The sequence below is a fragment of the Sapajus apella genome, unplaced genomic scaffold (assembly GCF_009761245.1).
Source record: "Sapajus apella isolate SASKATOON/1434 unplaced genomic scaffold, GSC_monkey_1.0 scaffold57, whole genome shotgun sequence".
NCBI lineage: Eukaryota > Metazoa > Chordata > Mammalia > Primates > Cebidae > Sapajus > Sapajus apella.
The window spans coordinates 4,513,586-4,585,674 of NW_022436997.1; the positions used below are offsets into that span (position 1 = coordinate 4,513,586).

The following is a 72,089-nucleotide window of genomic DNA, read 5'->3' on the forward strand; positions in this document are numbered from 1 at the left end:
TCCCCTTCATATTCCTATCCATAAGCAACTCTATGTTTACTTCCTATCTCTATAAATTTGCCTTCTCTGGAAATTTTATATGAATGAAATCATACAATATGTGGTCTTTTGTGTTTATTTCACTTGCCACAGTGTTTTTGAGGTTCATCCACCCTGTAGCATGTATTGATACTTACTCCTTTTAATTGCTGAGTAATATTCCTTTTTACAGATTTACCTTATTTTGTTTATGCATTCACCAATAGATGAATATTTAACTTGTTTTCACTTTCTTACTGTTCTGAACAATGCTGCCATGAACATTCATGTTGAGGTCTTGTGTGGAAATATGTTTTTATTTCTCATAGATACCTAAGAGTGATATTGCTAGATCACATGATAAACTTAACATTTAACACTTTTTTTTTTTTTTTTGAGATGGAATTTTGCTCTTGTTGCCCAGGCTGGAGTGGAAGGGCATGATCTCGGCTCACTGCAACCTCCGCCCCCTGGGTTCAAGCAATTCTCCTGCCTCAGACTCCCAAGAAGCTGGCATTATAAGTATACACCCTCATGCCCAGTATTTTTAGTAGAGACCGAGTTTCTCCATGTTGGTCAAGCTGGTCTTGAACTCCTCACTTCAGGTGATCCACTTGCCTCGGCCTCCCAAAGTGTTGGATTACAGGCATGAGCCACCGCGCCTGGCCCATTTAACACTCTAAGAAACTCCCAAACTGTTATTCAAAGTGGCTGCATCATTTTACATTTCCATTAGTAATACATGAGAGTTCCTAGATAGATTTTAAATTCCTCAAAATCAAATGATTTTGAGAAAGATACATTTTGGAATACCCCCGTCAAAATTCTATTCATCACAAAGCACTCCAAGAATACATGTACCACTTTTCACTTTACAATGGGCAAAGAGGAGGCAAAGAAATAATAAGCCAACACCTTCAAAGTGATTTGCCCAATGGGTCTAGGGAAATCCAAGAAGAAAAGTAAGAAAGTATTGAAATGGGTACTCCACAGAAGAAATAACTACACGAGAACAACAAATAGTTTATTTTGAATGTGACTTTAAAGTTGTCTGTGGGGTGTCAGGCTGTACATGAAAATTAGTTTTACAGCTTTATAGTCATAACACATGTAATAAAACGTCACAGGGCTTTACTCCTAAAGAAGAGGTCAATCTGAATTAGTAAAAAGTAATTATAATGAAATGTTTGAGAATAAGAGTAATTGGTTTAAATACATGCAACCTCACCAACAGTAGACATGAACATCTTTACCAACTGTAGATTCTTGAATGTCCCCAGGCCTTTGCTCATTTGTGTGGCTTTTAATGTGTTATTTCTCCTTGCTCCTTTTTCAGTTATTGACATTTATCTGAGATTTCAAGTCTCCATTCAAATGCCATCCCTCTTAGATTTTTTTCTAATTCCCAGTCCCTAATTACTTTTTATACATAAATTTATCTAGCATAACAATTTTCACATCAATTATGTCATTTAATTGCATGAAGTAGGCGTCATTATTAGTTTTACTTTACAGACGATAAATACCAAGGTTTATGGAATCTATGCAAGCTGCTACATACTGCCCAAATAAATGGTAGAATTTAAATTCAAATTCAAGTTTCCTGACTCCAAAATTCCAATTTTATCAGGGTATTGCCTCAATCCTCTAGTTTTAACTTATTTCACTGCTATTTAATTATTCCTTGGTCTAATGAGTATTTGTTTTAATAATCCTTTCCTATTGGTTGTAAGGACATAGAGAGCAAAGATGGTGCTTCACTCATTTCTGCATTCCAGAAGCATCTAGCATAGGCTTTGAATATTGTATTCAATAAAAAATGTGACAAATAAATAAAAATGTCTGACCAATAGAACACCAGTTAGACATCCCCTGAGACAATGTTACTGAATAAACTCAGTAGCCTCTAATTAGTGATACCAAGGGCACAAAACCAGTGGGCTTTTTTTTCTTAAATTAAAGCTGTCATTTACTTGAAAATTCTTCTTTCCAAAAAAAAAGGTAAATGTCAACTGAGCTCTGCCAAATTACCATTATCTCGAAAGTGAAGAGGTAGATATTTCTGAAATCATGACATGGAAATGTATTGCTATTGAATCTCAGAGAAAACGTGTCCCCTATTAAGTCTAAAAATAAGAAGAACCGAAGCCAGAGAGCATAAGTACCGTGCTCTGTCACACATAACTAGTTAGGAGCAAACTAGTCCTGTGACTCCCTGGCCTCCACTGCATCTCATCAGGACACCCTCGATTTGAGATTGTGCGGGAATACTCAGAGGACTATTTTCAGCTCTTCTGTCATTTCTGTGACCTTGAGCAAGTCACGTAACTGTCTGTCTTCCTCTGTTTATAAAATAAGGAAAATGCATCTGTTTGGAAACCACTTTCAGTCACTCTGATTAAAGATTCTATTTAAAGTGCCAGGTGCCATTCCACAAATAAATGAAAAAAATAGCAAGAGGAGACCCATACTTAATCATTCCCAGCCTCATCTGTTCCCCAGTCTCACTCAGCTCTCCTAGCACCAGGCAGGCACCTAGCCAAGTGGAAGGATGAACCTAAGCAGAAGGTGATTAACCTTGGATCAAACCTCTGCAGCACAAGATAATAATTGAAATAAATATTCCTTGCCACCTCCCCCACATACTATTTCCTTGGAAACATGATTACTTCCTGATCATTTTTTACCTTTTTTTTTTTAATTGGAAAAATGTAACTGAATCATTGTGAATAGTATATAGTCAACTAGAGATTTGGCAATGACCTTGAGATTGTGTCTGTGAACACAGGGAAAACTTCACAGTCCACTGATGAGGAGAACTGGGCAGTTATTAGGTTATTTTCAATGTTCCTACGGTATATATAAGGAATGATCCATTAATGCAGTTCAGTTCAGAGCAGATAACCACATTCCTTTTGTTCAAAATATCTAAGGAAAATAAGTCAGTTTACTTCTGTACTCTGCTATAACAAAATAAATGTGACACTGATGCAAGTGACAGCTATTATCCTTTGTGGTTAAAATAGATGGTAGATAACTTCACAAATCAGTTCAATTAGTAAAGCTCATATAATAAAACCAAGTTTTGAATTTTTCTTCTGTATCTTTCGTCAAGGCAGTGGTAACCTCGATAACAGATGAACTGGAAAGCAATCATTTAGTTGTATGTGGAAACGTGAAAACAAAGTTAAATACAGGTTTGGAGATTTAATCTATAATCTCACATACAATTCATACTTAAGTCTGATGCACAATCTTAAGTGGACAGAGCCAGGCATTTGATAAATATGGGCACTCGATCAATAGTTCTTGATGAACAAATGAAAACCAAATTGGATTAAGGAATGAGCTCAAGTACAATTTCAAAATGAAAGGAAACATCTCTCCTGATCTACTTACGTACAGAAACATTGACATTTACCTACTCTTTACAATACATACTACTACATACCTACTCTTACAATACAAATTCCAGATTGATTCGAATTTACATCTCTCCCTAAACATTACTAAACTGATACCCCAAACACACACCACACTACCGACCCCATGATGTGCAGTGCCCCTCCCCTGTGAAGGCTGCACTTCTCTGCCCTCTGCTGACTGAAATGCTATTTATTCTCTAGGTTTCTGCTTTAAGCTCACATGTCCCAGTGATTGCTTCTCAGAAGCAGTCTCTCTCTCCTCTGACCCTCTCTAACTCTTATTCTATCACGTGCATACATAGCTGCTTTTATCATCCTTTCCATAACTTTATGCACCTGAGGACCTCAAAGTTCATCCATCAATCAGGACCACATCTACTTCTTGGAATTTTTCACCACCAATAAAAACAATGCTGTGCATCTAGGAGAAACTCAAAACCAATGAAATTGGGGAAGAATGAAGACAGAGGGAAGAAAGGAGTAAGAAAACAATGGAAGGAGTGATGAGGGGAAGGAAGGAAATCCACCAGGTCAACACAATCCTATTTTGTGATGGATTTCATAGACTCAGCAATTAGGCAATACTTTTCTAATAGCAGATAATACGTTTCTAGGCAGTTACAATGGAGTTGAGGAATTATCTAATGAGGGTAATCATAGGTAATAGTCAATCTGTACAAATCATATATGTAAAGCATTTCTTCTTCTGAATGTCATGTGGTGTGGTTAGCATATTTTAGGCCAAACTGGGAGAGGTGGGGGGTGAGGAGAGAGAGAAAGAGAGGGAGTGTGTGTGAGTGAGTGTATGTGTGTGTGTGTGTGTGTGTGTGTGTGAGAGAGAGAGAGAGAGAGAGGGAGTACATTTGTGTGTGGTTTAGGATAGGTGTTTGGAAGAGACAGCATCAATACCTCACCATCCTATCCAGGCCTACTGTTGCTAAACAGTGCTACTTACCGTATTTTAGTTGTAGTGGAGAAGAAATCAGATTGTCCACCATGTTTCTAGCACAGGAAAAGTGTTTTTAAAGGCATGAGTTTGAGGAAAGGCCTCTCCTGAATGGGGAGTTATTAGATATGTAGTAGGAAGGGTGGGCCTATTTCAGTTGGCAGTGGGAGATGAAAGAAAGTGAGGATAGAGCCAGATTTTGAAAGGCCTTGAGTGAAGTTAAGAAATGTGCATGGTATGCTGTGAGTAAAAAAAGACTATGAATAGAATTTTGAGCAGGGATGTGATGTGATCAGCATTGCTTCTAGGATATATGATTCAGGTTGTGAGGGGATGGGAAGACCAGACCAATGAGAGAATCATGAAAAATGGCCTGGGGGCTGGTAAGAAGGGGACAGTATTCCAAATGAGAGAGGATGAGAGCTAATTAAGTCAGTGACAGCAAAGAATTCACTGACTGGTAAGACATTGAAAGTAAGGGAGAGAGAGGAGCCTGGATGCGTGTTCCCAGAGGTGTATTACTCCAGGCCGAATAGCATAGGCTCTGCAGTGTGTATGCTGCAATCTGTCCTGGAAGCAGGAAGAGTCTAGGCCCAGGGGTGAGAACAGCCCCCGTGAGGGGGTTTCCTAAGGGAAAAGGGGATTTCTCTACATGATAGTTTGTCACAATGGTTGGAAGTGAGACTCCTTCAGTAAAATCTGTTACCCATGACATCCTGTGGCAATGGCGCTTTGGGAAACTGGGGCTAGTGTACAGAAACTTCTCTCCATTTTCTTCCCATGGAAGTCAATAATGACAATAGCCATAGGGAGAATGGAAACACTGAAATTCCAGCAATGATCAGAAGCAAGATAGAGAGCACCAAGGGGCAGCTGAAAGCGATCGTGAGAAAAGAGGAGCTGGTTTCTCTATGAACTGACCCAGGAATCTAATCGGAAAAAGATCCTGCTTATTCCAGATGTAGGTGATCTTTATGGAGGGGAGAACAAAGGGGAGATTGTGATAGTAACACAATAGGTACTATCCAGATAGGAAACGCTAGGGATGAATACACATTAATAATGTATTGGAGCCAGATACCTAACATCCTCCACTACTTAATATAGAAAAAAGAAATCCTGTAGAATGTCATAGGGCAGGGGTTGGCAAACTATAACCTTTGGCTGAATCTGGCCCACATTCTCTTTTTGTTTAAAAAAAAAAAAACTTATTGGATCACGGTGATACCAATTAGCTTTTATTGATTTATTTATTTACATTGTATATTGCTGCTTCCATGCTACAACAGCAGAGGTGAATAGTTGTGACACAGACCATATGGCCTACAAAGTCTAAAACGTGTACAATCTGGCCTTTTACAGAAAAGGCTTGTTGACCATTGTTACAGAGGATCCTGTCTCAGCACAATGCTTAATGTGTCCTTGGGGAAGTCACTTAATATTCTTAAGTCTAGATTTTCTAGTCTGTAATATGAAACTAATGGTTAGCTCACCTGCATGACAAAGTTATGGTGAAGCTCACATCTGATAATGCAAGAGTACATTCAAAACTATCAAGGTCTGGCTAGGTACTGTGTCTCACACCTGTAATCCCAGCACTTTCGGAGGCTGAGGTGGATGGATCACCTGAGGCCAAGATTTTGAGACCAGCCTGATCAACATAGTAAAACCCCATTTCTACAAAAATACAAAAATTAGCCAGGTGTGGTGGTGGGTGCTTATAGTCCCAGCTACTCAGGAGGCTGCGACAGGAGAATCACTGGAACCTGGGAGGAGGAGGTTGCAGTGAGCCAAGATTGTGCCACTACACTCCAGCCTGGGTGGCAGAGTCACTCTGCCTCAAAAACAATAAAATAAATAAATATTATAAAGGTTTCTATAAATGTATATAAATATTTTTATTTAGTGATACAAATACCAGAGTGTATTACATTATGAATCATATTTCTTGGTGTTTTGGGAGGTAAGGTGTTCACATGATCATACAGAAGGTAATATAACTTATAAGGTATTTGGTTGCAAGTTTGATTATATATGGATATTTTTAATTTGAAATTCATTTCTCCACACAAATAGAATTACAAAGAATTCTTTTTGCATCTTGCCTTTTTATCTGATTCTAGCCACAAAGACCTACTAATAGTTGTCTGAATGTTGGTTCTGTGTCACTGCTGTGCCTTTGCTCCTAATGGGCCTTGGTCTGGACCCCTTTTCTTAGCAGTATCTCCCCACCCTCTTTCATCTGGATAACCCTTTCTGTGCCTTAGCTATCAGCTCAGGTATCACCCCAGCAGGAAGCCTTCCCCGACACATAAGGGTCATGGCTTATCATTCCTAAGGGTTTGGTGAATGGCCATTGTAAGTCCGTTACTGTATTTTTCATGATACATTGTAATTAACGTATCACGTTTTTGTCCCCTCTAAACTCTCTCAATCTGATAGCTTCCATTTACTAAGAAAACACTGGTTCCAGATAATTTTCTTCCCTTTTAATTCTTCCAATTATACAATGAGAAGGAGGCTTCTGACCCCATTTTATAGAGGAGGAAACTACAGACTGGAGAGAAGTTTCTTACATGGAAGAAAACCACAGATGACTGACAGAGCCATACCCAAAACTGTTAGAATTCCTCCTCCACCCAAAAATTCTACTCTTAGTCATGTGTTTATTCAGGGATCCTCATTTGCTGAAAATTTATTATCTGATTCCCACAGTTATGGTATTTTTAGGGAAGAAAAATTATTTAAAACATGAAAATATTTACTAATAAGCCAACTATTTATACAAATAGATCCTTTCACCTCGTCACACTTATTAAACCCAGCCTCAACCTACCCATCCTTCCTGCTCTACCACTCTGGTAGGTGTCTCTCATTTATTTGCACTGTATTCACATATGAATATGGAATGCAAATGACTACAAAGTGAAATCATAAATTTTGCAGAAGATTCAAGATTTCCTGAGGTCTATGAAAGTAATCATGGAATACTGCTTAGCACACAAAAAAGCCCTTGAATAATCAGAATAAAGTTAAACTAGTTAACAACAAAAAAAAGAAGAAGAAACAGATAAAAACAGAACAAGTGCTTCAGAAAAGAATAATTTAAATAACAAAGAATTAAGGGGACTCTTTGATGTATCTGAAAAAGCCCTCAAATATTTTATACAGAAAGGACTTTCTCCCTGAGAGTGATAGAAAAGCCAAATGTAAAGCAAAGGATGGTTATTGTTACCTTACAAAATGGTTGTATATTGGTTGTCTTTCTGACAAGAATTAGCTCAGATTTCCAATTACAATATAAAATCAACTTTTCATATTTTTAAATTTTATTTTTCAAGAGATTTTTTTTCTCATGAAACTTCTTTGGTATTATTTGCCATGAAACTCTCTGCCAGTCACAGTACTCCATTTCCTTGTTCACAGTGTTTTGTGGTTTGTTTGTTTTTTGAGACGGAATCTTATTCTGTCACCAGGTTGGAGTGCAGTGGCGAGATCTCGACTCATTGCAACCTCCAACTCCCAGGTTCAAGCGATTCTCCCACCTCAGCTTCCCGAGTAGCTGGGGTTACAGGCACGCACCACCACACCTATCTAATTTTTGTATTTTAATAAGAGATGGGGTTTCACCATGCTGGCCAGGATGACCTTGATCTCCTGACCTCATGATCCACCTGCCTCTGTCTCACAAAATGCTGGGATTACAGGCATGAGCCACCGCACCTGGCCATTCATAGTGGATTTGTTGAGGATAAGCAACCTGGCCAAAGAAGAGCAAAGTCATTGCCGTAGAATTTTAGAATAAGAAAGAAAAGTATATTTTTGGTTGCTCAGAATAAAACAGATAGAGTTAGGAAGAGCCTGTGCTCAGATTTCCAACCACATGGTCCTAGAAAAACTACCTGCAGGGAGACAGACTAAAGCGCAGCGGCACAGCAACAAGAGAAAGGGGAGATTCTGTCCTTGGTCCCAACACCCGACACATACCTGCCCTTGAGTCTTCCCAGGAAACTTGAAATAAATTGTTGTTGTGGATTCCTCTAATACGGTTGATTAAGTGTGTATCATAACTAGAAGAGACTGAATCAAGCAAAAGATGCCTCTTCAGTCATACTGGAGCCTTTCTCTAGCCATGCCTTCCACAAAAACTCAAGGGGACGTGTCTACCTGGAGCCCACATTCCCCAGAATCCTCTTCAGGAACGTCTTCCCTGGACTGGTGGATTAAGGGTGGATTTAATGACTGGTGTCGATGCAGTTAGGCCCAAGGGATTGTTCCAGGAAGGCTGTGGGAATGGTATGGGTAAAGCTTAATCTGGGGCATTCACTCATGCCCATATAAGGTCTCTCACAGTGCAGAACAGAGAAATAGGTGGGAAGACAAAGGATGTGGTCTTAGGCCAGGGGGATGTGTTCAAGTATCTAAACTCAAACCTGTCATTCCAAGTTATTATAAAGGTACATTAGCCATGGATGGAGAAAATAGAATGCATTAGATTTAACAACTTAATAGCTTGATATATAACTTTTAAACATTTACATATATGAAATGTAAGCTTCCATTTTTATTTTTCTCTGGATGTGGCAAACACTAGGGAAGGTATGACATATTAGAATAAAGGATTATCTTTGAGTCAACCATATTGAAGTATATATCATGACCCTAGAACTACACTAGGTTCTATGTAGGGCTTAAAATTATATCTCACGAAAGGTGCTGAATTTCATGAGTTACCTTTCCAGATAGAATGAAATTCCTCTGTCTAATCTATTTGCTTAAACCTATGTCAAATTTAGAAAGATCCTGGTTAAAAGCAAACCAAGAAGATAAGTGAGCACCTTGCATATAGATAGGCATCTCTGAACAGAGTAAAACAAAGTATCTGGTTTCAGACTTTAAGATAATAATTATTTCCATAATTTTTAATTATGGGCAGGAAGTATGAATCATGAAACCTAAAAGTCTATCAAATTATCCTTACCTGTAGAATCTGTTTCTGTTATTCTTGCCTCTATTTTAGGCTTCATCTATATGACAATTTGAATATAACATCATTTTTAATTGAATTATAGGTATGGCTATCTAAAATTCATATTTGATAAAATTAATAAACTTCATCTAGTCAAGGTCTAAAATGCCAACTAGTTTTATAATGTCTTGTCTTCAGTAAATAGTGCTTAATGTTCTTGTAAAGATTTTGGTCGAGTTATACTGAATGTAAGAATCCAGCAATAGAAATAAAATAAAAAACAAAACCAAAAGCTGTTAAAGTGGGAAGATATAACCCCAGGCTGTTTGGGCCCAACTTCACCATCGCCACTTTACAGGGAACAAAGTTGAGCCTCAGAGAAGTGAAGTAACCGGCCTCAAGTAACAGCTTATAATTGACAATCCTTACTGTATTTTTTTTATTCATCTTCAAATTTCACACATCTATTTTAAAACACTTGCTTTTTGATTTAAAAACAAAACGTGTCATCTAAAAATAAATTATAGGACACTAAAAAAAATGTAAGCAGGTTGGAAATCAGCATTTTACCAAGTGACTTTTCAATGAATATTCCTTTAATATTCTAATTTCTGCAAACATTTAGCATAAAAACTTTTCCCAGATTTCTCATTTTGCTTAAGCCTTTACACGTAGCCTTTAAATATCATTCTAAAGTTATACTTGCTTTTATCCCTGGTCTACATTATGCCTCCCATTTACTTAACTTCGGAGTAAGTGGCACTGATTCTGTTTTAATTATCATGTCAGACTTTTTCTGCAATTCCTGCACACATTTAGGTTATAAATTTAATGGTCACTACACCTAAGGCCAAGCAATAAAAAAAGATGCTAAAAATAAAGGTCATTTAAATGTAAAAGTTTCTAAATTCCAACAAGATTCTAAGTATAATAAATGCATACACACACACACACACACACACACACACACACACACACACACACAGACACTCTTGAGAAAAAACTAGGTGCAAGGTTAAAAAAAAATCCAGAATTATCATGTAGGGCATAAGATGAACACTCACAGAATGATCAAAGAGATGGTCACGTAGAATCTGCTCTTGAAGAACTTAGAATAGAAGCTTCTTGAGGAAACACTATTTTTGAGCAAAAAGTTACATGAGTAGTAAAACTGTAATTTAAAAATCAAAATGAGCGCTGCAGGAGTTAAAGGGAGAAAGAGATGAGTGCATCACGTAGTGGTAAGAGAAAATCTTAAAAACAAAAATAAACAGCAACGAACTAGGAGTTAGTACTGAACCAGCTAGCCAGAAAGAATTATTAAGGATGTTTAAGGTTTCACTGTTGTCTTATTGCCTCTTAAAGAAATCTCAGCTCCCTAATCTGTAAAAGTGAGATAATGGGAGTACTTCCTGCACAGGGTTGCTAAGGACTAAATTAGATGCAGCACTTAGCTTTCTGTTGAACTCTGGTCAACAGTGAATGTTAGGTTTGCCCCGCACTTGTTATTTGACAAGTGTTAGAACGGAAGATGCCATCATGTTACCCACCCTGCTTCCCTTACTTCCAGGAGGTAAGTGCTTCGAAACAAGCTTAAGAAATTTGAAGATGGATAAATGACTAATTAGAGCCTCCAGGAAGCACCTGATCTAAGCTGGTTTAACCATAGTAACTCACTTCTTAGCCACAGTAACAGGTCCTCAAGGGTGAAAAGAGGAACCAGTCAAGACCAAATTAGATCATATTTGAACTACAGTATAAGGAAAAAGCCCCTGTCCTCTCTGATGACCATCTGTCCAGGTTGTCTCAGGACTGAGGGGTGTCTCAGGACTGAGGGGTTTCTCAGGATGGAGGATTTTCAGCACTGAAACTAGTTAACTCTCAGGCAAACTGGAAATTATTGGTCGCAGCTGGAAAGATATGAGCCCCAAACTGTCTGCGGAAGAAGCCAGAACACAGTAAGAAAATTGATGGCAATATACAAAGAGAGGTGGAGATGGGAGAGGAAGAAGAGAGTGTTGGTGGGTCTTTGGTCTGAATCATCCTCAAAGCTAGCTAGTCCTCTGTTACACTCGAGTTTGATTACATGATGGAATAAATTTCTCTTTGTGCCTGAGTAACTGGGTTGGGATTTCTATCACTTGTAACCAAAGGAATCATAGTTCATATGCTGACCCATGAAAAATCTTTCATAAATATTAGCTATTATAAACCAGGGAAAACACTTTCTTGGTAGAATCTAATGATAATTACTATAGAGGGGAAAGAAAAAATAATAATTCTGCACTCATACAGACACAGCTAGAGACCACTTGGGCTAGCTTGACTGATACTGTTCCTTCTACTGACCCAGAAGCTGCCTCCACAACAGGTTAAAGTCCAGACAATTGTCTGTGTCTAGGACTACACTAATGACTCTCCTTCCACTAATTGCATCAGAGCAAGTTCAACAGTCTCAGCTACTATTCTGGTTTCTGGGAATGATTTGCAAGTGTAGGCTGCTTGCAAAAGACAAAATATGTTTTCCTCAAAATAACCAATATCTATGAAACTCTGTACAGCTTCAAAACCAGGAGGTTTTCCTTGATTATCCCTAAAAATCAAAATTGTTCAGGAATGAAAGGGAGTACATGATTACCTCAAAAGTATTGACTGCCTTGAATACTTTGCATTTCAGAATCCATGAGATAATTATTTACAGTTCTTTCCATATACTCTATAACTTGAAGTAGAGTATCTTCAAAAGAAATTTTCATAATTTATCATTTTCTTTATAGATACACAATCAACATTTTCATGACATCTTTTTATTTACATATTTTTCAATGCAGGTAGTTGCAGATTATCTCTGGAAGTTGGAGAATTCTATGCCTGTCTATGGTTCCATTTCTGTAAAACAAATTGGCTTAAACCAGGGGACTGATCCGTGGCACAAATATCTCTCTATAAAACATTATTTTTTAAAATGTTAACATTATTAAATATTTGCTGGGTAGCTCCCTACTTCTTCTCCTGAGACAAGCCTAAAGGAGCAGGCCCCACATGGATCAGGCCAGGTTCGTAGCAGAGAGAAAAGACCAATAGAGAAATCCCTTAATGTCTCCACAAGATTTGCCTGGAAGCAAAACATATCCCTTTTATTCACATTTCATTGGCCAGTGTAAACCATATGAAAAAGCCAGTGGAGTGGGAAATTATAATCTGCTCACCAAGAAGAGGGAAGGAGAAAATTGTGCGGAACAGTCATACCAGCTAAAAGACTTTATGTTACTCTCATGGGGCCCCCTCTTTTCCTTGCTGGCACTATCTTCCTTCTTCCTGGCAATTCCTAACCCAGTGATCTCTCAACTCGCAGCCACACTCCCCAACTTGCCTCACTCTATTTTGTTTTTATTTTCCCATGTCCTCAGCCTCAAGCATCCCTTCTTAAACACCTTGAATTTATGTAATAAAATAATGTATCAGTGTCATGGCTTATATTGGCTCAGAATAAAATCCCTCTTAGATAAAATTTGTTTTATAGATAGGGCTTTCAAAGTATCTCCATAAATATTTCTAAACACTTGTTGTATATAAAATACCATGCTAGGTATTATACATGAAATTAATTTTCTTAAAAATCTATTAACTAATTGGGCAGAAAAGACATAAAGGACAAATGTTAAGTAAAATAAAAGATCTAAGCAACATGTAGAGACAAAAATCTATCAAAAAGGTGAATGATTCATTTTCAAGTACTTTTCACATATGTCAGTTGCTACTGGGTATATGACAAGAAGAGTTTATTAGGGTTTTTTTCAATTAAAAATTATTTTTTTAATTAAAAAACTGTTCAGTTAACAAAATCAACAAAAATACATTGTCATATAAGTGTCTCCAGTTTTCCCTCAATGCCAACTAAAGAAAGTTTTGTCTTTATGCTGAGATTTTTTTTTAACCTCTCATGCCCTTTAATGAGAATTCTATCTTATCAGGCAAGCTTTTCCAGGGGTTTATGGTACAGAACAGGAAAGAAAGAGACCTAGAAAGAAAAAGACCTAGATTAGGAATGAAGAAAGCCTGGTTTGAAAAATCCACAAAAGATCCAAGAGCTGCTATCTTTTGTGAGGAAAGCTAATTGGAAAAAAAAAAATAACATTTTAAGAAGTATTTTGTAAACTTTATATCTGTCTTAACCAGTTCATGTTGCTACTACAGAATACCATAGACTGGGTGGCTTATAAAACAAACATTAAATTCTCAGACTTCTGGAGGCTGCAAATTCCAAAATCAATGTGCTGGCAGATCCAATAACTGGTGAGGGTCTGCTGCCTGGTGTGCAGATGACCATCTTTTTGTTTTACAAATGGCAGAGAGCAGGGAGAGGGGGTTTTCTCTCTTCCTTTTCTCACAGGGACTCTAATCCCATCAGTAGGGTTCACTCTCATTACCGAATTACCTCCCAAAGGCCCCATCTCTCCAAACCATCACATTAGGGCTTTAACATTTACATTTTGAGGGTGACACCAACTTTCAGTCCATAGCAGTATCCTTCTCCATTTGTTGAAGAAATGTAAATAAATGTATTCTTATTTTGTCATTATTTTGGAATTAGACACTTCTTTTTGTTTTTTATTTTGAAATGGAGTCTCACTCTGTCACCTGGTCTGGAGTGCAGGGGCGTGATCTCGACTCACTGCAACATCCGCCTCCCAGGTTCAAGTGATTCTCCTGCCTCTGCCTCCTAAGTAGCTGGGATTACAGGTGCCCGCCACTACAGTCAGCTGATTTTTGGTATTTTTAGTAGAGACGGGGTTTCACCATGTTGGCCATGCTGGTTTCAAACTCTTGACTCTTGATTAGCCCACCTCAGCCCAAAGTGCTGGGATTACAGGCGTGAGCCACCACGTCCTGCCTGACACTTCTTTAACTCTGGCATCACTCCAAGATTGGACCACATGGATCACAGCTTCTATAAAGTTACAAACATACATCTTCTCAGCAAGAATATTTTCCAAGTGCAACTTGAAGAGCTGGCTACATAGTGGTAAGCAAAAGCAGCACAGTACCTGACTTCAGGAAGCCAAATCATACCTAGCTCTCTCAGAATGAGAAAATTTCAAATATGAAAACAGTGGGGGAAAGCACTGAGAAACATTGAAAAGGGAAATATTTGGATCTGCAGGGTTTTCAATGCTCTTCAAATTATACTATGAAGTCAGAAATGTACACCCTGTAAAATTAATACAGCCATCCCTATGAACCATTTATTAAGTATATTTTATGTGCCAGGCAATTTCCTATGTACTTTCCTTGGACAATCTCATTTTATTCATAGGATAATAGGTAGATATATTAATATTATCCCCAGGTAATGAGTAAGCTGTGGATTGACTGACCCTCCAGGTACTTGCTTAATAACTACAATATCCGACCTTATGCCCTAATGAAGAAGGCCTTGTGAGTTTACTCCATTTTTTACCCAAATGTGATATAGCTCCTTTCTGTCCCCACACTTGAGAAATAGCCGGCAGCACTGTATGTGCCATAAAAACTTCAAGAGTCCTTTTTAATTTTAGATAACTCCTTCTCTCTTTTTGTTTTTCCACAAATGTCACTTCCAAATTTCTTCAGGAAGTAATTCCAGGATTGGTTTGCTTTGCATCCAATTTAAGGAAACTGGAAAATGTGAAAATATATAGGGCCAGCATGCTCTTTGTAGAATGCTTTTAATCTCAAAGTTCCATTCATCTTAATCTGTATGCTTTACAGTAAATTTTTACATATATATATATAATGATGTCATTTAAGATAAACACAGTGAGGTAGATAAATTAAGAATTATAATAATTTGTTAAAAGAGTAACAAACCTCCAAGAAATTAAATGACTTGCACCAAATATACATACAGGTAAGAAGTGGCAAAACCCAGGTCTTCATACGCTGGTCAAGTCCTCTTGCCCTCTACTACACACCACGTTCAAGGTCAACTCATACTAACTTGTGCCTTAAAGTTGCTGCCTAGGGAGTAGATTTTCTCAACTGCTCATTCTGTCCCCATCCTCTCCACAAGTTATACCAGGGCCATAAAAGCAATTACTGTTTGAGTAGAGTGGAAAATAGCAATTTTAAATGATTAAAAAAGGAAATCATTTTTAAAAATAATTACCATCATTATTTTTTTTATTTGGGAGAAAGAGAGAGATAAATGTATTGCGAATCAATAGAAGCCTTGGCACATGTTCTCTAAGCCCTATTTATCTGGGAGTTGTTTATCTCCTGGAGTTCTCCCTCACAGGAAAGAATAATAATTATTGTTTAATTATAGCAGAAGTAAATTTTCTCTTCCAGTTCTAAAGCAAGATGACTCATAGCTCTTTATTTATTAAAAATAAAATTTCTTTCAGAGAAAAATATTTTTCAAAAGCCAAAGTGTGAAAGGGACTCAAGACTTCCATCTGGGATGCTCAGTGACAACAGAGCCATTTTCACCTGACACTACTCACCAGCGGGTAATGTTCACACCTGTGCAAAGTGTAGTCAAGAGATGCATTTTTCCTACTGGGACCATCTTTCTGCTACTCAGAACTGCATGAGGCAAGGAGAACTTTTCTCTTAAGATGTTTCCAGCTGAGCTAACCAATTACTGGGGCGTATCTATCTTCAGAGCAATAGAGGACCTATCAAAACATATCCGATTCCACAGTAAATCTCGTGCTGTTACCGTGGATGATTTAATTTTTGCTCGCTCATCTAGGAAGCTGGAACCTCGTCCCATAAACGATGTATTCTCAATTTCTAACCCAAACAGGGTTCCTCAGCCCCAGTTGATCTTCCAGTCCTGCTATCCCTCCCTAGGACTCATTGGGAAGATTTAAAGTTCAGCCAGACCCACTCTAGCCATAAGTCTTCAGATTCAGTATGAGAAAATCACAGTGATGTCATTTTTATTCATTCACAAGAAAATGAGACAAAGACAAAAATAAAAACAGATTAGACAGAGAGCCCTGATGGTGGATGTACTGCTCCCTGATCATCTCATTTGCAGGAATTATTGATGTTGGTGTTTTGTATTACATTAAACTTTACTATATCCTCTTCTCATTGAAATGCAAACTCTGAGTCTAATGAGACATATCCCACCTGTCCAGCTGTCAGGCTTACTCAGAGAAGTGGGAGGAACCCAGAGTACAATAAGAGGAAAGCAAATGGGCAGATTCAGACCTGATATAATAAAGCTGACTTTTAAATATGGATTCCAGAGCTGGATATCGTGGCTGATGCTTATAACTCCAGAACTTTGGGAGGCTGCGGTGGGAAGGTCCTATGAGGCCAGAAGTTGGAGGCTGCAGTAAGTTATGATCATGCCACTGCACTTCATTCTGGATGACAGAGCAAGATGCTGTCAGAAAAAGAGAGAGAGAAAGGAGAGAGAGAGAGAGACAGGATAGAAGAGGAGAGGAGGGAGGGAGGGAGGGAGGGAGGCCAGCCCACAACTTTATAGAATTTTTTTTAATGATCCGTTAAGGAAGAAGGTAGGACTTTGTGTCTGTGTGGGGGGGGGGCTTTGTCTCTCTCTCTCTCTCTCTCTCTCTCTCTCTCTCTCTCTCTCTGTGTGTGTGTGTGTGTGTGTGTGTGTGTGTGTGTGTGTGTGTGTGTGTGTGTGTAGGCAAGAAAGCCCTTGATGTGAAGGGTACAGGTGATGATTTTATCATGCTAGTAAGCAAGGATTCTCAGACTAGCAGAATCAGCATGCCCATCAAATCTAAAAGCTTCCCCATAGTACTTTGAAATAAGTATTATTCATCTCAGAATACTAAAAAATACCACAGCAAAAGTAAATTGCTTTCTAATTTTAGAAAGTAAGACAAATACAAGCATTCCTATGAAAAGTAATATGTCATGTCATTAACACCTTAGTGTGAATTAATTTAAACAAAGAGAAAGAGGCATGTGTGAAAGAGTGTGAGGAAAGAAGAGTGAGAGAAAGTGCAGCTGCTGGACACAGTATGACTCCCAGTATATTTTACCAAGGACATGGTTTGGCCAAAGACATAGGCACCCTCTGCTCCCAAACTAACATTACACACATTTTGCACAGTACAAGACACACATCTTTGTTTGAATCCTTATCTAATAATCAAAATTTTTTGTAGCTGAGAGCTTTTCACCTGGAAAAAAAGTGTTTACAATACTGATCTTGTGATCTGTGGCAATTCTAATTTTAACAGCATTTTCTGAAGAGAATAGAAAAAAATACTCTATTTCATTTTCTCCCTTGACCTACTTTAGCATATTCTTCCCCACTTAATATCTTCTATCCTTCACATTCTCCCTCCTGCATCTTATGCAAAGAGATGCTGAGCTGGAGAAAATAAGCCGCATTTGTCTTCCTGCCTCTTCCCTAAAGAGGGGTGTTGAAACCTGAATGCATTCATTGATCATGCCTCCTGCTGTGCACAGACTGGCCTGCACAGGGTGCCCATCTTACAGAAAAGCTCCTGTGAATCAGGAAGACACGGGAAGGAATTTCAAATTACCCACCCTCCACCATTGTCCTTACATTACACATTGTCCTTAGATTATACATTACATCCTTAGATTATAGTTACACATCGTCCTTAGAGCACAGCTGAATAATCTAATGAACCAATCTACTGAAATGTGATAAAGTGAGCCAATTATTTCTAAGATGCCTGTCACAGAACAAGCAGCCATTTATTGCTCACTTATTTAGCTTGTGGCCTAGCAAAGTGTTGCTTGTGGACCAGCAGCACTGGTATCACCCACGAACTTGTTAGAACTACAGATTCTCAGACTTAGGCTGACCTTATCTGAGCCTACATTTTAACAAGCCCCCCACTTGATTCATATGTACATTACAGTTTAAGAAGCCTTGGCCAAGTTGCTCATTAAAACCTTGCCGTTTCTGATTGCCTCAATGAGAACGTTACTCACCAGAGTGTTCCAGGGTGCCACTTAGTGACAAGAGCAAGTTCATCCCACTGGGGGCCCCCATCAGACACATCAGAAGGACAGAAGTCTGAGCCTTATTATTCTAACTCATGGAGGTTGCTTAACTTCTTAACTGGGAGACAAGGAGCTTCTTCAGAGGCCTTCAACTTACCCCCCAGGGACTACCCTAGTTGCTTTATGTACGAGACCTAGCCTGGATTGACATATGTACTCCCTATCCCTTTACAAATGAAAGTCCAACACTTTCTTATAAAGAAAATTACTTTCCAACTATTAAATAAATGATAGCCACTATTTTTGTTGGCTACTTGTTTTGGTAGAAGGCATTTCAACAGATTGTTGTTCTATAGTCCTGAGATTTTTCCTGCTGAATTTTTTGTTGATATCTTGTAATATCATCTTTTTAATATACAGGGAGAAAGAGAAATGAAAATAAAATAGCTACATTATGCTGAGCTCAGGCAGATAGAAGAAATAAAACCAAGACCTATCATATTTAGAAGAAAAAAGTAACAAATGTAGAATTTCCAGGAATTCCTTGGGGAGAAGTGTCCTAATACAAATTGCCACTTCATTAATACATACATAAGACATGAAAAATGTCCCTTTGGTCTTAAAGAAGGCTGGCTTTTAGTTCATGAGAGCTGCCATTGCCTGCACTATCTAGTGATCACTGCCAGAATACATACAAAAATGCATGCCAGTTAACCTATTAATTCTATTGCTGGTGTATTATTCAGAGTTCTCTAGAGGGACAGAACTAATGGAATATATATTTATATATATATGAGTTATATATATATCAATATATATATATATATATATATATATATATATATATATATAAGAGTTTATTAAGTATTAACTAATAAAATCACAATAGGCCATCTGCAGGCTGAGGAGCAAGGAGAGCCAGTCCAAGCTCCAAAACAAGAACTTAGAGTCCGATGTTTGAGGGCAGGAAGCATCCATCATGGGAGAAAGATGTAAGCTGGGAGGTTAGGCTGGTTTCTCTTTTCAAATTTTTCTGCCAGCTTATATTCTAGCCATGCTGGTAGCTGATGGTATCCACCCAGATTAAGGGTGGGTCTGCCTTTTCCAGCCCACTGACTCAAATGTTAATCTCCTTTGGCAATACCCTTACAGACACACCCAGGATGAATACGTTGTATCCTTCAATCCAATCAGGTGGATACTCAGTATTAACCATCATGGCTGGTTTTGGTGACTTTGGAGTATGTCATGTTCTTGTCCTGTATATGTCCTAGTAGATGCTGTAGATTTTTTAAGTGATCCCACCCTGATCATACATTCTATCTTTCCAACTTTCTCCACTGTTCAGAAATATTATCAAAAGATTTGATATATAAGATTAGTTATGCATATTCTATTTCTTCCCTTATTATCAACAGTGACCTTATTCTCTTCTCTAGGCACATTCTATCTCTGGAATGTCAGGTGTTTTATAATATTTCTCTTTTCAAAAAGGTGATATGGGGCTGTTTTTTCCTGCAACCTGCTTGAGTGGTAAGCCTCAAAAGGCAACAAAAGTAGGATTATTCTCTGCCTAAGGCAAGATCATCCTCCAAGATATCCAGCTTTGGAACTTCCAATACATCTTCAGTGTTCTCCTTTCTCATTCCTGAAATCCTATTTGTGGCCAACCCCTGTTCACTTTTCTTCAATCATGGCCACCTCTCTTAACCTTAACTCCTGGTTGTAGGCTTGGTTCCCTGGGAAACAAGTTCTACTTTGAGATTCTCATTATGGAAGTTGATTGAGAAGTATTCTTAAAACAGCATCCATGGAGTGGGAGAAAAAAATGGGGAAAGAAAGCAGTTACGCCATGATACACTTGTAATAGAGGCCCTAGGTGACCCTATAAGGGAAGTCTGGTGTTAGAATGGTCCAAGAGAAAAATCCTGAGGTAAGAAAAGGAGCCTTTCTACCCTAGTCTCAACCAGTCATTGAATGTAAACTGACATAGAGAGGGATACAATATTTGACAAAACAGTTCCCTTCAGCAGGGGGCAATTTCCAGAAAGAGACCTATCTCTGAGCAAGAGTTATCACTCCTGGAATCTCTTTATAGAAATGAGTGTCTTGGTCCTGAAGGGAACTCTGGGAGGTCCACCAAAATATACATTACATTTGAAAATTTTTAAATTATTCCTGATAGAAAAATATTCTACAATGAACTAAATAAGTCTTACCCCCCCCAAAAAAAAAAATGGCCCCAGTTTAACTCTTTGAATTACATTGTTTCTCTACCACCTCCGCAAATACCAGATATGACATTTTGAAAAAAGGAAAAACAAAGCAAGTAAAATGACAAAGTAGACTTTTTACCCTTAAGGCTCTGTAGCTGAGAAGCAGATATATATTTTCTAGGAGCATTTCACTGGTCAAATGTCACCAAAACAATTTCCGAGCCAACCTGCCCTCATTAGTTCTCTGAGCTCTTGATTACAAATTTATAAGAGGACTGCCCTAGATAGTCAGAGAGCCCCTTCAAGATGGCCATCCTCTTAGCCCTCAGCGTTTCCCACTGGGAACATTAGAAGCTTTCCCATCAACCAAAATAAACAACTCCTTTCATGAATAGACCCAATAAAGATCCTATAAATCATAGCTGTCAAAAATGTTGCTAGCATTGCAGAAGACAGAAATCAATCTAAAATTCATTAGTTTGCCTGACAAGAGCCTAATCTCATTGTTTAATACCAACCATGGCACCTCAGGTAGAATAAGAAGCTGCAAGAGATCATCCTGGCTTCCTGTGACAGAAATGTTCAATGTTTATGGCTTAATCTGGCCTTTCGACCATTTCTATTCTGTAGGCGGAAACCTTTGCCCCCTGCTTAGGGTCAAGTTGCCTGTGATATGAGGCAGGAATCACTCTGATGTTGTCACCATATTTCACAGCCATTAGTGTTATGGTTTGGTGGGTTGCAGTATTTCAGGTAAAAAGGACACAGACATTGCAGCCTAAGTAAAGTGCTCTGTATATACAGTGAGTCAAAGGCTCACACGTAGATGCACAAACACTTCTGCAAGCCAGGGGTTAGCAAGAATATTCCCTCTCTCTCTTTCTCTTCACAGAACCCCTGTTGTGATAGCACTTTTTTGACTGCATCTCTCCTTTGAGGCTTCCCTAGTTTATTTTAATCAGATCTTAACTGTGTATAAATGATATTCAGGATTAGCATGGGACAGAGGATTCTAGAGATAGATGGGCAGTGCTATCACATAGGTCACAGCCTCTTGAACACAGAAAATGATTCAGGCCATACAGGAGCTCCACCAACCTACAAACATTACTCTGGCCAGGCTAGTCTCCTAATGTTCTCCCAACTCATGTACACATTCAACGTCTCTTCTCTTTCCTTATGCCGCTGGAATGACTTGGATTCTTTACTGACTGTCCAATGTCTTTCAGGGCATAAACTCCTCAGGAAACTTTACTACTATTCATATTAATGTATTCCATCAATGTCCTTCCAGGTTCTTCTTGTCTGTGCACCTCAGATCACTTAATCCTGCCTTGTATTGTGACTATCTTTTTACAAGCAAAGGCCTGAATTCCTAAAAACCTTGTTAAAAACCAAACTTGCTGAATTTACTATTCATCTCGACCAAGGGTGGTGGAAATTTACCAAATGAAGTATTACTACTATAGGCAGTAGGTTAATAGAGTTTACATTTCACTCTGCCAGGTTTTTTTAATGATTAGTTTTTGACAAACATTTTAATAAAATATGATTATTTCATATTCCATAAAATATAGTAGTATCTACATCAGTATGCTAAAAATCTTAAGAGAGTAGAATTGTGGTCCATACCCAAAAGTGTCCTTTTCCTTCACTTAATAAATACAATACATTGAACTCTACAAACTTTTATTGTTTGCTACCAATTTTGATTAAAAAGTTGAAACTGTCAAATTCTATTAAGATTTCACATCAAGTCTTTAAACTGGATAAAGAAGAAACATAATGAAAAGTCATTATGGCTTATTTCTATAAAATAAGGATGCAAGTTCATTTTAGGCTAACTCTCCACATGGTATTTGACTATTTTGATCTCACATTCGAGTACTAACCAGGCCTGATTCTGCTTAGCTTCCAAGATCAGATGAGATCAAGTACATTGAAGGTGGTATGGCCATAATCTGACATAGGGAACTATTATGTAAATAAGTCTATTTTCTTTATCAAACTAGGTGGTCAGTAGGCTTTGAGAGTATGATATCCAGAAGCTTTATTTTTTTGTGGGATGCTTGTTTGTGTGTGCCCATGTATCTATGTGGCAGAGGTTAGAATGGTATGTGAGTTTATGAGGGATGCCAAGGTGTGGCCTGGGATCCATGGAAACCTGAGTAAGCAAGAAATTCCAGGAAGCTTCCACTTCTCAAAAATATCAGCCCTGTATCCTCCACCAATAGAAACATCATTTTGCCTACTGGATCCTCTTTTTAAAAAACTATTTATTTTTTATTTCCATAGTGTTTGGAGTGCAGGTGGTTTTTTGTTACCTGGATAAGTTATTTAGTAGTGATTTCTGGGATTTTGGTGTACCCGTCACTCAAGCAGTATACATTGTATCCAGTATGCAGTCTTTTACCCCTCATCCCTTCCCACCCTTTCCCCCAAGTCCCTGAAGTATATTACATTATTCTTGTGTCTTTGTAGCCTCATAGCTTAGCTCCCAATAACAACTGAGAACACATAATATTTTGTTTTTCATTTCTGAGTTACACTTCACTTAGATTAATGGCCTCCAGCTCCAAGATCCATACAAGTCACTGCAAAAGACATTATTTCATTCCTTCTTATGGCTGTGTAGCCTAATGGGTGCTCTTTTTGAGAAAAAACAATCCTAAAATATTAAACACAATTTACTAATTGTAAGGACTACAGGCACTATTCTTTCACACTGGTACCTGGATTTTTAGTTTAATAACCAGGAATTAGAATATTGGGGTTCCATCTTTAGAATTTTACCCACAATTAAGGGAAGTGGAACTTGGAGTCATCTGGTTCTTGGACAGACCTGGGGGGACGGTCTTTAGGCAGATATCTATGGGTGTGACAAAAGGTAAAATTGGAAGAGAGAGAGAAACTGAACTCAGAAAAAAAAAAAATTCAACATAGCCAGCTTTGTGTTTTTCTAGAAAACTATTAAGGTGCAATAATTATTTTCTCTCTACTAAATTATTTTACAAAGATTTTGAAATTCCTTTTAGAAATCCTTGATTGTATCCTTTCCCAATATCTTTGAAAAGCAAAAAAATCTTAGCGATGAAAAGAAACTGAGAGTCCATTATATCAAGCCCTTACAACCCCTCCCAGATGAAATCCCATTTAAAATTCAAAATCTGAGAGCTTATGGTTAGAGGGAAGCACACAGCCCTCCTCCTTCCACACACTGTGATTGGTGGTGGAGACAGATCCAGCAAATGACAGCCTGCCAGATGGTCTTCCAGCCTGTATCTGAACACTTCATCGAAGGCGAACTTCCTACTTCATCAAGCAGCAGTCCCACTGTTGGACAGCTCTAACTGTCAGGAAATTCTTCAGTAACTTCCAGCCTTTAGTTTCCAAAACCATACATCTGACTCTTACTAACATAATAATTCTTCAAAGGTTGGATGATGGCTATCAGGTCTCCCTTCATCTGTCTTACATTTTTTATGCTAAACAGCTAAAATTCCAACTTTCCTCTAGATGATACTTTTTTCCTGCATGCCTCTCCATAAATGGCTACTAAAATATTTCCTTTTCTGTCACACCTCAACTAGTATTAAAGGGATAACATCAGATCAGATGTTATCTACAGTACAGGTATTCACTAAGACATAAGTCATCATCCAATGATATTTGTGTCTTTTTGTCTGACAAAACTCCCTAATGTCCTTTTCTGAAAAACATCATTGCTTAGCTATTTTTTTACATATTAATCACCAATCATCCAAAGAGAATGTAAACATACACAGGCTAATTTTAAAAGTGAACACAAATGATGAGGCTACTTCAAATGGATTTTCCTTTTTTCCCCCTTAAATCACTTTTACTGGAGATGAAATTTCCAATTGGTGACATGAATTAATTCTTGAATTTTTAGTTGCAAAACAAAAAATGGGGAAATAGAAATATTAATGTCATTCACTGGTGAACTGTTTTCTTCCTCTTCAAAGTATTTTCAAACATTGGCTAATTCATGATTTTACTTAATTGGTTATTTCTGCCTAAAGAAAATAATTAAAAGAGGTACACTTTAAGTAGATCAGAGGCTTCCCAGAGAAGAAAACTGCACCTTTTCTTTACTATTCTGCTGATGCTTCATTTATGAGTTTTCGTTAGGACTGTTTTGTTTTTAAGTGGATGAGACATGAATACTTCTCTTTCTACTCATTCCAGAATGACTTCTAAATAATTTTATCACTGCAAGATGCAAGAAAAAAAAACCCCTTAAAAAATGTCATGTCTGCTTTCTTCCCACTCATCCTCATCTCCCTAAATCTATGCTTTCTTCTACCTCCATGAGAAACACTTTCCTGTCTCCTATTTTCCACACAAATCCTGATCTCTCTTCCATACCCAGGGACAGCTCAAGTCCCTTTTCCTAAAGAACACCTTCCCTAAATTCCAGTCCAAGCCACTTCATTTGTCCATTAAATTGTCTCTGGAAATAATTTGGTGAGTCCTTTTCCGTGGTGAAAATGGCAGATGAAACTAAGGCACCTCTGAAGTTTCAGTGGATGAATTTTACCAGCTGATGGTTGGGGAAAATATTTGGACCTATTTTGTTTTTGAGGAGAAAAGGTATAACTTTAGAATCAGAGGGATTTGGGTTCTAGTTCCTAATTTAAGTCTAACTTTCCTCACAGAAATAATATTAATACATGAGGTCAATGAAAGCGTAAAAGGAGATGTCTATAACAACGCTGCCACATCTGCTAGCACTTAGATCTCAGCAAGATGATAAATATTCTTTATCATCATTATTAATTATAAAAACATGAGCTTGTGCAATCTTGAACTACCTTTTATTCTTTCTTACATGGTTGTTTCTCCAAACATACAACTAAGAGTCTAGAATATCTCACGGTTTTCAGAAGACATTTTGTGTTCCAGTTCTAGAAGAGCTGCCTATCTTGCTATAGAAGGCTTGCATATGGAGCAGACGAAGTAGCATTGTTAAATCCATTCAAGCCATCTTTGTGTGACCTTCAAAGCTCAGAGGACAGTGGCTTGAGCACTGTGAGGGTCAATGAGGAAGGACTGCTCCAGTATCCAAAGGCTGGGTGATATGGAGGTACAGACAGCTTTCTGGTGTTGGAATACATCTGCTTGACCAGGTGTCCTGCATCTCAGTGAAAATCACCTGCATTCATCTGTCTCTAGACCTTTGTGTCAAGAAGGGCTAGACCTTGTAGGATAAAGCTTCCACATGGTGGCTAAACAGTCTCTCAAGCTGTTTGGCTAGGGGAAATGCAGAAATAAGAGGCTAAGACCCTCCTTTTCACTTCCCTCCCTTTACCCCTTACAAGGTGAGAATAAGAAAGAAGTTAAGTGGCCCAGCAGTATAGAGGAGCTGGCAGAACAGCAGACCCATGTCTCTAGAAAGCACCCCCAGCACTCAAATACAGGACAAAGAAATTAAAGCCACAGAATTGTGTAGAGTGATAGAAGTAACTGTGCTTCTACGGTTCCTAAGCATCTATGGCTGGATTGATCTCACACCAATGAGACAGTGTTCAATGCTATCCTCTTCAGGCACAGAGCTGAGTGAAGAATGGATGCCCTATATGGTGACTTTATAAAGACACACAGGATAATAATATATATCATTCAAAAAGACACATAGGAAAATTGCTCTATAACTAAAGGTGATCAACATAAGAAGCACAAATTTTAAAAAGCAGTAAGATATGTTTCATCAATTTTATGGGCAATGATAAAAATTTTGATAATAAAGTATTATTGTATGAATCGGTGGGCTTTGAAAATAACAAATTTAAAATTCATGTAGTCAGTAGCAAACAGGATAGACAAAATTACTGCTTCCACAAAGCTTCCTATCCAGTTGGGGCAGGAATAAAGGGTGTGGTATGGAAACTAACCATATATGTATATATATATATATATATATATATATATTTATATTTATATATATTTGTGATAGAGTCTCGTTTTGTTGCCCAGGCTGGGTATAATAGCACAATTTCAGCTCACCATAACCTCTGCCTCCTGGGTTCAAGCGATTCTCCTGCGTCAGCCTCCCGAGTATCTGGAACTACAGGTGCATGCCACCATGACTGGCTAATTTTTGTATTTTTAGTAGAGATGGGGTTTCACTATGTTGGCCAGGCTGGTCTTGAACTCCTGACCTTGTGATCCACCCATCTTGGCCTTCCAAAGTGCTGGGATTACAGAAGTGAGCCATTGTACCTGGCCAACACATTTATTTTAAATCAAGTACTTTTAAACGAGGAATTTAGCTTCTGAAAAAATATTTTCTCCTGTCTTCTGTTGAGAAAGGTGTTCCTTAGGACACCCAGAAAGAGTAGAGTGGGAATGAACTTTGTTGTAGCCAGGGCCAGTCAAAAAGATTACTAAATATTACTTAGTTGAGTTGTGGAGCCTACTAAAAGCAGACTGATAGGCCCTTTCTTACAATGTATACTCCTCTCCCACCCAGGTACTTTGTAGTTTAACCAGATAACTCCTTAAGGACAGGGGACAGAACTTTTTCATTTATGGCCCTCACAGTGGCCAGTCCAGGCACAGGTACCACGTAGGCATGCAGTAAGTACTCGATAATTGCTTATAGACTTAAAAAAAAAAAAAAAAAAAAAAAAAAAAAAAAACCTGTAAAATTCTATTCCAATAATACATGTTCCTACATTGCTTATATTTTTCTCTTCTCCCAGTCAATTGATTATATTTTGTTTTTGTATCTTTCAGTCCACTTACATTAGAATAATTTTATGTACTTTATTCACAAGTACTTTTCCAGGGAAAAAAAAACTTTTATTTGCTGGTGGCGGAACCAATGCTATAGTCACAGGCAGAATTCAAGCCTAACTGTGCACTCAACACTGCCACGGTGTCAGGATCCTGGTCTGTGTCACTCACCCCAGGACAGCCCTTCTGCAATACTAGTGAGTTCTGTTCACCTCTAGGTGTTTACATACCTTGGATTTGTTTCATCATGTCACGCCTTCTTACCTTTCAAAACATAACTCTCGCTGGGCATAGTGGCATGTTATCTGTAATGCCAGTTATTAAGAGGCTAAGGAGGGAGGATTGCTTGAGCCCAGAAGTTCAGGGCTACAGTGAGCTATGATCATGCTGCTGCACTTTGGGCAGCAGAGTCAGACCTCGTTTCTAAATAAACCAGTAAATTTGTAAATAAATCATAAATAAATAAATGTAACTCTGCTGTGAGCTCCTCCAAAAAGCCTCCTCCCTCCCTTTCAGGCAGAACTGACTTGCCTCTTCTCTTTAGCGCTATGTACTTGGTACCTTATATTCCAGTTCTCTGTGTACGTGTCTGATCCATACATTCTTCACAGACACCTTCTTCTATTTATTTTTTAATCCCCCACACCCAGCAAATATTGAGCAATCAACTGTTGAACAAAACTGAGTTGAACTATACTGAAGGGAAGCTACTTAGTGTTTACCTGTCATATTTTAATATTGTACTAGGCTTGCTTATCTCCAGAATAAACAAAAGGTTGTGAGCAGGGCAGACAGCATAGATGGGAGTTTTTGGAAAACTGCAAATCTCAGTAAAAGTAGGATAATTCCAGATCATCTGTCTTTCTCTTTCTCCTCTATCTCCCTTTTCTCTTTCCCTCTTCCCTCACAGAAATTACTGTCTGCAAAGGAAACAAAAGTCAAAATGTTCCAAATGTTCTTTGGCCAATGAACATTTGGAAATATTAAAGTTTCAAAAATACAAGGAAAAAAAAAAACAGTAAAACACGCAAGCAAGCAAACAAACAGGCAAACAAAAAACGCCTATCTCTAATGTCTTAACATTTATTGGTAATTTTTGAGATAAGCGATTCCATTTCTTCATGGACATAATTATTCATTGTTCCAAACACTTTTGCATGCACATGATTTTGTCATCATTCTTATGAGTAACAAATAAGCTTGTGAGGTGGTTTGACTTTTTTGCATTTAACAAATTCCCTTGTTGTCTTTTCAACTGAAGTACAGCTGTTATGCTAACACTGAAAAATATTAAACATTAATAAAGTACTTGCCAGAAAAAAAATGCTATTTCCATTATTTTCCTCATCTTGAGTTTATTTATAATATTATTTCTCTGGAAACATCTTTCTATCTCCCTCAAGTGTGTGACATAATAGCAGCCAGAATGCTGCATATTTTTTAGCAAGTCTTGGCTCTGCCCTGTGATCTGATAGCAGGAGTGGAGATTCTTACTGCAAGTTACCTGGGAATATTACCTTATGGAGGCAGATTTAATAGCACATCTTCCACTTTGCACAGTGCTTCCCAAAACTCCCATGACTCTAACTTGACTACATTACAGATTCAATCTGAGTGGTTCCCTATCATTTTCACTTACAATGCAATATCCTGTGGCTTTATTTTGTAATGTGTCTTTGAGAGCAAAATTCAGCATTTTAAGTGCTCTAAAAGTTAAGCAATACTGTTAGAAAACTAAACAGAAGCAAAGAGAGGAAAATCTGAGTACATAAGAGCAGGGAAAATGTGATAATTCCAAATCAAATTTTAAAAGACATACATGTTTTCAGACAAGGCGTGCCTCTTAAACTCAGACAAAGTTGTAAATAGAAAAATGTTGACTTCTTTGCTCCTCTTCCATCGCTTTTGCTTTATTGCAGATTCCACACCCACTCCAACCCCACCCCAGGATGCCCAAATTTCTTTTGTTGAAAAGATTTCTTTTTTTTTTTTTTTTTTTACCTTTGGCATAAACTGATAAGGCTGTTGACATTGAGGTAAAACAACTGCATTCTATACCATTTGCAGGGTATTCAAATTTACAAGAGAGGTAGGAGAGGCACTGGATTTCCAGGAAATGAATTATTAATATTGAAGTCCAAGTAGTAGTGTGAAGAGGGACTCTGAACCAGGAAGTTTTCCAATATTCTTAAATCACATCACAAAGGCAATTCATTTTTTTTTAAATCTGAGATTGCATAATCCTCATTCTTATTTTTTACAACAGGACACTGAGGTTCTGAGATTTTATTTCCCCAAAATTGTATGACTTGACCTAAACTGCCACATTCTTTGATCCTTGATATTATATTACTTCTCTATTTGTACTACTAAAATGTCTCTGCACAGTTTCCTGCCTTGGTCAGTCCAAAACAGGGCATTTTCCTTGCTCATTGATCCTCACACACAGTGGGCTGCCTAGATGGGCTTTTCTATTGTGGCTAGAGACAGAATCGCAGGTTGACCCAAGTCTATATTGACAGACATCTAAGGCATACCCAGAAAGCCAGTTTTACATTTACTCTTTTCTTCAAGGTAGTTTCGGGGAGAATGGCTCTATGAGGCAAGTCAATTTCATCATGTGATTTTTTTTTTTCTTACTTTAAAAGGAGTCACACGTCCTCCCTAAGGCATGTGAAAAATTATCCAATAAAATGTTTAATGATGCTATCACTGACTCTAAGCAAAGATACTGTTGTACCTATTGAAAACTTTCTGTAAGCCCTCTGCTAAAGCCCTCAGCAGGTGAGAGGCAGATAACTGAGCTGGAATCTTCTACCTCTGTCCCCAGTCATTTTCACTGACTCATTTTCTCAATGGTTTAACTCAAAAAGAAAAACATCTGAATGAGCAACACTAATGTTCCTAAAATCAAAAAACTTCCTTGTTAAGATTCACCCATTGGACAAACTAAAAGCACTAAGAAAAATTCATCCTGTTTAACCCAGTAGAAGGGATGCTATCAATAAATGTGAGATGATATCCTAGCCATTGCCAGAGATCAGAGCTAATCAGATCAAGCTGTGAAGTGGAAAACAGCCATCACATAGAAACTCTTCTTTTTCCAGTCAAGAGGAGCTTGACAATTCAAAACAACAGTCTGAATTCCCTCTAGCTGTCTGGGTAGAGGCTCATTTAGAAGCCAAAACATGAGGCAAAATTCAAAGGAGAAACACAAAGGCTGAAAATTGAAAACTGACCTCCATATTCCAGGCCAAGAACTGGGGAAAAGTCCAGGTTAAGAATTGATGGTGAAGCCAGTAGCAAAGTAGGACTTGCCTCTTGTGATGTCAGAGTCAAACATTTACTCCCTTATTTACCAGACCAATCCATCTTTTAGGGCTAAGACATTCTAAAAAGGAAGTTTTTCCTCTTCCACCATTCCAGTAAAGCCCAAAAGCCACTTAAACATTATTTTATAGATTTGTATAGAAAGGAAACTCCTCACTTGTCTCCATTAAAATGTACATTCTGAGATAGTTTTGAATTTGCTTCTCTTTAATGAGCCCATCTGTGCTCTGAACAATATAGGAGAAATTAAGACATAGTCTCCACCCTTGAGGAACTTACAATTTAGATGGTAATCAAAGATTAGTAAATTCACAATAAAGTTAATCAGATCATTCTTCACAGGTTGCCTGAGGAAATCTCTGTCACCCTTATTGGTATCCTAGGCCTTTCTTACCCGTGTCTACCTGGTCTGCCTAATCTCATCTTTCTCACATTTCAAAATCCACATTTTTCAAAATACAGTCAAGTTAGACAACACATATGTCCTAAGAAATATTATATAAAACTTTGAAATACAGGGAAAAAAAATCAAGCCCTTACAATCTTATACTGGAGCACCATCTGATAGGTCTTCCCCAAGATTATTTAATTCTCTAAGATAATGTGTCTATTTTGATATGGAATATATTATTGTTACATTCCAGACATTCTTAAGTTACATGTTAATTTGTAGATTCCTGTCTGATAGAGGCACAAATGATTTCCGTCTAGTAGATAAGATAAATTCAAAATTAGAGTTGTGTTTTACTGATATGGTGTTTCCAACTTAGCAAACTTAAGCATGCCTTTCCTTTCTAAATATATAAATATGTATTTCACAAATGCCTAATGAACCAGCCTTACTATCCTGATGGTTTTCTCATAATTGAGTTAAATAAATATTTGTCATGGATTTAATCTTTATTTGTCTGAGTTAAGTTTTAACCTTCATTAAATGTAAAATGATGTATGAACTACCATTGTTATGTGCACTGGTATATTGTTTATAAAAGCAAATACTAAGAAACAAATCAGTCATCTATCATTAGGGAATCAGTAAATAAATAACGATATACATGTAATGGATAACTTTGCAGTAATATAAAATTATGATATTTATTTCTAGTTATTACCATTAAAAAATTGATGATGTTGAATAAAAAGCAGATTTCAGAACAAACAGAATACTGGTATGATTCTTTTTTTAGTAAAGTTGTATGAATGTATCTCTGTGTGTGTGTATATATATATATATATATATATGGAAAGGTATCTAGAAGAGTATTCACCAAGATATTTGCAATGATCATCCCTGAGAAGTTGGATTTTACATGACGTTTATATCCTTCTTGTTTGTATGTCTTCTTTGCACATTTTTTCTTCAAAAAAAACTATTACATTTTGAAATTCTTTTTTTGTTGTTGTTGCTGTTTTCCTGAGATAGGGTCTCACTCTTGCCCAGGCTGAGTGCAATGGCACAATCAATCACAGTTCACTGCAGCCCTGACCTCCCAGGCTCGTCATCCTTTCACATCACTCTCCCTAGTAGCTGTGACTATAGGCATGTATCACCATACTAGGATAGTTTTCTATTTTTTGCAGATACAAGGTCTCACTATGTTGCCAAGGCTTGCCTCGAATGTCCAGATGCAAATGATCCTCCTGCCTCAGCCTCCCAAAGTGCTGGGATTGCAGGTGTGAGCCACTGCACCCAGCCTTGAAATTCTTAAAACAGTCAATCCAGCCTGGGTAACAAGAGTGAAACTCCGTCTCAAAATTAAATTAAATTAAAAAAAAAAAAAAAAAACAGTCAACCCGAGAGTCTTTTTTTTTTTAGTCTGGAAAGACATACCTCATTGACTATCTAGTTATACCTTGATGCTGGTAGGATCCCTACAGCTTGAGAAGAAGACTGACTAAACTGACTCCAGCTTCCACAGTGTGGTTTGCCAGTTAAATTTGTAGCTGCTCCTCAGCAGGTAAGAGCCCAAGCAGTAATTGATGACTGAGCTCTACCTTCTCATGGGTACTGTGGTTGGGAACACTTTCATTCTCTCATCAGATATTTATTACACATCAACCACAAGACAGGCATTTGACTGGGCTTTGGGAATTTTAGTGAGCAGGATGAGGTTGGTTCTTTTCAATACTGTGTTAGCCCATTCTCACACTGCCATAAAGAAATACCTGAAACTGGGTAATTTATAAAGAAAAGAGCCTTAATTGGCTCACAGTTCTGCAGGCTGTACAGATTCTGGGGAGGCCTAAAGAAACTTAAAATCATGGCAGAAGGCAAAGCGGAAGCAGATAATATCTTACAAGGCCAAAGCAGGAGGAATAGAGAGATAATGGAGGTGCTACATACTTTTAAACAACTAGATCTCAAAAGCATTCACTCACTATCACAAGAGCAGCACCGAGGGGGAAATATGCCCCATGATCCAATCAACTCCCACACAGCCCCACCTCTAACACTGAGGATTACAATTTGACATGAGAGTTGCATGAGGACACAGATCCAAACCATAACAATCACTGATCTTAAAGTCTCGATGTAAGTCCTTAGAATGACGGTTTCCTCGGTAATTACAAGGGCTCCACAGGATCAGAGAACAGGCTGCTTTCTCCTGATGAGTTTTGCCCCTGGAGGACAATCAACCCAGCCATATTCTAATCCCCATGAACATCTCATGACCCAGATTTTTTCCTCCCTTTTTCTGGTTGTATTACTGAGTTCTAATATTACCTCTCACCTGAGATACTTTATTAAGTGTCTGTAGGGCACAGACAGACAAATCTATAATATACATTCTCCTCCCACTCCCTCCCCTTAGGATAGTCATGATGCACTAATTTCTTCTGTGCTGAGAGTTTCCTGAAGGAACTCATTGTCTGTATCAGTAGGACAAACCCTTTCAGTTGTTTTTAAAGACACATTTGTAATGAAACAGCTTCATGTTCCCTCCCAGAGCCATTTTTGATCAACATGCTTTTCAAGAAAGTGGTAATGAGGAACAGACTGAATGGACTTTGTGGTCAAGCAAGACAATAAAGTTAACTAAACTGCTTAGGGGTCAAGTAAAACTTATAACTCAGGTTTCGTTAATATTGTGCAATGACCTATGAATTTATGTTAATAATTCATTGAGCCACAAAACCTGTGGAGGATAAAGTGATGCTGATCATCTATCCCCTCACATGAACATGCAAACCCTTCTTGACAGTGTAAATCAGAATCATTAAGGCAGAAACCTACAAGCGATCCTCGACATCTTCCTTTTTCCCCAAGACTCTCTTACCAAGCTCTCTTGATTTTCTTTCTGGACATCCCTTTTTTCCCTCTCCATCTCCAAGACTACCAAACTGGTCCAAGGCACCCTTTTCTTATCACTCACCTGGACCACAAAAATAAACTACTAATTCTAAGAAAAATCTTCTTAGATCCTTATTTGTTCTCCTAAATGAACATAAAATTATCTCCATCCACATAAAACCATGTAAGGCCTTTCTGAAGCTCTTAGGCAAAGGTCACAGTCTTTACCATGTCCTTCAAGGTTCTGCAATCATCTGCCCCAAATCGCTGCCAATTCCAATTCATATATGTCCCTACACCAACCCCAGTCCTGTGACATTAAGGTTTTTTGTTCTTGACCTCAAAGAATCACTTTCTGGCCCTCCCATGGTTTTGGATCAAGTAGTAATTATATGTAGTTCTTCCTTATTGGCTTCCTGATAGTGTTTTTATTCACTAAATTTGATGCCTGGCATCTAGGCGATGTTCACTGCTTAATCAAGCAATGAATAGAAGAATAAGTGGGTATGCCTATTGAGTTTCAAAATAGCAGACTTAAAGATTTTAATGAACTTATATTATTATAGTCTCTTCCTTTGTATCATAAAATCCATTAAAAATTTCTGAATAAAAATCTCTTTGAAAACTTGAATTTTTGTTCTGTTTTATATGTACATTCTTTTCAGTGTGACTATATATTAGGAAGACCTATTTCACAAATCAAGATGATACTTAGACTCACTACTCAGAGTGAAAACACTTTTATGGCAGAGACAGTTCTGCTGTATTCTAAATGTTTTAAATTTTTTTAAATGTGCCAATTTATCTAAAAGATAGTATAAAATATCTACCAATTTAATTACCAAGTGGTTAAGTTCAATAAAAACCTTTATATCCACAGAGGAGGGAAGGCAAAGTGGCTGACTAGACATAACCAGTTGAAACAGCTGCCACAGAGGGACCAAGACCACTGGCTACTCCTAATAGATCTTCAGAGGGAAGGTATCAACAGTGATACCTGTGAACAGAGGGAAGACACAGAAGCTGAGCAGAAGTGGGAAAAAGCTGGGAATCCTACACGGGTCTATTGTATACCTGGACTTGTTCCTGGCCCCCAACAGCTTTGGAGAAATGATTCAGTTGAACTGGCAAGGAGGAACCCACTCTCACCACAGGCCTCTGGAACCAGAGACACTCAAGTTGTCAGAAAGAGCTTTAAAGAAGTTATAGGAGAAGCAAGTCACCTGATGTGGAACCCAGAGGGTTTGGTGCAGGAGTATGTGTAGAGAACACGATCAGGGACAGCAGTCCCTCCAGAATTGACTTGTTCCCATAGGAGACTTTAGCCCTAGGGAAATATCAGGCCTGAACTCTGCAGGGTGGTCTTGCCCATCAGACAGGCTGGTCTGACCTGAGTGCTTCTTGGTCATCTGGCCTCTCCTGAGGATCCAGCCTGACCACATCTGCTAGCATGGCAGCCTTGGGTGCCCTGAGGGTGTATATCATAGTATCTGCACTTGCAGACTGTGCCTAATGGGTGAAAAGCACCAGTGGGGCAGCCCCTATGGCCATGCACCAACCTGCATGCTCCCTCCCAATACCTCAGCTTCCCCCTCACCCCACCCTGCATTCACAGCAGCTCCCCAGATTGCTTTGCTTGTACAAGTCTGTACAGGCAGATTTTGCTTTCTTTGCCACACCAGTGTGCAACTGCAGGTGCACACCCCTCTGCCATTGCTGCAGTGAAAGTGCAGCCTACCTCCACCCCTCCCCAAATGTCACTGCAGATGGAGACTTGGTGGGCACAGAGCCAGCCAGCCCTGCCCTGGCCAGTGCCCCACTCTTGCACTAACACTGCCACAGGAGTAAAACTAGGTACAGAGAATAGTGAATCCTCTTCTGCACTGAGCAACCACTCATGCTTGCAAGACACAGAGAAGGCACAGAGACCTGTACCAGGCAGCATCCCCCAAGCCAACAGCACGACCATGCACACAGTTGCCACAGTCCCCCACTCTGAAAAGATGCATTGCCTCTGCCACTGTAACACCTGCAGGGAGGCAGGCGCCCCAGCATGTACGAGCACCCTGCTTCAGCTGACAAGTATGCAACCCCCTGCACTGCTGTTACCATGGCTGCTGGCACATGTGAATGAGCATGAATCCTGTAATCACCACATTACAATACACTTTGGTTGACACCTCCCATCAGAGTGCAGTAACCAGAGGTTTGGGACCACATTGGTCCCCCCAGCACAGTGAATTTCTAATGTTGAGGAGCAAGAGAACAAAGCTGGAGCCCAACACAACCCCCTCAGAGCTAGAGCACACAGTCCAAGTGTTGGGAATGCAGTACTGACCCCTTAAATGCTTCAAGAAATGAAGCCACTCAGCTAAATCCACCTCATATCACAATCAAACCCTCAAGGTCAAAGAAAAAAAGAAAAAAAAAATCCAAAGGATAGTAACTTCTAAGACTGAAGGAACATAGGACCACAAAGATGAGAAAGAACCAGTGCAAGAACCCTGACAACTCAAAAAGCCAGAATGCCTTCTTTACTCCAAATGACCACATCACCTCTCCAGCAAGGGCTCTGAACTGGACCAAGATGGCTGAAATGACAGACACAGAATTCAGAATATGGATAAGAATGAAGATCATTGAGCTACAGGAGTACATTGAAATCCAATCTAAGGAATCTAAGAATCATGATAAAACAATTCAGGAGCTGAGGGACAAAATAACCAGTACTGTATAGAAAAGAATGTAACTGACATGACAGAGCTGAAAGACACACTACAAGAATTTAATAATGCCATCACAAGTATTAATAACAGAGTAGACCACATGAAGGAAATAATCTCAGAACTTGAAGACTGGATTTCTGAAATAAGACAGGATATAAAATCAACGTGCAAAAAATCACAAACATTCCTTTACACCAACAACAGTCAAGCCAAAAGCCAAATCAGAAACACAGTTTCATTCACAATTGCCATAAAAAGAATAAAATACCTAGGAATACAGCTAACCGAAGAGGTAAAAGATCTCTACAAGGAGAACGATAAAACACTGCTCAAAGAAATCAGAGATGATACAAAGGAATGGAAAAAAATTCCATGCTCATGGTTAAGAAGAATCAACATCACTAAAATGGCCATACTGCCAAAAGCAATTTATAGACTCAATGTTGTTTCTTTTAAACTACCAATGACATTTCTCACAGAACTAGAAAACGCTATTTTAAAATTCATATGAAACCAAAAAAGAGCCTGAATAACCAATGTAAGCAAAAAGAAGAAAGCTGGAGGCATCACACTACCTGACTTCAAACTATACTGCAGGACTATAGTAATCGAAACAACATGGTACTGGTACAAAAACAGTCACATAGACCACGGAACAGTATAGAGAACAAAGAAATAATGCCACACACCTTCAACTACCTGATCTTTGACAAAGCTGACAAAACCAAGCAATGGGGAAAAGACGCCCAATTCAATAAACGGTGCTGGGATATCTGGCTGGCCATATGCAGAAGATTGAAACTGGACCCCTTCCTAATGCCATACACAAAAATTAACTCAAGACAGATGAAAGACTTAAATGTAAAACCCAAAACTATTTAAAACAAAAACCAACACCATTCTAGACATAGGAACAAGCAAAGGTTTTATGATGAAGACGCCAAAAGCAATTGCAACAAAAGCAAAAATTGACAAATGGGATCTAATTAAACTAAAGAACTTCTGCACAACAAAAGAAACTATCAACAGAGTGAACAGAGAACATACAGAATGAGAGAAAATATTCATATGCTATGCACCTGACAAATATCTAATATCTTGCATCTGAACTTGAACAAATTTATAAGAAAAAACAAAGGACATGAACGGACACTTTTCAAAAGAAGACATATATGTGACCAAAAAGCATATGAAGAAAAGCTCACATCAGTGATCATTAGAGAAATGCAAATCAAAACCACAATGAGATATCATTTCACACCAGTCAGAATGGCTATTACTAAAAAGTCAAAAATGACAGATGCTGGCGAGGTTGCAGAGAAAAAGGAACATTTATGCTTTGTTAGTAGAAGTGTAAATTAGTTCAACCATTGTGGAACATAGCATGGTGCTCCTCAAACACCTAAAAACAGAGCTACCATTTGACCCAGAAATCCCATTACTGGATCTGCAGCCAAAGGAATATAAACTGTTTTATCATAAAGATACATGCACATGTATGTTTATTGCAGCACTATTCCCAATAGCAAGCACATCATGGAATCAACCTAAATGCCCATCAATGGTAGACTGAATAAAGAAAATGTGATACATATATACCATGGAATACTCTGCAAACATAAAAAAGCAGCTGGGTGTGACAGTGCACACCTGTAATTCCAGAACTTTGGAAGGCCAAGGTGGGTGGATCACTTGAAGTCAGGAGTTCCAGACCAGTGTGGCCAATATGGTAAAAATCTGTGTCTACTAAAAATACAAAAATATAGCCAGGTGTGGTGGCATATGCCTGTAGTCCCAGCTACTTAGGAAGCTGGGAGAAGAGAATCACTTGAACCCAGAAGGCAGACATTGTGGTGAGCTGAGATTGTGCCACTGCACTCCAGCCTGGGCAACAGAGTAAGACTTTATCTTTAAAAAAAAGAAAAAGGAAAAAAGAAAAAAAAAAAAAGATGAGATTATGTCCTTTGCAAGGAACATGGATAGAGCTGAAGGCCATTACTCTTAGCAAACTAATGCAGGAACAGAAAACCAAATACTACATGCTCACTTGCAATTGGGAGCTAAATGATGAGAACACATGGACACATAGCGGGCAATAAGGGAACAACACATACTGGGGCCCATCAGAGGCTGGAGGGTGGGAATAGGGAGAAGATCAGAAAAAATAATTAATGGATACTAGGCTTAACACTTGGATGATAAAATAATCTGTGGAACAAACCTCCACAACACAAGTTTACTTATATAACAAAGCTGCATGTGTACCCCTGAACTTAAAATAAATGTTTAAAAAAAACCCACCTTTTTCCAGTCTCCAGAAATACACAGGTAACCAATCTGGTGAATCATGTTCCTCTGAATAAAAAAATTGAAGGAATGTTTGGCATTAAATAGAGACAGATCACAAAGATACTTCTCCAAATCAATGAATCATCCCTAATTTGGGCAACAGCAAATTATGAGATGTTACATTTTTAGTGCTTTGAATTAAGTCTTTTTGTTGGTGTACAACATCATCAAAATACCAAACAAAAGCATGGGAGAAACTGTGTGCATCTACATGAAGAAATTTCAAAAACTTACAATGCTTACTTGGTTTTAATTGTTAATAGTCAAACTATTTATCTACTGTAAATGATGGTTAAGTTCTCCTACAGTAATTAAATTCTATAATTTATCTGCATCTTAAACTATGAAAGGTAGCTGCATCTAATCTTTTTCTCACTTTTCCTTTCTCCCACACAAGATTTTTTTCTTTTTCTTACTTTTTTCAGTTCTTTCAGCCCCATTAATTGTTTCCTAATTAATTTTTTTATCCTGATTAGACATGCAAGGCAACCAAGATGAGGAGTCTGAAAGCCTCATTGTTTCAGATAGAATTAGAATTAGTGGAAGTGAATTAGAAAAGATGAGATTTATGAAAAAGGTGACAGCCTGTTTCAAATACCCCAGCAGTAAAATGGAAACACACTTAAGGATATGCCAACAGCTTCATGAGCTTCTGTTGGTAAAACTCAGCCTTTGTAACTGTAGCATGTAAGAACCTTTTAGATAAGGGGGGAAAATACTGTAATTTTGTTGACAAATTACTGAAAGTGTTTAACAAAGAAACAACCTGTTATTTTTGTGAAAATAGTGACTTGTTTCCTTTTCTTACCAGCAGCTTGTTTTCTTCAATTTTTAAAGAAATAACTATATTGTTATCCAAAAGTGGGACACTTACGCATGCAAATTGTAAACCAAAATGAATCATAAACCCCTGTAGTCAGGGAATGTAGAGATGCTAGCAATCACAATAATGTAGAAAGGGTTAAAGAAAGAACATGTAATCAGATATAGGGTAATCTCAGCACATAGGCATTTAACGTCTGCAATTTACCCACATATGTTTGGCAAACAAACCAAAAAAAGGGTGAGAAAAAGAACCAACAATTTAAATAGTGTGGGCGATCCAACCAGCTATTCTCTTCCATGAGCATATGCCTCAGAGTGCGCTTGAGGTGGGAGCTATCAATCTGCTGTTTCTCAGTCTGGCCCTACTTCCCTTAAGTAAAAACCTAATGAGAAAAGACACAGCTTTTACAATATACACTAAGCGTAAGCTGACCACTTCATCTAACACTCAACTAAAATAACTGTATGCTTCAAAGCTGGAGGAAAAAAATAACCAGCACTGGATTTATCAAGAAGGGGTATTCCTACTTCTGATATGGCAGCTTCTAGTCCTTTCAAAATGCACTGCTGCACAGAATTCAGGCGACTGAACTAAATTTGTCTTGTCAATTTTTTCATTCTATCAAGTTATTTTGCGGTTGCTGTCATCACAAACATTCCGCCAAACCAAAGAATGCTCATTCATTCACTTCGAGCCTGCATGGTGTAAGTTTATAGAAATGGAAGTTTCTGAAAGTTAAAACTGACCTCTTCATAGAATTGACTCTTCTATCTCAGGAATATGGAATATTCTTCCATTTATTCTTTTTAATGATGTTTTGGAATTTTCAGTATGAAAATAATGTATATCTTTTATTCAATTAATTCTTAATCAATGCTTTATGAAACTATGAAAAACTGTGTCATTAAAAAATTTTGTTTTCTATGTGTTGCCAGTAAATAGAAAGTCAAATGGTAAGCTTTCAATAATTTACAATTAAGTACACATGTTATTTGGCAATATCTAGTAGAGCTGAACATATGCATATCCTATCATCCAGTGATTCCACTTCCAGGTGCGTATGTTCACTATATTTATAAGAACGATTATAGCAGCATTATTCAAAATAGCCTCAAGCTAGAAACCATTTAAATGTTAACCAATAATAGAATGGATAAGCAAATTGAGGGAAGTACACTCTGGAAAACTACACAAAGAATGAAAATCATTATAACTACATGCAACAGGATGAATCTCATAAGAGTGAAAAAGGAAGCCAGATACAAAAGAGCACCTTCTGTATGATTGCACTTATATAAAAGATCAGAATGAGGAAGAACAAATCTATGCACGTGGAAGTCAGTATAGTACTTATAATTGGAGAAGGTAAATGAAAGGAATGGGAGAAAACTTTGGAGAGGCTTATAATGTTTTGCTTTTTGATCTAGGTGCCAGTTACATGGGTGTGTCAGTTAGTGAAAATTTACTGAGTTGAATATTTATGGTTTGGGCACTAGGGCTCAAAATCTTATTTTGAAATGCAAAAATGGGGCCTCCCTGATTTCTAGATTTAATGCATTAGGAATTTTTAAAAATGAAAAATTAGTATCACTTATAAGGCCCATGGGACCCACCCCTATCTACCTGCTGCCACTTAACCTTTTGTTTTATATTCAAGTCACATATACATGTACCTCCCTGAACACTATATGCTCTCCCTCCTCCATTCCTCACTTTTCCTAATAACTTATTTTATCAGGCACAGCATGGTATAGCCATAATAGCACCAATTCGGAAAATTTTGCCATAATGTGAATAAAGGCCCTACTTTTTAGTCTTGTAATATTGGGCAATTTATATAACAGTTCTGTATCTCAGTTTCCTCATCTGTAAAGTAGGATAGCAACAGGGTTGCCTCATAGATTCTGTACAGGTGCCATCTCTCTACCTTGTCTGAACTGTTAAAATAGGGATTCCTATTCCATGCTTCTTTATCCCTCATCATACCTCTAGCTGAAATGCATTAGAGATCTTACTAGTTTGCTAAGTACCTACCACAAGCTGAGAGATTTTAACAACAGTAATTTGTGTCTTCACAGTTCTGAAATCAGGAAATCTAAGGTCAAGGTGTTAGCAGGGTTGGTTTCGTCCTGAGGCACCTCTCTTCAGCTTGTTCAGAGATAGTCTTCTCCCTTCACATGGTCTTTCCTCCCTGCATGTCTGTGTCTTAATCTTCTCTTCTTATAAAAACACCAGTCCTACTGGATTAGGACCTAACCTAATGACCTCATTTCACCTTAACTATTTTTTAAAAGATGCACTCTCCAAATACAATCACATTTTGATTTACTAGGAGTAGGATTTCAGCATATGAATTTTGAGGGGACATAATTTGGCCCATAACAAGGTATTTTTCTCTTACTCCCTCCTAACTATGATCTCTAGGGCCATGTCCTATTGTCTTTGTATCTTTAGCTCCAAATATAGCATCTGGCATGCGGGAGACTTAATAAATAGGAACTGCAAAGGGAAGGAAGTTTAAACAAATAAGGTCATGGGAGCAAAACGTATTATTTATTGAAAGGCATCAACGATATGAGGAAAGCAAGAAAGCATCATTCAATCAAGTGAATGATTAGAGTTGAAAACAAAAGTCGACGAATTCAATATACTTCCCCAGTTGGAAGGGACAGAAGCATAGTTGCAATTCTACAGCAATCATCCAAAGAGCAGTTTGTCTTTTCTTTAATAACAAATAATTTTTTTAACATTGATTTACCCAGTAATTCCTGCTTTTCTGCATTTTGTGTAAAAGCCAACAGAGATAGGCTCTGTAGTTTTTTTCCATTTATTTTTTATTTAATTGTATTTTAATAAGCAATTTATTCGCTTAGATTAAAATAATGATATAGGTTTTCTTATACCTATTCCTATAACCTATACCTGTAAGGTATAGTTTAAGAAACCCTCCTCTCACTCCTGTGCCTATCTTCTCCTTTTTCAGCTCTCCTCACACACAGAATTGTTTTATGCAGATGAGAGTACATGTGAAAATATATCTTATTCCTCCTCCTTTTTTAAACAAATGGCAGCATACTACATACATTGTTTTGAACTTTGCTTTTTATACTTGCTATAATACCCTGGGGGCTTTTCTATACCCATAAATAGCAATCCTCCTTGTTGTTTCATCCAGCTGTGCAGTATTACATTGTGTGAATGTGCCATGCTAACATGGTTTGGCTCTGTGTCCCCACCCAAATCTTATCTTGTAGCTTCTATAATTCCCACATGCTGTGAGAGGGACCTGGCTGGAGATGATATAATCATGAGGGCAGTTTCTCCCATACAGTTCTCATGATAATGAGTAGGTTTCATGAGATGTGATGGTTTTAAAAATCTGAGTTTCCCTGTACAAGTTCTCTTTGCTTTCTGCCATCCATGTAAGATATGACTTGCTCCTCCTTGCCTTCTGCCATAATTGTAAAGCTTTCTCAGCCACATGGACTATAAGTCCATTAAACCTCTTTCTTTTGTAAATCACCCAGTCTGGGGTATGTCTTTATCAGCAACGTGAAAACAGACTAATACACATGGTTTATGTAACCTGACCTCTATTGATGGCTACTTAGCCTGTTAGTCACATGATAATATTACAAATAATGCTAAAATGGATAATTCTGCCCACATGTCATTTAAATTATGTGCAGGTGTGTATGAAGAGTAAATTCCACATATGGGTTTACTAAGTTAAAGGTTAAATGAGTATACAAATTTTTTTTTTTGAGATAGAGTTTTACTCTTGTCACCCAGGCTGAAGTACAATGGCATAATCTCAGCTCACTGCAACCTCTGCCTCCCGGGTTCAAGCAATTCTCCTGCCTCAGCCTCCCAAGTAGCTGTGATTATAGGCATCTGCCACCATGACAAGAAAATTTTTGCATTTTCAGTAGAGATGAGGTTTCACCATGTTGGCCAGGCTGTTCTTAATCTCCTGACCTCAGGTGATCTGCCCACATTGGCCTCCCAAAGTGCTGAGATTATAGCTGTGGGCCACCAGCCCAGCCCCACAAATAATTCTGATACATATTTCTTGCCCTCCACAAGGGCTATACCTGTTCACACTCTCATCAGCAATACATGAAAGAGCCTATTTCACCACAGTTTAACCAGCGAAGAACATTTCAAACTTTGAGTTTGATAATCTGACAGATGGTTTAAAAAAAAAAAGATTCCCTGAGCTTATGTGGATACAGGCAAGGCCATATTGTCTTATAGGTACTTAATCTGATAGGCAAATTTCAGCTGAGGTTGGATACTTATTCCTTAATTGCCTTGACTCCCAGTTTATCAATGATGGTAACTTATGATAAAGTAAGACTATGGAGGAAAGAGATCATGGAAGATGGTGTGACCTCCTGGAGGTGAATTCTGCAGGTGAAATATAACAATCTTACCTACCTCTCATGGTCCAGACTAGATCCTAGGTCCAAAGTAAATGTGAAAAGAACCAGAAAAAAATTGTCCTTGGCTGAGCATCCACTTCCAACAAACAACCCTGTGACGTGGAAGGAAAGAAGGGATCTTTGAAAGATAGAGAGAGTTCTCAGCCACAGAAATACATTGTTGTGTTTCTGCTGTTATAATTTAACTTCAAGCATTTCACACAAACACTGAACTTGCACACAGAAACCACTTTTGTTAAGCTGTGGAGTTATGTTTTTTCTAATACAATTACTTTCCAAAACAATTTCTTCCAAATTAGTCATCTCCTCAGTTCTTTGGCCTCAATGTCCTTATTTGTAAAATTAGAAAATTGAATTAGATCATTTCTAAGTATCTGCCAAGCACCAATTGCAGGGATCTGTGATTGTTGTAGATTAATATTCCTTGAAGTAAACGAGTGGTTGACCACAAGGCTGTATCTTCAGTACCACCAAGCTAATTTTTGGTTTCTTCTTTCCTCTGTCCTTCCTGAGTTCTTGAAAGAGATGTAGAAATACAGTCTTATTTTGATAGATGACTAACTTTAGAGAGGTATATCTTCTGAAGATATCCTCAATCTTTTTGCATTTCTCAAATCAAAGAGATACCCTATTTGTTGCTAGATTATCATTGAGTCATAATCTTACTGATAAAGGGCTTTTGCTAAATTAAAAATCTATTAAGTTTCACAATAAGAATTTCTAAAGTGCCTACTATGTGTCCAACTGAACTGTACTAAAGGTACGAAGATGAAATAAGAAATTTAAACCCAGGAGAGGTACATGTTCTGACTCAGAAATTCAAGAGTTAAGGGATAAAGTGGTACAAAATAGAGCTACAGATCCAAAAGAGCTTATAATTTCTTTCAGTATATTTGGCACAGCCACAGGAAAAGATGACAATATGAGATCACAAATGATTTTCTGCCAAGATGAGTAAACGGGGGAGAGCACACAGTGTGAATGAGGGCAGCAAACGTCCTAACCTGAATGACTTTTATAACATCAAGATGACGTTCAAACTGTGTAACCTGAAACATGAAGGAAGCAGAAGCTCTGGTAAACAATTCGCAACCATGCAAAACAAACACGACCTCCCTTGAGGTCCTGCCCTTGAAGGAGGCTGAGGTCGAAGCTCCTTTTATTCTTGCCTGTAACCAGGACCTTTGGCTATGATGGGAAACATATGCTTGTCAATCATGTGTTTTAATCAGGGAAGATACTAAAACCCATGCAGTCCAAGAGAATCTTTTCAGTGATAGATAAAACTCAAAAAGATCAAAGATCATCCATGCCTGAAACAGATGGAATTAAGAAAAAAATGCCATTAACCTCACTTCTATTCTCCTGTTGACACAGTTGATAGTCCAGGATCTGAACTTGCTTTTGAAAGAGTTTCCTCTTTGGCTTGGGAGATCTTTTGTCTTGTTTTTCCTTAGCATTTCACTTAGAGATTTAAGAAAAAAAAAAAAAACATTGAAATAGTTTGTCTCATACAACTGAAATGTCATTAATTTATGCTATCACATTATTTAATTATTAGCATTCTGTATTTTCAGGAATGTAGCTGATGATTTTCCATTGTGTGGCTTACAAAAGAGAAATCCAGTTACAAGTAATTGGGGCACAAAGGGCAATTAAACCCAAGTCAGGAAACTCTATCTTCATCCTGTACTTGTCCCTGACTTCAGCAGCCACCAGGTAACACAAATTCTACTCACACATGACTTTCAGAACCAAAGTCATGTGTTTCCTTTTTTAATACATACCTGTGGCTTCTTTTTAATTTTTTTCCATTTTAATTTGTTTTTATTATGTTAGAGGTGGGGTCTTGCTATCACAAGCTGGTGTGCAGTGGCATGATCATAGCTAGTCACTGTAGCCTCAAACTCCTGGGCTCAGACAATCCTTCTGATAGGGTCTCTATATGTTGCCCAAGCTGATCTCAAACCTCTAGGCTCAGTTGATCTTCCCACCTTGGCTTCCCAAAGCACTGGAATTACACGTGTCAGCCACCACACACAGCCCAGAGCCATTTCTGAAAATAATACAAAGAGTCATCAAGTATGTAGCTGTGTGGTTTCCAACATGGTAAAGAAAATAGGAAAGGAATTGCTAACCCCAGTTTATAGACAAAGAAGCTGAAATGCCACTTGTTTACATTACTAAGCCAAAGTTCAACTGTTCTAAGTGAAGGAGCCAGACTAGAACCCAAGTCTTTTGATTCCAAGTTCAGTGTCCTTTCTACCATGTCTCTCTGTGAGTGTGGCCTTTCATCTGCACTATAGCACAGAAATTAGTGGTCCACAACACAGTATGTAAAGGAAGTCAGTATTACAGCACACAGGTCCAAAGTCTTCATGTGATATCCAATACTTGATAAGTATAATTAGATCTAAAAGGAGCTGAAGCTATCTGGCCCAACCTACTCATTTTACAGATGATGATACTTAAACCCAAGGATGTTAGGTAACTTAAACAAAACTGGAATTAAAGAGTCCTACATCACCCTCAGCACCCGAACATCAACTAGCCGGATATTTTGTTCCATCATTCAACTGTCACTGCAAATTCCTCCAGTCATACCTGATAAAATTGTTTTTTCAAGAAAACTGCATTTCTCTTTTAGATGTACATAATTCATTCTCAGTGGCACCTCTCTCTCTCTCCTTTTCTTTTTATTTATTTAGAGATGGAATCTCACTCTTATTGCCCAGGCTAGAGTCCAGTGGCACAATCTCAGCTCACTGCAACCTCTGCCTCCTATGTTTAAGCAATTCTCCTGCCTTAGCCTGCCAAGTAGCTGGGATTACATACAGGTGACCACCATCACACTTGCCTGATTTTTTTTAATATTTTTAGTAGAGACAGGGTTTCACCATGTTGACCAGGCTGGTATCAAGCTTCTGACCTCAGGTGTTCCACTTGCCTCTACTTCCCAAAGTGCTGGGTTACAGGCATGAGTTACTTCACCTGGCCCCCGTCTCTTAATCATTTGTCTATCCTTACTGTTTCCAAGCTCTGAAACTAAACATGATCCACAGAGCAAAGACAAATAAACACTCTCAGGTTTGCAGGGAACAGGCCAGGGGGCCCCAAGTTCAGGGGAAAGGACAGGAGTTGGTACTATGTAGGAGGTAAATATGAATGTTTCAAAAACTACAGGGTAGAGGCTAGAGAACACAAGGAGCAAGTCTGCCTCACCCTGTGCGCTGTGATACTGACCTCCTTTACATACTGTGTTGTGGACCACTAATTTCTGTGCTATAGTGCAGATGAAAGGCCACACTCACAGAGAGACATGGTAGAAAGGACACTGAACTTGGAACCAAAAGACTTGGGTTCTAGTCTGGCTCCTTCACTTAGAACAGTTGAACTTTGGCTTAGTAATGTAAACAAGTGGCATTTTCACCCTTCTGGCAAGGGTGTCTAGAAAAGAGTCATGTTTTAAGGGATCCTGAAATGTGACCTCCACAAACCTGTGATGATTGTAGGGATGGGTTTGGGGATATACGTTATTTACACCTTAGTGGGATGCAATTTAATTAAATTGCTCTCCTCCTAACACATACTTGATTGAACCCAGCCCCAGGAGGAGTTTAATAGCTTTAACTAGAAATGTAAGGTAGTAATTTTGAAAGGTGGGCAGTTCTGGAAAGGGCAGGCTTGCCCTGGGGAACTGCAGCATGATGCTGTGGCACTATGAGAACATGGGTCTGTTAGGAGGTGGGATTCAGAGACGAGGCTTGAGAAAGGGAAAGGGCGTCATGCAGTCAGCCACAAGGAATGGGAGGGAGGCAGGAGGCAGGTAGAACTACCAGTTTTCCAAGTCCCAAATGTGAGTTTCTTGTGTTAGTTTAAAGGTTTCTGGAACTAGAAGAAGATTTAAGGGCCGCTGTTTATTTTCCTCCTAAATATGTTCTGTCAGGCACTTTACCTTCCCACAAAATAAGCAGAAAGGTTTACAAGCAGGAGGCAAAGCAATATACTGTCAAGCAAGATGACATGGATCACCCACTCCCACAAGCCACGCAAGGCAGCTGCCAGCCATGCAGGAAGGTTTTTAAATGGTGGTTTCACTTTCTTGGCCTCTGGAGATTTTATTAACCTATTGTAGCAACGGTTTCCATTTGAGGCCATTCCTTTTTTACTGGGAGAAGAGTGTGGCAACCCTGGTCATAGGGTCAGGGATGTGGAAGCTGACTAAACCCATCTTAGTCACTTTTTGGACTGATGAATGTGCAGTTGTTCAAAGAGGCAAGCTGGATCATGTTTCTTCCCCACTTAAGCTTTCAATGGCTTCCAGCTGAGAAGAACCAAGTTCCTCAGTAAGGCCTGCTAAGGCTCGTGCCTCATGGTTGAGCACACCTCACACCTATCATGCAAAGATCACCTCCATCTCCTGAAAGCGAACGTCCTAAAGTTTTCCAAACTATTCAGCACCCTGCAGCCAACACCTCATTCTCTCTAGCTAGAATAGTTTCTTCTGTACCTCCTTCAATTCCCAGTCCAAGCATCATCTTTGGTAGAGAAGATGCCTTTGGTAGAGAAAGGCAGGCAGCAGATACTGGAGTTCAAATCTGGCTCCTGTTGACTTGCTGGGCGAGTCACTCAGCGTCTCATTGCCTTGATTTAATCCTCTGCAAAGTGGGAAATAATACTAATCATAGTATTTCCCTCACGGGATTGCTGGGAGGGTTACCAAAGTTAACCTACATAGGGCATTTGGAAAAATGCATGGGATTTAATAATTCCTCAACAAATGTTAGTCATCAGCCTGAGATGCCTCTGCTAACCCACCCATGGTAGGCCAATAAGTTGTTTCTCTCTGACACACTGGGCTTAATATGTCCATTTGTTATCACATCTGTCACACGAGAGTTTTTTGGTCAGCTGATACCCCGTTTTCATCCAAAAAGGAGCTGATTTGTGGTTCACTCACTAGCTTATTTATTTAATTTATTTTAGTGAGTCTGCCTTCCCCATGGATTATAAACTGAGAGCACAGGATTTACGTTTATTGTGTGTTTAATTCCTGGACCAGTGCCTGGCACATGATAGGTGTTTCATAAATGTTCATAAGCTGAGAGATGTAATTTTTCAAGAAGAGCTTATGGAATGAAAAGTCCATTAACATGGCATCAAGATCTGGAGGTTTCACTCTTGACTTTGCCTCTAACTTGTTCTTTGACCTTAAATAATTCACATAACTTTTCTAAGTCTCATTTTTCCCATCCCTAAACTAAGAAAATCTGAAGCTTGGAAAGGTAGGTCAGGGCCAGTTTGGGAAATATCTTAATGCTCAACTCTCATTGAACATTTCCTCTATAGCAATAATAAAACTCAATGAGGAAGGAAAATACTTTCCATATCATAAAGATGCCTGTACCAGTAGGTTGATCACAATATTTATAATAGCAAAGATATGGAATCAAACTAAAAGTCTATCAACAGAAGACTGGATAAAGAAACTGTGATATGCATACACAATGGAATACTATTCAGGCATAAAAAATGAAAAATATATGAAACTAGGTTCCATTATCTTAAGTGAAACAAGTCAGACACAGAAAGACAAATACCGCATGTTCTCACTCATAAGCGGGAGCTAAAGAATGTATACACATAGATGTAGAGTGTAGAATGATAGACAGTGGAGACTTGGAAGGGTGAAGAGGTGGGAGGAGGAGAATGATGAAAGATTACTTAATGGGTACAATGCACATTATCTGAGTGATCAATACCCTAAAGTCCTGACTGCACCACTATGCGAACTATGCATGTAATAAAATTATACTTGTATCCCATAAATTTCTAAAAAGACTAAAAAAGTAAATAAGATTCAATGAGAACTCTATTGCATTAAGTAAGATTTATAGTCAAAGTTACTAGCATAGTGACTGACATATAGTAAATCCTCAATGCATGATAGCTATTGCTACATAATACTGCTAAAATCTTATTTATTTTTTAGACAGAGTCTCGCTCTGTCACCCAGGCTGGAGTGCAGTGGCGTAGTCTTGGCTCACTGCAACCTCTGCCTCCCTGATTCCAGCGATTCTCCTGCCTTAGCCTCCTGAGTAGCTGGGATTATAGGCACATGCCAACACACCCAGTTAATTTTTGTATTTTTAGTAGAGACAAGGTTTCAACATGTTGCTCAGGCTGGTCTCGAACTCCTGACCCCATGATCTACCCACCTCCCAAAGTGCTGGGATTACAGACGTGAGCCAATGCACCCGGCCTAATATCTTATTTTAATGCAAGAATAATATTTTATCCTAAGTATGTAGAATATTTAACCATTTGTTATTAAACCTAGGTATTTTTTCTAATATGCCTTATTTTAAAAAAAAAGGAACATTGCAATGAATTTCCTTGAATATAAGTTTTTATTTACTCCTATAAAAACACCATTTCTTTAAACATGATTAGTGTCTTGGAGGGTATGAAGGCTTTTAAGGCTTTGATACATATTGCCAAATGTTTTTCTAATAATTGTACAAAATTTCTCACCTGCTTTGTATGGGATTGCTTGTCTTTTTTCATCTTCACCAGCAGTATATTTTATTGTTATTTAAATCTATGCCAATTGATAGGCAAAAACTAGTTCTTCTTGAATTTTGTATTTTTAATTACTCAAATTTTTTATACTTATTAAGAATTTATTTCTTCTCTTCTATAAATTAACTTTTTATAATTCTTATATTAAAATATATTTGGCCAGCCAAAAAAATAATGAGGGACGTAGTCACACTAAAAAGTATTTTAGTTGAAATGCACATAGATTACCTCTAAAGTTTTATCCCACAATTTGTTCTTAATCATTGACTATCTCATCCATCTTTTCTCAAACACACATAGTTCTTCTCCTCCACCTCATGTCTCTTTCTTTCTGCCTTTTCCAGAGCTGTATTCCAGTGTCCCCTCCTCCAAGAAACTTCCTCAACTCTGTCTTTTGCTTTTTTCCTCCAATTACACTACAGGCATCTTTGTTGCTAGGACTTGGGTATAATTTTTCTTTAAAATCTTCAGTCTCTAATATCGTATTCAGGGCCAGGCTTGCAGCAAGTCCTCAACGACTGGAAGATTCCATACCATTGGTTTTATTAAGAGGGGCTTGCACTTGAGGAAGAGGAATATGCGCTCTTCCTTTGCAGTAAACTCATAGGATAAAGTTCATCCCGCCTACAGGGCCATTCTATCTAATATTTTAATGATCTTCATTCTATTTTGTTGATATTACATCCTTTATTAATATCTAACAAATAGTTTTTAGTCCCCTCTTTTCTGTGCTCAGTTGAAAGAGGGGAATAAGAAGAAATATCTGTTTCCCCAGAAATGAGGATGACCCAACACCTAGCCATTTACTACTTATGACGAAGAATCTCAGAACATGAACACAGGATTAAAAGCCATCTAAAGCAACACTGATATCTTCTTAAGTGTCAGTTCAGTGATCTAAATGAGAAAAAATTAATTGAATCTATTTTTGTCTGGCATATTTACTGATGGGGTAAAGCCTGGGGTAAAGCCTAGGGTCAATTTTGCCAAGTTTGGTTTAGGGATGCAGGTAGAGTTAACACTTGAAGCTCTGCCAATGTACTGGCCTCCTTAGTCTTTCAGGGCACAGGATGGAGTCAGGGGCCAAATCTGAAGTCCACAGATCCTGCAGCAAGTCTTGTTATGTCAAGAGTGCTTTAGGTAAATTCCAGATCAGAATATTTAACCTTACAAAACAAGCTAATTGGTAAAACGAAGGAGGACCTATAAGTGATAAAATAATTGTTATTTTATCTGCAAAATGTTGGATTACTGCATCCAGTAAGTGCCCTTAATACAACCAAGTCCTAGTTTTTAAGATTATCAGTCAATTGATAGGAAAGCTGTGAGGTAGGAAGGAAGAGTCTGCATTATCAAATTTAAAGGCAAAGGCTAAAAAGCTCAACCACTGAAGATAAATTCAAGATGAAGATGTGGTCCAGTATGTTTCAGCAAAAATCAGAAGAGCCCTGGGTTGGAGATCCGCTTCTGCTCTTTAATTAATTATGTGACCCTGCAAAGGTTATTAAATCTCTGCCTGCATTGTTTTACTCATATGTGGGTCACACTATTTTTAAGATCTCTTGTCATTTTAAATCCTGACAATCACTCTACTCTCTTTTTAGCACAAGCCAATCCTTTTTGGTTTTTGTCCCACGGTGGACATGTCTATAAAGCAAAGATGATGACACCTGTTGTAACCTAAATTACACATGAGATCCTGGCTGGGTAAGTGCTGGGATGTGTTGTAAGTGTTCCAAGAGAATAAGGCAATGCCATCATTACCATCATTTTTAAAACTTCCAGCTTTTTGAAGGGCTGCAATTCAAGCCTCTATGTCTCATTTTGTTGTATCCTTCAGGAAAGGGCCCTGGCCTTGCATAGATTATTCCAGAAAGATGTAGAGAGAGGAGCTGGCTAGGACGAACCATGAGTGACCCAGGCTATTTCTTATACCAGCAAAATGAAGTTAACATTTGTAATTGCCTAAAACTTATCATGGAGGTTTCTCAAACATTGTTTTATTCTGTCCTTACAGCAGTGAAGATTCTTATCCACTGTTAGTGATGAGAAAACAGAATCACCAAAAAGTTAAAATATTTTCTTTAACTCACACAGCTCTTTAGAAGATCTGAAATTGAGCCTAAATACCCTAACACATGGCCCGAGATTGGTCCTGGAAATGGCAGAGCCCTTGATGTCCACTCTTGACTGCCTGTTTATTGAATGATCTATGAAGCAATTTCCTACTCCCTACAGGGCACAATCAAGCTCTTCTCAGGGTTTCATAATTCTCTTAAAAAGTTTTAATCAAACATATTCACATGGCCATTTATTTTTGTATCTATCTTCCTCACTGGGCTGTTAGTTTTCTAAAGCTTAGGAAGCCACATTTACAGCCATAGGCTCTGACACAGTGGCTACCATAAGCTGGGGGGCTCAGCAAATGGTGGTAAAATACATGACCAACATACAAGTCATCAAAAATGTAGAAGAGTATGAAGTAAAGGTGGGGGCAGGAGAGAAGGGAAGGTCGGGGAGAGGGAGAAGGCAGAAGAGAGGCTGGCTGGCTGTGCGGTGTCCGACCACATGCCAAACCCAAAAAGCACATTGGAAATGTTTGCTGCTGAGTTTGCCCACCCACATTCAATTCACCACCATAAGGAAAACAGTTGAACATGGATGTAGCTGCAAATTTTTCCATCCAAACACAACAAAAATTGACAAAAAGGAAGACAGCATCTGTATTAGGGCTCCCTAGAGGGACAGGACTAATAGGATAGATGTATATATTAAACGGAGTTTATTAAGTATTGACTCACACGATCACAAGGTGAAGTCCCACAATAGGCCATCTGCAAGCTGAGGAGCCAGGGCAGGAAGCATCCAGCACAGGAGAAGGATGGAGGCCAGAAGACTCAGCAAGTCTAGCCCTTCCATGTTCTTCCGCCTGCTTTTATCCTAGCTGTGCTGGCAGCTGATTAGATGGTACCCACCCAGATTGAGGGTGGGTCTGCCTCTCCCAGTCCACTGACTCAAATATTAATCTCCTTTGGTAACATCCTCACAGGCACACCCAGGAACAATACTGTATCCTTCAGTCCAATCAAGTTGACACTCAATATTAACTATCCCAGCATTTCTGTTTGTCATTCACCATGGCTGTCCAGAGTGTACTTCATTTTAGAGTGATGAGGCATATAATAGACTCTCATCTTTTGGGGCAGAACGAGAAGGCCAATCATTTAACGAAAAATGGGAAACACAGGGAAACAAAGACATTGGCTATCATCTTGTCATACACAGGCACGCAGACATACACACAAAAGTATAGTAACTACACACACACACACACACACACACACACACACACACACATACAGTAGCTTTTGTAAGTAAAATCAAACTACTCATCATACCCATCATGAATAATTATAAAGTGACTCATTCACCACTCCCTCTTTTTTCCAGCCATACCTAATACATAGTACAGTGCCTGGCATATAGCAGGTACTGTAAGTGTTTGAGTGACTGAATTAGTGCGTGTAAAAAAAATAAGCATAGTGGGGCCATTAGCTTATTTAAGCAGATGTTTTCTTGCTGAGGAAAAAATACTATTACCCATTACTCATATATACTGCAGTGATATCTCCATATCCCTAAATAATCAGTCTCTTCTAAGAATAGGTCACTAGGTTATCTAAAAAAGATGCAGAATGAAGCAAAAACATTTTATTCTGCATATATTCCTATGCTGCTGTTGAGAAGAATAACACTCAATTCACTAGATTGCAATTATCATGTTGTCATTATACATTTGTTTCATACATATTCTTTTTAATTATTGACTATTGAAAGGCTAACATGTATCACAGTCTGTGCGGCGTGCTAGAAATAAGGTAGTAAGACATATATAGTCTCTGCTTCTATATTAGTAGAGAAAAAATAATTCCTTGTTTTGATTTTTAAACTACAAAGGAATATTGAAGCAGCATGTAATTTTTCCTACATGAGCCTTTCATATTACAAGCATGGTATAAACTCTTATAATTCTTTCCCTTTGTGTAAAAAGGACACTTAAGTTCACTTCCTTCTTAATAATTATTAATATGTCTTATTTTTCCAGGAAGCAAAACATTAGTTTGTTCCTACTTTCACACTCTGGAACTTTACCTCCCAAATTATCAGACACTATAAAAGTTCTTTTATACCCAATTTCGGTGCTTTGGAGAAGCCCTGTCACTCCCTGCAAGCTGGTGGGAAATTGAACCTTATTGAGCTAAACTATCTTAATAGCTAAAAATCTCCTGTCAATAAAACTATAGTTTTTAAGAAATTATTTCTATATATTTTGGGGGAACAGGTGGCATTTGGCTACATGAATAAGTTCCTTAATGGTGATTTCTGAGATTTTGGTGCACCCATTACCTGAGCAGTGTACACTGTACCCAATGTATAGTCTTTTCTCTCTTGTCCCCCTTTGAACCTTTCCCTTAAGTCCCCAGAGTCCACTGTATCATTCTTATGCCTCTGCTTTTCATAGCTTAGCTCCCACTTATGAATGAGAACATACAGTGTTTGGTTTTTCATTCCTGAGTTACTTCACATAGAATAAAGATCTCCAGTTCCATCCGGGTTGCTGCAAATGCCGTTATTTTGTTTCTTTTTTATGGCTCAGTAGTATTCCGTGTGTGTGTGTGTGTGTGTGTGTGTGTGTGTGTGTGTGTGTGTGTGTGTGTGATATTTTCTTTATCCACTCACTGATTGATGGGCATTTGGGCTGGCTCCATATTTTTCCAATTGTGAATTGTGCTACTATAAACATGCATGTGCAGTTATCTTTTCTGTGTAATTACTTCTTTTCCTCTGGGTACATACCGAGTAACGGAATTGCTGGATCAAATGGTAGTTCTACCCTTAGTTCTTTAAGAAATCTCCACACTGTTTTCCATATTCGTTGTACTAGTCTATAGTCCTACCAACCAGCAGTGTAAAAGTGTTGTCTTTTCACCACAGCCATGCCAACATCTATTATATTTGGATTTTTTTTATTATGACCACACTCGTAGAAGTAAGTTGGTATCACATTGTGGTTTCGATTTATATTTCCCTGATCATTAGTGAAGTTGAGCTTTTTTTCCATATGTTTGTTTACCATTTCTACATCTTTTTTAAAGAATTATCTATTCATGTCCTTAGCCCACTTTTTCCTGGAATTGTTTGGTGTTTTTGTCTGTTTTTCTGATTCATTTGAGTTCCTTATAGATTGCGGATTCCTTTGTCAGATGTATAGATTGCGAAGGTTCTCCCCGATTCTGTGTTGTCTGTTTACTCTGCTGATTGTTTCTTTTCTATGCAGAAGCTTTTTAGTTTTATTGTCTCATTTATTTATCTTTGTTTTTGATGCATTTGCTTATGGGTTCTTGGTTATGAAGTCCTTGCCTAAGCCAATGTCTTGAGGGTTTTTCTGATGTTATCTTCTAGAATTTTTATGATTTCAGGTCTTAGATTCAAATCTTCAATCAATCTTTTATTGATTTTCGTATGAGGTAAGAGATAAGGATCCAGTTTCATTCCTCTACACATGGCTGGCCAGTTATCACAGCACTATCTGTTGAATAGTGTGTCTGTTCTTTCCCCGCTTTATGTTTCTGTTTGCTTTGTTGAAGATCAGTTGGCTATAAGTATTTGGTTTTATTTCTAGGTTCTCTATTCTACTTTTATATAATAAAACATATTTTTATGTTTATACCTGCCTATTTTTATACCAGTACCATGCTGACAAACACTAATATTCAAATACAGAAAATCACCAAGAAGCATTACTTATATAGTGAGCAATTATCACATAACATTTATTGTTTAGGCCATTGGCAAGGTCAAAGACTAATACTTTAAGCAGTTGAGATGAAAACTTGTACAAAAAATAAACCTGAAAAACTTGCACCTAACTCAGAGATAAGTATTTTTGGGAATATTAACACTAGTTAACTTGTTTCCCAGCCCACATCAGATTGGAGGTAGCTAAAAAGAGAATGCAGAAGGGAGCAGCCACATGAAGACACAATTACAGCAATAGAAAGCAAAATAATCATAGCTTAAACAACAGCAATGTTATCAGGCAACAAGTAGTTACTGTGTAATGCCCTCGACTTTCATTCCTCTTGACAACTCATGGGCAGCTCTATCATAAGGCACTACCATGTACATTTCTCTCTAATTCTTACAAGTTGGCATTATTGCACCCAATTTATAACTGAGGAAACTGTGGTTCAGAGAAGCTAAATAATTTGCGACAAGATTCCTTAACAAGCAAGCGAGTCAGAATGTGGACCTGGCCCAAAGTAAAGTGACTGTAAATCCCAGTTTGAATAAGCAGTTTCATCTTATTCCTGTTGTCCTGCTTAAATAATAACAGTGCTCTAGTCTGGATGTTGAGTTACACGGACCCCTACGCAAAGGGCACATCCTGCCTCCAGCCAGTTGGCAACACCTTCTCCACACAATAGTGCCCTTCAAAGCCGACTCCTTGACACTGAGGCAAAAGAAGCATAACTGTAAAAACAAACCTGAAACACTAAAAATGCATGCCAATACAGACCATTGAGAGAAGAGGAAGAATGGTTTATTCAGTTTAATTATTCCCAAGAGCAGGAATCTATTAAGGAACTAGCAAATACCTATACAATGACACCGTCCCCCCCCCAAAAATTATTAAATATATTAAATGTAAGCGGAAGAGTGTGCAACATATTATAAAAGGATTTTTATCCCAAGTTGTTAAAGGTTAACTTTTGAAACTTTAACCTGAAAAACTTGCACCTAATTCAGAGATAAGTATTTTTGGGAATTTTAACACTTTAGTTAACTTGTTTCCCAGCCCACATCAGATTGGAGGTAGTTAAAATTGAAACAGAGAGCTGATGTGACTTCCTGAACACTTAAAACCAACTCAGTGGCAAAGGTAGATATTACGGACATCATGCCAAAAGAGGGTAAGTTTTAGTTGTCTAGAAAATTCACTGTTTTTTGACCCTTCCTTTTTAAATCATAGTCCAAAGAAAATTACTGTATTTTTCCCCCACAAAAGGCTTCCCCCTCCCACACTCACAAAATCATTGCTTCTCACCTCAGTCTCCAAAAGTCTGAGTTCAAATACTCACCACACGCTGTGTGGTCTTAGACAAGAGTCTTGTCCTTCCTCACCCTGTTATCTGTAAAATTAAGACAATAACTATACCTAGCTCACCAGAATGCATGGAGGATGGTATAAAATCACGCATGGAAAGCACTTGGAAAAGTAGACAGTATTTAGCACATAGGCAGTGCTTAGCAATTTTACTTACAATGATGAATATTAACCTTGTTAATATTTCTAGTGGTAACCCCAATTCAAGTCCTTTTTCCCTTTGAAAAGTTAAACCCCAAGTAGAAGAAATATATTCAAAATCTAGCCAAAATGATACTGGCACTAGCATGTATAAAATACTCCCCAAAACAGGTTTACAATTCAAAGACAAAGGAATCTAAAGCACCTAGACCAACTATGTTATTTTATAGAAAAGGAAAATGGAAACAGAGAGCTGATGTGACTTCCTGAACACTTAAAACCAACTCAGTGGCAAAGGTGGATATTACGGACATCATGCAGAAAATGTCCTGAATACAGAAAGAGCATGGGCCTTCGTGAGGAATAAAGCTCATCTTTCACATGATAGCTGTGTAACCTGAGGCAATTTTACTTAACATTTCTGAAGCTTGTTATTCTCTGTTGACAAAAATAAGGATCAGAGTTTTCCTTTGTCAGGGTATTTTGAGGAATAAAAGAACACACAAAGAGCTGGGAGTCACACTCCTACAATATGGTAGCTGTCTGAAGTGGCATAGCTGCTAGAGGGAATTGGTCACTGTCTACCAAACCATGAGATGTACAAATCCTTCCACATATGCATTCCATTTCTAGAAATGTATCCTATGGGAAAATATGTATGGATGTTTACCGAAGCTTTATCTATGTTAACCGCCACCAAAAAAATTAAATCTCTCTCAAGAGGGAAATGCTGCTAACAACAAAAAATAAAGAGTAAGGAAGATTGATATAAAGTGCATATGTAAGCCATCTAAAATTAAGGAAATTAGAATGTCATTGAAAAATGTGCAGAGTAGATTTTGAACTCATGTATGATGAAACAAAAATAAGGATATGAATGTGTATATGTATATACAGATATAATTGTTAATAGTTACAGCTGATGAAACTAGTGGTCTTTGAGGAAAAAAAAAGAAATAAAGATGATTTTGACCATTTATCACATATACTCCCATATCTTTTAAAATTTGTATCATGTGAATGTACTCATATATTGTTTATATAACAGAAAAAATATAGAATGCCTAGCATATAGAGGATTTTAAATATTTCTTTCTGCCTATATACCCCAATGCTCAGTGTTACAATGTTTATTACTATAATTGATATTTCTATCATTGTCATTATCATTTCAAACACAATTTTTAAAGACAAATATTGTTTCAGGGGCTACTCTGTCCCATTAGAGAGCTTTTCCATCAAGTTGCAGATCTGGCTGTTCATTTATGACCTGCACTAAATGTCTACATCCCACAGCCTGAGCTAAGGGATGAACAAAGGTTAATAAAAACACATAAAGTCAAGGAGGGAGGAGTCTCCCTTGCCTCTGTTTGTGGTGTCATTTGTCTCCCTGTTAAAATGCAATAAAGACAATAAAAGGAAATCGGCTGTGGAAAATGAAAGAGCCCTCTATTCATAAAAACAGTTCAAATGAGAAAAGTCTTTTAATGGGGATAAGATGACTACCATGCAAAGCAGTGGGAGAGGGACACATAAAACCCTTAGGACAATTCATTAGCCACAAATTATTGTAGGCAGCTCAAATCTTTTCCTCCAAAGCAGGTTTACGTTCTAACCATCAGCATGATAGATGCCTTCAAGGAAATTCTCAGACTGATGCAAAGGCAGTAGGCAAAAGCAAGATATTTGAATACAGGATCTGCCCTAGCAGTACCAGGGTCCTCAGAAGAAACATGACTGTAACAGACATGATAAAGGAAGCATGACAAAGGATGTCAGAAGAAGGCCACCTGGCTAACCCATCGATCTGACTTCTTGCTCCACTTCAACTAACTCACACCCCTGAATAAACAAATTCAAGACCTTGGGGAAGCTAATCACCTTGTTTTTGGACCACCTCACCTAAAATGAAGATAATAATATGTGTCTAACCTATCTGTCATAGATTTGGTGATGCTTAGATGATTTTTTAAAAATAAAAATATATGTATGACTCCAAATTGCTCCCATTAAATCATACCAGCCACTCAGACACCACACAGCCTGCACTCATTAAAACAGCAAACCTGCTCTCAGCAGCATTTGTTGACCCTTCGTTTACTGCCACCTATACTTTCCCTCTTCCTCCCCATTTCTACGCTTGCAGCATATTTTCCAATTAAACTGTATGTTGAAAAGCTCTACAGTGAATAGAAACAAAACACAATTTTGTTTTTCAACATACAATTTAATTTACATTTTTATCCCACCACCCTGTTGGAGGACTAAAATCTGAGATCTTAGATGAAGGTTTTGGCAGACTCCTTTCTGTTCTAAGTGGCACACTGTGAATCTGTGCTTAATCTGTAGGCCTCTAGCTATGTCCATCTGCCTCTCTCTGCTGAGATCTTCTCACCCTTCAAAATCAAAGACATCAGCGCCACCGTTTCCTGTGCTCCACATGTAGTCCAAGGAAATACTCATGTTTTCTTTACCCCATGCTATAGTTTAAATGCATCTCCCAAATTTCATGTGTTGAAAACTTAATTCCCAATGTGGCAGCATTAAAAGGTGGGCCGCTTAATAGTTGATCAGATCGTGAGGACTCTGCCCTATGAATAGATTAATCCATTCACGGATTAATGGATTATCATGGGGTATAACTGGCAGCTTTGTAAGAAGAGGAAGAAAAACCTGAGCTAGCATGTCAGTGCTCTCAGCCACACCACCCTATGATGCCCTGCAGCACCTTGGGACTGCACAGAGCCCCTATGAGCAAGAAGGCTTTCACCAGATGTATTTCCTTAACCTGGAACTTCTCGGCCTCCAGAACTGAAAGAAATTCCTTTTATTTATAAATTACCTAGCTTCAGGTATTCCATTATAAGCAACAGAAAATTGATTAAGAGAATCCATAACCTCTGAGGGGCAGGCCAAGCTCCGTAATGCCTTCTTCTGGTCCTGCCACTAAAGCAATTTGGAAGCCATACTCTGTGACCCATAATTACAAGGAATATCCTTGAAAGTCATGTCAGTGGTCCCATTGGAGCTTGAAACATCTCGCTTTAAGTATTGGTAGCTTCAGCCTAATCTTCTCATCTTTTTTCTCTCCATCTGCAATCCACACTTCACAAGGTGAATGAGAACTCACATTCAGAAATAGAGCCCTGGCCAGGCATGGTAGCCCACGCCTGTAATCCAGCACTTTGAGATGCTGAGGCAGGCAGATCACCTGAGGTCAGGAATTCAAGGTCATCCTGGCCAACATTCTGAAGCCCCATCTCTACTAAAAATACAAAAATTAGCTGGATGTGGTGGCACACACCTGTAATCCCAGCTACTCAGGAGGCTGAGGCACTAGAATTGCTTGAATCAAGAAGGCAGAGGTTATAAGGAGCCGAGATCACAGGCCAGTGCATTCCAGCCTAGGCGACAGGGTGAGACTGTCTCAAAAAAAGAAAATCAGAAGCAGGGTTCTGCAGTTTAGCAAGGGTTTTAATTGACAAGGAAAGCTTCAGTGAAGTTCACTAGGTTAGATTAATTAAGTCATAGAGAGTGTTAGTCATTTGGAAATGATTTCTATGGCAAAGCATCAAAACCAAAGAATCTGTACAACTGGGGGCCTGAAGGTCTCTTTCTACTCTGCCACCAGCTAAGAACAAAAGGAAGAGGCTCACTGCTTAAGGACATCACTTTCTCTCTATGTACATGTTTTTCTGAGACAGCTGGACAAAATGAAAACTTTTCACACTAAGTTTTTTCTTCAGGCTCATGTAGGAACCCACCATACCCCAGGACAGTCATGCATGAGACAGGTCAAAACTCAGTAATATTCCAAATCCTGCCTGTCATTCTTCTGCAGCTTTGCTGTTCACCATTATTAATTGACATCAACTAAACTAACTAAACTAAACTAACTACAACTAAACTAAACTAACTAAACTAAAAGTGCTTATTTGATACACTGTGTTAACCCAACCTCCATCTTTTCTGGGATAGCAGAATAAAGTGTATTTTACAAATAGGGAGTTCAGATCATCAGCGGGCTGTCAAGCAGATAATACTTCTGAAAAACACATGCAAAATGAAAACAAAACAGAAGAGCGCTGCCCTCAGGCATAACTGCTTTGTAGAGTCAGATTGGGCTTGATTGGTTATGGCTAATTCCTTGATCTGCATGGGTGTAAGTTGCCTATTTGTAAAATAATTAGGCTAAATTTAATAATCTCTAAGGCTACTTCCAGATCTAAAAGTCCACATCAACATCACTCTGTAAGATGCTGTTTTTAATCTTTCTATAACATATCTTGCAGATTTTAACTTAGGAGTTTAGGAAAATACAGGATGAGTTGCCCCATTGCGGCCTTGGTTTGCCATCTGTTCATGGGAACTAGGGTCAGAAAGAGTAAACTTGAGGTTATATTCAGGAAATCCGAGGGTGTCTATAAGAACTGCATATCTAGTCTTTATCTCCTTCAGGCAATCTGTTTCACTTTTTGTGTTTTTGTTAAAGGTATTAGAGAATTATAATGGTAATGGCTATCACTAGAAGGCAAACTCCATAAGAGCAAGGGACTTCTTTCTATTTTATTCTCTGCTGCCTATTTTTTAAAAACAGATTTACTGAGATATAATTAATGTATTATAAAATTCAACTACTTAAAATATACATTTCAATGTGTTTTTTCTTTTTTTTAGTATATTCAGAGTTGTAGACCTATCACAAGACTTTCAATTGGGAAAATAAGAATGTTCTGGGTTTAAATAGTGGTGGTGGTTTCACAATACGATAACTGTACTTAATGCTACTGTATTGTACAGTTTAGAACGGTTACTATAGCAAATTTTATGTTGTGTGTATTTTACCACAATATGAAATTACCCCCTCAAAAAAAAAAAACCCCACTGAAGTACTTTTTAACATCATTTATGTTTTCATTCTGCAGCTCAAGTATTATCACTATTTACTAACTTGATTGATTGATAGGTTCTGGGACCCTTACAGAATATTCATCTTTGAAATTACTTGGGCAGCAGTTTTCTCCAGGCAATGAAGTTAGAGAAAATTTCCCCTTCCTCCTCAGATCTATCTATATTTTCTAAAATAAGTATGCATAACTTTTTAGACAGAAAACAATTATAAGCATTATTTTTTAAATATTAGGAATATATGTAATTAGAACTTTGGAGTGAAAAATTACAAAGGGCTTTTTAGAATATGAGGAAGATATAAACCTTTTGGAGGTAATGCCTTCTCCTATGGCATTGCACCACATGCTTTTACGCTTATGGCTCATTTGTGAGATGTAATGTTTTGCATTTATCCTGCCTTTCCTATACAATCTGTGTTACTTGGTTTATAAAATGTCTATTGGTAAACATATTTCAGAAATATATCCATAGATAACCCTATATATACATCTAGTAGATGTATAAGAATAGATTTAGCACAGCTTCTTTTTGCAACCTTTAATGAATTGATGGAGCTAATCACTGATCATCACCAGCTGCTAAAAGAGAGACAACCAGACAGTAAATGCTTAATAAGGAAAAACACAGCAACCTTTATCAAGTAGAGTTACTACAAATAAACCTACCTGAATCTGATTAAACCACTAGCACCAATGCTCAATTTACAGGAAAAGCAGAGACTAGAGAAAGATGTTAAGCAACACCATGGTGATACAATTGCCAAAATCCAGACTGAAGAAAACTCTACAGGATAAATAACCTAGTTCCTTGGATGCTGGAAAGAGTTAATAATGTTCAGACTTAATTCACACAAATTGTTGCAAAGATATAAGAGAATTTGAAATTTGAATAAAGGCTAGGTACTTGAGGATATAAACAAATTATTAGTTTTACTTGTGACAGTGCAACTGTGGTTCTTTTTTTTAAAGTATCTTTTGGAAATGCACACTGAAATTATTTTCAAAGAAATAATTTGATTTCTGGGACTTGCTTCAAAATATACTCAGTGAGTGTAAGTGAATAAACATATTAATGAAACAATATTTGTCATGACTGTATAATTTCTGAAGCTAGGTAATGAGTACATGATGGTTTATTTTACTATTATTTCTACTTCTGCATAGGATTGAAAAATTTCATCATACCTTAAAAATGTATTTTTCAAAAAAAATGTAACGGTGAGAAGGGGTATTTGGAAGGTTTTGTTTGTTCATTTGTTTTCTAGATTTAGTTTACTTTTATTCTTTTGAGTTTTAATAATGTACAAGATATAATTCACCAGAGTAACATTTTCTAACTAGGTGCCTCCACTTACCACTGCCATATATATAAACTGAAGGAGGAACTTGTTCATGACCAGCCTTCTGGGAATTGCATAAATGTGATAGATCTGGAACATGCTCCACAGTGCATGGGCTGATGTCATGTGGCTCTCTTGTAAATGGGAAGAAACTATGAAATGGCAGAAAATGCTCAATTTTGCAACTATTTTTGAAAATCTTTAATATTCCTTATTTTAAAAGTACATTAGTACATCTGACATAAAGTCAGAATGTAAACTACATCAGGTTGTGAGCAGAATTATGGTGTAATAAAAATGTGCAGTAGAACTGGACAGTGAAATAGCTCTGAATTTCATTGAAATGTGTTGTATCATTGATCATGGGTATAAAGCACAGCATATTTAGGGATTTGGCAAATGAGAATGTACAGATTTATTTTCCTAGGGCAGGCAGACATACTCTGGCACCTGTAAAAATATATATAAATACATTGCAACAAAAATAATCACCACCGTTATAAAATCTACAGTGCAGTGTAAAACACACACACACACACACACACACACACACACACACACACACACACACACAAACTCAAATTGCTTTAAGTAAATATATTTGTGGTAATGTTGACACTATTATCCTGAGGGTGATGCATGCATATTGTTAGGCAAAGTGAATAATTATATTGACATTATTAAGAACCAGGAATTTTGACATATAAAAGATACATATGTAAGATCATAGAGATTACATAAAAATCCTTGTAATGCTAAATTTAAATCTGAAGTTTTTTTATCAGGTGAATTTGTGATGTATTTTATCATATACATTTAAAAAATATCAAATATCAAAACTGGTAGCAAAGACTTCTCCCTAGCAACCAGATGATGATCTATGAGCATAATTTTCTACTAAACAAACAAAAAAGGGAAAAACATGGATGGAGCTTTACATCTACACAGAAGTGGAGAGATCAGCAAATCCTCTTCTATGTATGGACTGGGGCAGGAAATATATAAGATGAACTTGGAACAACTGTAGTGCCAGAAAATAAGAAAATGTTCTTACCAAACAAGAGCAACAACAAGAAAATAAAGAGCAACAAAACCACAATGGTGGAATATATCAACTGGACACAGGAACAACTGACAGAGCTTCCAATTAACACAACTGGAAAAATTCAAGCAAGAAAATAAAATAATATCAAATTATAACCCAAAGTATAAAATAAATAATTCCATATTGATGTAAAAAATTATTGAATATCTAGATAATTGGGGGAAAATAGACAAATTGTTCATGCAAAATGACAAGTAATTTCTATTGCTAGTCCTTCCTCAAGATGTAGAGAATAACTCCTCTCTTCAAAAATAGGATATACCTTGTGACTTTCTTTTAAATAATAGAATCCAGAAATAGAGAGAAAAAAATAACTTTATAGTGAAGTCTGACAAACGTGTTAGCCATGTGATCAAGGTCAACACCAACAGTGATAAGTTATGTTGGTATATAATGTGATAAAATGGCACTTTTTTAACGATCTTTTTTTCCAAAACACATAATCTCCATCTAATCATAAAAAAACAGCAGACAAATCCTAGAAGAATATTCTACAAAATACCTCTGCATTAATCCTGAAAACTGTCAAGATCATCAAAAACAAGGAAAGTCTAAGAAACTGTCATTGCTAGTAAGAGCCTAAGGAGACATGGTGATTAAATGTAATGTGGTATTCTTGAAAGAATTACTAAACAGAAAAAGAACATTTGGTAACAACTAAGCAAATATTAAAAATGTACAGACTTTAGTCAATAATGTCTCTATATAAGATCATTAATTGTAACAAATAATGTAAGATGTTAATAATAGGGAATAATGGGTATAAAGTTTATAGGAATTATCTGTACTAATTTTACAACTCTGTAAATCTAAAATTGTTCTAAAAATAAAGTTTATTTAAACAAGAACATTTTAAGAAATAATCGGTGAAGATTCCTAATTTGATTAAAAACAGTTATCTACAGATACAAGATAATGAAACCCAAATAGACTAAAAACAAAGAGATAAATACCTCAACACATCATAAGCAAAGTGCAGTAAAACAAAGACAAAAGAAAATCTTGAAAGCAGCAAGACACATAGTGCACAGGAATTACTGGTACTATTTAAAGTTGACTTTGATCAGAAACAATACAGGCAAAAAGGCATAGGAAGAACATATGCAAAGTGCTGTCAACAAAGAATTATTTAACCAACAAGTCTATTCTTAAAAAAAGGAAAGCAAAAATAAAACATTCCCAGATACACAAAGATTGAGAGACATCATTGTTAATAGATCTGTGTGGAAGAAGCACTAAAAGGAAGTCTTTCAGGCTGAAGGGAAATAATACCAGATGGCAATTTAAATTCACAGAAAGAAATGAAGAGTCACAAAAATGATAAAAATATAGGTAAGTAAAAGACTATATAAATATATTTTCTAATTTTTATAATTAAAAATAAGGTTGTATAGGGTAATGAGAATACTACTGTGTAGGGGTTTGTTAACTTATAGGGAGATTGGAAGAAATTAAGCTATTTTAGAACACAGCTGCTATATTTTTCTGGAATTAGGTCAGTATTTACTTGAAGTAGATTGTAATAAATTGAGATGTATACTGTAATTTATTGCAACTACTAACAAGATAATTCCAAAAATTTTGGTTATTTTTTGTTTTGAGACAGGGTCTTTCTCTGTCACCCATGCTGGAGTGCTGGGGTACAAACACAGCTCACTGCGTCCTCAGCCTCCTGGTTCAAGTGATATTCTGCCTCAGCCTCCCATTCAGCTGAGACCACAGGTGCACACCACCATGCCCAGATAACTTTTTGATTTTTTTATAGACACAGGGTCTTATTTTGTTGCCCAGATTGGTATTCAAGTAATTCTCCCACCTCAGTCTATCCAAGTGCTGTCATTACAGGCACGAGCTACCCTGTCTGGCCAAAAATGTAGCCTTAAAAAAATCAGCAGCTAATAGAAGATGTTTTGATCAATGTGGAATCCTAAGAGTAAAAGAAAACATGACAAGGAGAATTAGAAAATATCTTGAACTTGTGTTCATGGAAATGATAGGATCTGGGAAAAGTAGAAGCCAGGTGGCAGCACTTAATAATCATAAGCAAGATGGTAAAAAAAATTACCATAATAGGCAGCAAGGTTGGAATGGCAGCTAGGGCAGGGCTATTTAGTGGAAATGGTAAGAAAACACAGCATTCCTAGGAACAACATGGACAACCATTAAGGTCATTGCTTAACAAATCATAATGAGAAGAGATAATAAATGGATGCACAGAGCTGAGATTATCCACTTAATGGATTTGGCCAGTTTCCAGACCTAAGTCAATTCTCACTCAGAACCCATCAACTGAAGAAGAGGCCAGCTCTTGATAAAGAAGGACTCTGTAACACCTCAGGAAGTAGGTGCAATAGTGTTCTTCACAGATCCTTTGAAATGGGATTTATTGCTCTTTATTTGGATAAACATGTCCTGGAGAAAGACAAATAACTAGATATTTGTTGTATCTACTATCTGGATACAATGAAGACAGTCGTATATAGGATATAAAGTTAATGCTTAGAATCAGTTACCCACAGACGTCTTTATGGTACTCGGTTAGAGTATGAGTCCCCAGTAATAAATCTACTATTGGCCCAGAGCTATCTCACAATGGGTTCTATAACTTCATAAGCCCACCTGGTAGTTATTTATTTTCTAAAAAAATTATTTATTACATTTTAAGTTCTGGTGTACATGTACAGACCATGCAGATTTGTTACGTAGGTATACACATGCCATGGTGGTGGTTTGCTGCATCCATGGCCCCATCATCTACATTAGGTATTTCTCCTAATGCTATTCCTCCTCAATCCCCTCACCCCCTTCTATTCGTCCCCTAGCCCCCTACTCTACAGGCCCCAGTGTGTGACATTCCTCTCCCTGTGTCTGATACTTTGCAGCCATAAAAAAGGATGAGTTCATGTTCTTTGCAGGAACATGGATGAAACTGGAAACCATCATTCTCAGCAAACTGACACAAGAACAGAAAACCTAACACCTCATGTTTTCACTCATAAGTAGGTGTTGAACAATGGGAACACACAGACACAGTAGTTATTTCTTAGTTAAAAAATATATAACTAGAAAGGACATACACTGCAGTTAAGAAAATTCATATTGGCTCCTTGGCCTACAAAGTAAAAGCTAATGTGTAGGAAAAGTCAAATGGAAAGCATCTGAAATTTCTCCCTTCAGTCAAGGTAGTAATTTCTTTACAACAGTATTGTATTCTGAGGGAGAAAAAATGCAATTAGTGATGCTTTCCAGGAAAAAAAAAAATCAAGTGACCCTAAGATCATAACTGCCCACTGTATACTCCAAACTGTTAGATGCATCAAATCAAAAGATTGGACAAGGCCAATAACAATAAATCAAAAAGTGGAACTGCTATATCAGAAGTCAGGCTTGAGTAAATCCATGGGGCTCATACCTATGGTCTTAAGAGACATTTACTATGACCATTTGATTGAAGAGAAAGAAGTCCAAGCTTGATTCATGGATGAATCAGATTGAAATATAGGTAGAAACCAAAAATAGACTGCTGCTTCATGACAGCCCCACGCAGGAGTGACTTTGCAAAAAAACCATTAGAAGTCCTCTCAATGGCAAAGATACAGGTGAAGAAACTTGCCATTCACTTTGAGTAGAATCTGAAGTGGCCCAAGGGAAGGCTATACGTGTACTATGTGAGGCGGTAGATGATTTACCTATCTGGTGAGAGGGCTTGAAGTTGCAACATTGGAAAGCTAGTACAAGAATGTCTTGGAAAGAGGCAAATGTTAGACTTAGGGTAGTGGACACAAAGTGTGAGAATTTTGATATTGATTTTAATGCCCCAGAGAAATCATCAATTGCAAAAGAGGTTCAACCAACCAAGTGGAGAAGATGCCTTTACCAGTATATGTTAGTCTCTCTCCTCAGACATCCAGGGACTTGCGCAATGAAATCAAGAATAAATTACCTACAACAGGAGGTTAGGAAAATGGAAGATAGGAGGCAGGACTAAATTGCAGCTCCCACTTGGTTGGACAGAACAACATGTGGAGACTCACACTGTGAACCATCCAAGAGCTATCACAGGAACATACCAGGAAAAGCCAAGAAAATCCACAGACCCTTTGAAGGAAGCAGATTGCTTCTGCAGATCCTCAGAGACAGTCCAAAAACTGAGTACCCAAAGTGTGAAAGAGGGCTCGTCCACTCCAAACACACCCTCACTGAGGAACCTGAAGGCCTGAATCACGGGAGAATTTGATCTTAACCTGGAGCTGAGACAAGTTTAGATATCTAAGCAAAATATAGGGGTAGAAGCAGCAGTAAGAGCTATGTGGGCTCTCTCAGATCCCAGGGAAGCCATTTCTGACTTTATTCCAAAAAAAATCCCTGGGACGGGCTGCCAAAGAAATTGGGAAAAGACCACAGGGAGAAGGAAACTTCCAGCTGAAATTTGTAACAATTTTGACCACACATGAACTTTCCTGCACAGAACTTGTAGGAGGAGGTGAATCTGGAGTGCACACACAATACTGAAGCCACAGGAGGTGGGGGGGGGGGCGTGAAACCTGAAAGCCCTGACTACTTTCACAGCCAGGAGGCTGGCAGCCTAGGGCAAGTTCTCAGCCCTGCTCACCTCCTGCCTGGAAACAAACTCTGTGCTATTGAGGAGGCACATGGTGGAAGTGAACTCAGCCTTTGGGGTTGCGTGGGAGCTGGGTGAGGCCTGTTATTGCCAGCATTCCCCTACTTCCTTGGTGATCTGCATGACACAGCAGAGGCAGCCATAATCCCCCTAGTAACATAACTCCATTGGCCTGGGAATGACACCACCATCCCCAACAGAAGCTGCAGCAAGCCCCACACAAAGAGGGTCTGAGCTCAGTCATGGGCCTAACTAACCCTGTCCCAACCTGATGGTCTTTCTCTACCCATCCTGGTTGCTGAAGACAAAGGACATATTCGCAGAGTTCTAGTGCCCCATGCACCACTCAATTCTCCCTATACTACCACAGCCAATGCTATCTTGAAAGTGCCATCTCCTAGCAAGAGGCCAACTGGCACAATACTAGTGGAATAAACAAAACTATTAATACAACTAAGGATCCTCACAGAGTCCATTTCACTCCCCTATCACCTCCACCAGAGGTGCTGCTGCTATCCATGGCTGAGAGACCTGGAGGTGGTTCACATCACAGGACTCTGTGCAGACACCTCCTAGTACCAGTTTGGAGCCCAATAGCTCCACTTGGCTATATCCAGAAAAGAAATAACAATCTATAAAGTTTGGCTCCCACTAAGTCATGTCCCTAGGAAAAAAAGGGAGAGCACCACATCAAGGGAGCACACGGTGGGACAAAATAATCTGAACAGCAGCCCCTAAGCCCCAGATCTTCCCTTTGACATAGCCTACCAAAATGAGAAGGAACCAGAAAAACAATTCTGGTAGTATAACAAAATAAGTTTCTTTAACCCCCCCAAATCACACTAGCTCCCCAGCAATGGATCCAAACCAAGAAGAAATCCCTGAATTGCCAGAAAAAGAATTCGGAAGGTGTTATTAAGCTAATCAAGGAGGCACCAGAGAAAGGTGAAATACAACTTAATGATATCAAAAACATGATATAAAATATGAAAGGAAAATCTTCAGTGAAATAGCATGAATGAAAGATCACAACTTCTGGAAATAAAGAACACACTTAGAGAAATGCAAAATGCACTGGAAAATCGCTGCAATTAAATTATGCAAGCAGAAGAAAGAACTTCAGGGCTCAAAGACATAGGTTTCAAACTAACCACATCCAACAAAGACAAAAAGAATCCAAAAAAATGAACAAAGCCCCCAAGAATCTGGGATTTTATTAAATGACCAAACCTATGAATAATTGGTATTCCTGAGAAAGAAGAGAAACCTAGAAGCCTAGAAAACATATTTGAGGGAATAATAGAGGAGAACATCCCTGGCCTTGGTAGGGACCTAGACATCCAAATACAAGAACCTCAAAGAACACCTGGGAAATGTATTGCAAAAGGATCATCACTTAGGCAGATAGTCATAAGGTTATATAAAGTCAAGATGAGGGAAAGAATCTTAAGATCTGTGAGGCAGAAGTACCAGGTAACCTATAAAGGAAAATATATTAGCTTAACACCAGATTTCTTAGCAGAAACCCTACAAGCTAGAAGGGATTGGGGCCCTACCTTCAGCATCCTTAAACAAAACAATGACCAGCCAAGAATTTTGTATCCTGTGAAACTAAGCTTCATAAATGAAGGGAAAATACAATCTTTTTCAGACAAATGCTGAGAGAATCCACCACTACCAATCCAGCACTACACGAACTCCTCAAAGGAGCTCTAAATCTTGAAACAAATCCTCAAAATATACCAAAATAGAACGTCCTGAAAGCATAAATGTTACAGGGCCTATGAAACAAAAATACAATCAATTTAAAACAACAACAACAACAACAAGGCATCTAGGCAACAAATAGCATGGTGAATAGAATAGTATCTCATATCACAATACTAACATTAAATGTAAATGGTTTAAATGCTCCACTTAAAAGATACAGAATGGCAGAATGGATAGGAATTCACCAACCAAGTATCTCTTA

At 38.0% G+C, this 72,089-nt stretch overlaps 1 long non-coding RNA gene across 1 annotated transcript; it reads right to left on the reverse strand.

The window, feature by feature from the left end:
* Positions 1–11,748: 11,748 nt before the first annotated feature.
* On the reverse strand, positions 11,749–32,784 carry LOC116528146. Its single transcript, XR_004258879.1, has 3 exons — positions 32,453–32,784; positions 21,870–21,872; positions 11,749–11,761 (listed from the first exon to the last, which is right to left on the reverse strand). It is a non-coding gene; the product is annotated as an uncharacterized LOC116528146 (long non-coding RNA).
* Between the last annotated feature and the right edge of the window lie 39,305 nt (positions 32,785–72,089).